The sequence below is a fragment of the Zingiber officinale genome, chromosome 9B (assembly GCF_018446385.1).
Source record: "Zingiber officinale cultivar Zhangliang chromosome 9B, Zo_v1.1, whole genome shotgun sequence".
Lineage (NCBI taxonomy): Eukaryota > Viridiplantae > Streptophyta > Magnoliopsida > Zingiberales > Zingiberaceae > Zingiber > Zingiber officinale.
In genome coordinates, this window is record NC_056003.1 from 98,420,903 (window position 1) to 98,492,991 (window position 72,089).

Here is a 72,089-nt window from a genome sequence, read left to right on the forward strand (position 1 = left end):
ATAAGGAAAGTTTTAAACACAAAATTAAAACTTCCTAATTTATTTTCGAAAATTTTTAAAATAAAAATTTCTCTTTTAAAATTCCCTTCATGGTTGGTTATAAAAGGAAACTTTTATAAATTAAAATCTGTCTTTTAAAACATGTGGATGATTACAAAAAAGGAAAGTTTTCTCCAAAATTAAAATCTTCCTTTTAACTACAAATAAGGAAAGATATCAAATCTTTCTTTTAATCTTTTGTAGAAAGCTATAAAAAGAAAGATTTATAATTTTTAAAACTCTCTTTTAAAACCATGAGGATAGTTACAAAAAAGGAAAGTTTTATCAAAAATTAAAATCTTCCTTTTAACTACAAATAAGGAAATATATCAAACCTTTCTTTTAATCTTTTGTAGAAAGATATAAAAGGAAAGATTTATAATTGTTAAAACTCTCTTTTAAAACCATGAGGATGGTTACAAAAAAAGAAAGTTTTATAAAAAAATTAAAATCTTCCTTTTAACTACAAATAAGGAAAAATATCAAACTTTTCTCTTAATCCTGTGTAGAAAGCTATAAAAGGAAAGATTTATAATTTTTTAAAACTCTTTTTTAAAACCATGGCTTCCATATAAGGAATGATTTTAAAATTAAAATCCCTTTTATTTTTATTATGGCCGGCCACCTAAGCTTGGGTTCCAAGCTAAGGTCGGCCACCACTTGATCCCATCTAATCTTGGTTTGGTCGGCCCTAGCTTGGGCTCCAAGCTAGGCTTGGCCGGCCACCTTAAGGTGGGTAAGAAGTTGGGTTTAGGTGGATATAAGACTTTATTAATAAGAGGCTACAACAGGGACCGAGAGGAGGAATTGGTTTTGGTCTCCTGATGAACTTGAGCTTCCCGTATTCGCCCCGAACACTCAACTCGAGTTCATCAATAATAACTCATACCACTAAAGAGTTATTATTGAACTACCGCACCAATCCCATATTACTATATGAGCTCCTTCTTATCATGAGTGTGTTAATCTCCCTGTGTTTAAGATATTGAATGCCCACTAATTAAATGAGTTACTGACAACTCACTTAATTAATATCTTGCTCCAAGAGTAGTACCACTCAACCTTATTGTCATGTCGGACTAAGTCCACCTGCAGGGTTTACATGACAATCCTTATGAGCTCCTCTTGGGGACATCATCAACCTAGATTACTAGGATATAGTTTCATTCTATAATCAACAACATACCATATAAATAATATCATTTCCCAACTTATCGGGCCTATTGATTTAACGAGCTAAATCACACCCTTTGATAAATTAAAGAAATAAATATTAAATATACGTGCTTGTTATTATATCATGATTAAGAGTACACACTTCCATAATAACAGAGATTTATTCTTTTATATAGTCAGTATAAAAAGAAACTACTTCAAATGGTTTTGCTCAATGCACTCATAGTGTACTAGTGTAATTTTATAGTCTAGATAAACTAATACCAAATTACACTACAACCACTCCAATGGTTTGTCCATTCCATCTTGGTTGTGAGTTACTATTTATAATTTTTAAGGATTTGATAACATGATCTTCTGTGTGTCTCCTCACACCATGTTATCAACAATATAAATTAAATGGACATCTACACTTAGCATAAATGTAGACATTTAACCAATGTGATTCTTATTTCTAAATAAATATTTATACAAAAAGCTAAGCTTTTAGTATACATTCCAACACCTTCGTCCTTCTATGCTGGAGACTTTATGAGCGTCGGAAGCTCGGTATCTAGCCGAGCTATCGTAGTGTCGAGTCGGGTATTCCCCGTGCTGATCTGGCAGATGGATCGCCCGATCGGGCGAACTCCCGGAGTGCTGACCACCTTGAACTTCTACCGGGCGGGCCCCACCTTACCACCGGATCACGTGCCTCCCCCTCAAGTCAAGTCGAAGAAGGTTGCAAGTCCGACTGACTGGACAAGTAGTCTGGTGACCGATTGGCCGATCGGCCAATGGGTTGGTTGCGTCCCGATTGACCCACGTAGGGCTAATCTGCTAGGCCTTTCAGCACCCTGAGGACTTGGGAACTTTCTCCTTCGGCGTCTCTGGATTGTCGTGACCCGCGCGGTCAATGCTGATGTCACATGAATCTCCTCGAAATTCGTGCAAATCACCCCCATTAAGGCCGAGCACGCGCCCACGGCCATTAAGTGTCGCCCTGTGGGAGGGTGCCACGTGTCATCGCCGCAGTCGCCACATGTCTGAGGTGACAGCTGCAGATGTGACGTTTGGCGGTTTGAATTCAACAGCTGGATGTGCACTCCGATTCTCGTGCCCTAGATCGGACGGCTCTGGTCGGCCAAGCCAATCTTTATAAAGCCACAGCACCGCCTATGTCTCTACTCTGCGGCTTCTTCGTGTGCTCTGACGATTCTGTTCGTGTCCAGTGTTCCGACGATCCTCAACTTTCTCCTCCAACAACCTTTCTCTCCGTAAGCCCTTCAACCTTTCACAATCTCCCCGCTTCTTCGTAGCTTTCGTAGTCTTTCCTTTTTCCCGTGTTTTCTTGTTTTTTCTCGATCGTCTTCTCCGTCGAACCACCTGCTCTTACTTTCCGACAATGGCGAGCTCATCGCGGCCGTCTGACCCTGCTCCCGACCTCTGGTACAACACCATGGAGACTCGGTTCGACGTGGGCGACATTGCGAGCCTCGTCCACGCCTTTGACATTCCTCCTGACCACGAGATAGTTTTAGCCTCCCCGTCCGATCGACCCAATGACCTGCCAATCGACACTGTCTATTTTTTTCGCGAACAATTTGTGGCTGGTATGCACTTCCCGATCCACCCATTCATAATCGAAGTCTGCAACTATTTTCATGTCCCGCTCACCCAGCTTGTTCCTAACTCCTTCCGCCTACTATGCGGCATGGTAGTGTTGTTCCGAGTGCACAACATTCCACTGACCCCTCAGGTCTTCCACTTCTTCTATTATCCTAAGCAGTCCGAACTAGGCACCTACCTCTTCCAGTCTTGGATCGGCCTAGTCTTTTTTGACAAAATGCCTTCTTCGAACAAACACTGGAAAGACTATTTTTTCTACCTGCGACTCCCTAAACGGTCGAGCTTCCGGACCAAATGGCAGGTCGGACTTCCACCTCAACCAGATATGAAAAAGTACAAGTCCCGGCTGGAGTACCTCCACGCAGCTAACATGCTGGTCGACCTGAAGTTCAACATCCACACGCTGCTACCGGAAGGTGTTATGTACATGTTTGGGCTGAGTCCAATCCGAACGAAGCTCCTGAGCAGCTTAGGTAAGAGATTTCTCGACCTTTTCCTCTTGAGTCTAAATGATTCTTTCCTTCTTTTGTAGTCGACATCATGATACGCTCCCGAGCAGCTGATATAATGAGGCTCAAGCAGGCTGATATCGAGGCAGCTGCGGTGAAGGAAATGGAGAGCTTGGGTCTGGCGCCGATCGGCTCCCATGAGGGCACACAAGCCAAGAGCGCGGAGGCCCCTTCCGCCGCTCAGATGGCCAGTGTCGAAGAAACTGCCGCGTCGCCTCCCACTCTCGAAGCCCAGCTCTATGTTCAGACAGAGGGTATCGAATCTTCTGATGAGGGACTGCCGCTCCTAAGGCGCTCGGACTGCCGTACGGAGAATACCTCCCGATCTGCAACCTCGGCCGTGGGTGTCGCCGAGGGACTTCTCTCCCGACTGCCCCAATAGTCGAAGCCACTTCGTCCGATCGGACCCCCTCTCCGGCTGATCTGCCAGCAGATCCTATCTCAGCGTAACCGCTCGCCTCCCTGGCCCCTTCCCGAACCCTACGGAGGCCTAAGATGTCCAGTATCGAAGATGCGCCGACTGCTGCTCGTTCCGGTCCGGTGGTCTCCTCCTCGTCAGACCCGAACGGCCGGAGATCGGTGACGGCGATTATTAACCTCCCGACGGAGGACTATCTTGAGCAGTGCGCCCGTCCGACCGTCCCCGAACACAGGATTATCATTCGCGGGTCGCTTGCTGGCGTTTGGGAGGAAGCGCGAGCCCGGGCGACAACGATATCGCCGGGAGAACTTGCGAACAACCATCTTCAGATGGCCACTGGGGTACGTATTTCATCACTTCGTGCTTCTCCTCTGATTGGTCATTGACATACATTTTTTGGTCCTTTGCAGTACTGGGTGGAGAGCGTGACCATGTACCAGTGGCTCACCCTTGTGGAGGAAGAGCTGAAGAAGCTTAAGATTTCCGGAGAAGGCTCCTCTTCCCAGGGGCCACCGATCGCTCAGCTGCAGGCCGACCTTCAAAAGGCTCAACAACTTCTCACGGCGGAGCAACAGAAATTGACCGACCAGGCTAGTAGGTTAGGCCAGATTGAGGCGCAATTGAAGACTTACGATCGGAAACTCTAGCTGGCCTCCACAAGGAAATAGCGGGCCATCGCCGACCTGGAATTGAAGAACCAGGATGCCCGACAGTTGGCCGAGAAGCTCAAATAGGTGGGAGACCTTTTGGCCGCTGAGTGGGAGAGCCACTCGGCTCGGGAGGCTGACCTTCAGGGGCAAGTGAAGGCCCTAGAGGATGCTCTGGAGGCTTCCCGTTCGGCCCTCAAGGTCTAACAGGAGACTAAACCGAGTCACTTCGCAGTTCTGAGGCAGGAATACCTCAGCTCGAACCCCTTCCTAGGAAAGGTGGCTGACTGGATCGTCCAATCGTTTGAGCTGGCCATTGGCACGACATTCAACCAGCTGAAGGATAACGACCACCTCCCCGAAACTCTGACCAACGTCGCCGTTGACCGCGTCCAGCTTCTTAATTCTATACCTGATGAGATTTTTGAGCCCATCGAGTGAGGAGAGATTCTATATTTTGAATGTATTCCTACCGTTCGGCAATGTTTGACTTATTATCAATGAAGTCTATTTGTGGTTTTTCTTCATATGTTTGCTTGTCTTTTTGCTAGTATCTGGCTGTATAGTCCCGAACGGTCACTATGACCGCATCTTTATTATTGATAAATTTGCTAGGGTCATACCTCCTAGGTTTAAGGTCGTCGCTCGACCCTGGGGTTTATAGTCGCCGCTCGACTCTGGGGTTTAACGTCACCGCTCGACGATCTTCTAAGGTAAGGTTTAAGGTGGCCGCTCGACCGTCAGTGGAGACTTGGGTTTAACGTCGCCGCTCGACGGTCTTTTAAGGCAGGGTTTAAGGTCGTCGCTCGACCGTCGGTGGAGACCTGGGTTTAACATCGCCGCTCGACGGTCTTCAAAGGCAGGGTTTAAGGTCGCCGCTCGATCATCGGTGGAGACCTGGGTTTAACATCGCCACTCGACGGTCTTCTAAGGTAGGGTTTAAGGTCGCCGCTCGACTGTCGGTGGAGACCTAGGTTTAACATCGTCGCTCGACGGTCTTCTAAGGCAGGGTTTAAGGTCACCGCTCGACCGTCGGTGGAGACCTGGGTTTAACGTCGCCGCTCGACGGTCTTCTAAGCCAGGGTTTAAGGTCGTCGCTTGACAGTCGGTGGAGACGTGGGTTTAATGTCGCCGCTCGACGATCTTCTAAGGTAGGGTTTAAGGTCGCCGCTCGACCGTCGATGGAGACCTGAGTTTAACGTCACCGCTCGACGATTTTCTAAGGCAGGGTTTAAGGTCGCCGCTCGACCGTCGATGGAGACCTGGGTTTAACGTCACTACTCGACGGTCTTCTAAGGCAGGGTTTAAGGTTGTCGCTCAACTGTCGGTGGAGACCTGGGTTTAACGTCGCCGCTCGACGGGCTTTTAAGGCAGGGTTTAAGGTCACCGCTCGACCATCGGTGGAGACCTGGGCTTAACGTTGCCGCTCGACGGTCTTCTAAGGTAGGGTTTAAGGTCGCCGCTCGGCCATCGGTGGAGACCTGGGTTTAACGTCGTCGCTCGACGGTCTTCTAAGGCAGGGTTTAAGGTCGCCGCTCGACCGTCGATGGAGACCTGGGTTTAATGTCGCCGCTCGATGGGAATTTTGGTAACCTTTCATTTTTGATTTCAATCCTGCACTCAAAGGAAATAGGAAAAATGGAAAATACACCTCAATTATATTGGCGCACCTTTCACCCAGCTCGGTACGACTGGAGATGGTTCACGCTCCAAGGACGTTCTAGTCGCTGTCCGTCTTCATCCTCTAGGTAGTAGGCTCCCGAGCGAAGCTTTTCCACGACCTTGAAGGGTCCGGCCCAAGGAGCCTCCAGCTTGGTGACATCGCCGACCGGCTTTACCTTTTTCCATACGAGATCCCTGACTTGGAACGACCTTGGAATCACCCTTCGATTGTAGTTCTGCCGCATTCTTTGCCTGTAGGCCATCAGCCGAACGACGGCCTTATCACGCGCCTCATCCACTAGGTCCAGCTCTAATAGCCTCCGCTCGACGTTGCCCTCGCTGTAGTTCTGTATTCGGTCGGACTCAACTCCGATCTCGACGGGGATGACCGCTTCGTCTCCATACACCAAGTGGAATGGGGTTACTCCATGCCTTCCTTAGGGGTCGTGCGGATTGTCCATAACACGCCGGGGAACTCATCCATCCAGCTCCCTCCGATGTGGTCGAGCCGCACCCGGAAAATCCGTAAGATCTCTCGATTGGCAACTTCAGCCCGTCCGTTGCTCTGAGGGTATGCTACAGAGGTGAAGGCCTGCAGAATGTCATACCCCTCACACCATTCTTTAAGTTTCTGCCCGGCAAACTGTCTACCATTGTCTGAGATGAGTCGACGCGGAATCCCGAACCGACAGATGATGTGTTGCCATATAAACTTCTGGACCATCTACTCGGTTATTCTCGCCAGTGGCTCAGCTTCGACCCACTTGGAGAAATAATCCACTACGACGAGCAAGAACTTCCGTTGACCTGTCGCCATGGGGAAGGGCCCCACGATGTCCATACCCCATTGGTCGAATGGGCATGATATTGTGGAAGCCTTCATTTCTTCGGTGGGTCGGTGCGAAAGGTTATGGTACCTCTGGCAGGACAGATAAATGGCCACTGTTCGAGCGCCCTTTTCCTGTAAGGTAGGCCAAAAATATCCGGCCAACAGAATCTTCCTCGCTAGCGACTGACCGCCCGGATGTCCTCCACAGGAGCCTTGATGTACCTCTCGCAAAATATAGTTGATGTCCTCCGAGCTGACGCACTTAAGCAGATGCTGGGAGAAAGTCTTCTTGTAGAGCTGATCCCCGATCAAGGTGAAATGACCAGCTCTTCTTCTCAATAAGCGGGCTTCTTCCCGATCGAACGGCGTGGCTCCCGATTGTAAAAACTCTGTTATCGTTGTCCTCCAATCGCTAGGGAAGGTGAGTGCCTCCATCCGATCGATGGGTGCCACCAAAGATACTTGCTCGATCGGATATGCAATGACGGTTGGAGAGAGTGAGCTGGCTAGTTTGGCCAGCTCGTCCACCGCTTGATTCTCCGTTCGGGGGATCTTCTGGATGATTATCTCTTGAAAGCTAGCCTTCAACTTTTTGAAGGCTTCGGCGTATAGCTTAAGCCGAGTGTTGCTGATCCCGAATGCTCCAGACAGCTGCTGAGCAGCTAATTGAGAATTAGAATGGATTATAACCTTGCCGGCGATGACATGCCTAGCGGCTTGTAGGTCGACTATAAGCGCTTCGTACTCAGCTTCGTTATTAGTGGCTCGGTATTCTAGACGAATAGATAACTGCATCTGTTCTTCTTGCGGGGAGATAAGCAATATGCCGATCCCGCTCCCCCGCCGAGTGGACAACCCATCCACATATATCTTCCAAGCAGCCTTAGGTTCAGGATTCTGTACCTTGGTGATGAAATTCGCCAAGGACTGTGCTTTGATGGATGCTCGGGGATGATACTAGATGTCGAACTCACTGAGCTCCCTTGTCCACTTGATCAGCCGTCTGGATGCCTCAGGATTGAGAAGAACCCTCTCTAGAGGACTATTGGTCATGACAACGATTGTATGTGCAAGAAAGTATGGGCGAAGCCTCCGAGCGGCAAGTACTAAAGCAAAAGCAAGCTTCTTGAAACCAATGTAGTGGGATTCAACGTCCTTTAATATGTGACTTAGAAAATGCACTGGTTGTTCTTCCCCGTTTTGCCGAACCAACGCCGAGCCGACAACGTGCTCGGTCGTGGACAGATAGATTCAGAGCAGCTCACCTGCGGTTGGCTTGGCTAGTACAGGTAGCGAGTTCAGATACACCTTGAGTTCCTTGAAGGCCTGATCGCACTCCTCATCCCACTGGAACTTGGTGGCTCGGTGCAATATCTTGAAGAAGGGTAGGCTCTGGTTGGACGACTTGGAGATGAACCGAGATAATGCTGTTATCCGACCAGTGAGGCGCTGAGCTTCCTTCAAGTTTCTCGGTGGTGGCATATTTTGGAGCGCTTTTACCTTGCCGGGATTTACCTCAATGCCCCGCTCAGTGACGATATATCCCAGGAAATGCCCACTTTTCACGCCGAACAGGCACTTCTGATGATTTAACTTGATTCCGTACGCCCGGAGGGTCTGGCAGGTCTCCTAGATATCTGCACAGAGATCAGCCGCTCGGAGAGACTTGATCAGTATGTCGTCAACATATACTTCTATGTTGCGGCCGATCTGCTGCCAGAACACTTTGTTCATTAGCTTCTGGTAGGTAGCTCCTGCGTTCTTCAAGCAGAATGACATTACATTATAACAGTATGTTCCATCGACGGTAATGAAACTAACATTCTCCTGGTCTTCCTTGGCGAGCGGCACTTGATGATATCCCTGATACGCGTCTAGCATGCATATCAGCTCGTACCCAGCCGTGGAGTCTACCATTTGATCAATGCTGGGCAGCGGGTTGAAGTCCTTTGGGTAAGATTTGTTGAGGTCTCAGAAGTCAATGCAGACCCGCCACTTGTTGCCTGGCTTGGAAACCAGTACTACATTCATGAGCTGACTCGGGAATTGAACCTCCCGTATGTGGCCAGCCTCCAAAAGCTTCTCGACTTTCTCCCTGATGATCAAATTCTGTTCGGTGCTGAAATCCCTTTTCCTTTGCTTTACTAGTCTGGCATCTAGTCGGACATGGAGCTCATGCCGCGCGACACTCGGGGAAATGCCGGGCAGCTTATGCGTGGACCATGTAAATACGTCATGGTTCTTCTCTAGGCATTTGATTAGTTCGACCTTCTGCTCGACTTCCAGGTCAGCCGCTATAAAGGTTGTCGCCTCCGCTCAGCCTGGGTGTATCTGCACTTTCTCCTTTTCCTCATAAACTAGACTAGGAGGTTTTTCAGTTATAGTGCTAACCTCTAGTCGGGGCATCTTCCGTGCGAACTTGGCTTCTGATTTGACCATTTCGACGTAGCATCGCCGGGCAGCCAACTGATCGCCCCTGACCTCTCCTACCCGATCCTCCACCGGGAACTTGATCTTCTGGCAGAAGGTTGAGATGACCGCTTGGAATTCATTGACGGATGGTCGGCCCAGAATGACGTTGTAGGCGGAGGCGACGTTTACCACGATGAAGTTTGTGGTTCTCGTCCTTCTGAGGGGTTCCTCCCCAAGTGATATGACCAACTTGATTTGCCTGATGGGCTGGACTTCATTGCCGGTAAACCCGTACAGTGGGGTCGTCATCGGCAACAGCTCACCTCGATCAATTTGGAGTTGGTCAAATGCCCCTTTGAAGATGATGTTGACTGAGATGCTAGTGTCAACGAATACACGGTGAATAGTATAGTTTGCAATTACCGCTCAGATAATGAGGGCATCATCGTGCGGTATTTCGACTCCTTCGAGGTCCTTGGGGCCGAAGCTAATCTCGTGCCCGCTCACCTTCTCCTTGCTGCAGACTATGGCGTGGATCTCTAGCCGTTGGGCGTATGACCTCCGAGCTCGGTTGGAGTCTCCGCTGGTCGATTCGCCGGCGATGATGTTGATTTCGCCCCGCGCAGCGTTGCTTCTATTATCCTCCTCTCGAATGGTCGGTCGGCTCCGCTCATGCGAGGCTCGGATATAGTGTCACTCCTCGGATGTCGATGGTGCTGCCGCTCGGGTGATCGCCTGGTCTCCTCCCGTCGTCCGATGCTCTGATGCCTATGTCGCCAGTCGGGGGGGGGGGGGTGGGTGATAACTTCTAGGGGCCATTTGAGTGACCGAGGGGAATCCGCGACAATCGCGGGTGTTTTGGGTTGCCGACTGATGGAAAGCACAGAACATAGGAGTCCATACCTTTCCCCTTGGCTTTGGCCGCTTGGAGGCCACATGCTGGATGACGTGTGGCCTTGCTTCCAGATGTGGTCGTGCTCCTTCAGCTTGAGGCCCTCTTGGTGGTTGGTGGCTGGTCGACGACCTTGGCTCCGCCGGCGCCGATGGTTCTGATGGTGCTTCCTTCCTTCTGGCTGCCTGGGCTTCCTCCACGTTTATGTACTCGTTGGCCTTCTTAAGCATATGGTCGTAGTTTCAGGGCGGCTTCCTGACGAGCGATCGGAAGAAGTCCCCGTCCACGAGCCCTTGCGTGAACGCGTTCATCATGGTCTCGGACGAGACCGAGGGAATATCCATCGCCACCTGGTTGAAGCATTGGATGTAGGCTCGGAGAGTCTCTCTTGGCCCTTGCTTCATGGAGAACAGACTGACGCTTGTCTTCTGATAGCGCCTGTTGCTCAAGAAGTGGTGGAGGAAAGACACTCGGAAGTCCTTAAAACTCCGGACCGATCCATCCGACAACCTCTAAAACCAGCGTTGTGTCGAGCCGGATAATGTGGTGAGGAAGACCTGGCACTTGACCTCGTTAGTATATTGATGGAGAGTAGCAGCATTATCGAACTTACCGAGATGGTCGTCCGGGTCAGTCGACCTGTTATGCTCTCCGATTGCCAAGGGAGCGTAGTGCCTTGGCAATGGATCTTGCAGAATTACCTCAGAGAATTGTCGGTTGATCCGCTCGGGAGACAGATCAGCATGAGGTGCTTTGCCCTTTCTCGAGTCCCTGACGGGAGCTTCGTCTGAGGAAGAGCCCTTTTCCTGGTTGGCCTGAGCGATCTTTGAGGGCGTCTGAAATAGTGCCCGGTGAAATGGAATGGGCGTGGGTGGAGCTTCTCCATGAGTGTCGGTTGGCGTTTTATTCTGCCCCCAGATGGAAAGCTGCTCCAGTCGGTCTTTGTGAGTCGCTCGTCCTCTCGAGGCCGATGTTGCTTGTTGCGCCAGCCAATCGGATAACTCCTTCTGCTGCTGTTGCTCAACTATTTTTGCCGCTCGTACTTGAATGAGCGTGTCAAGCTCCTCTGGAGTAAGCATTACGGTGTGGAGACGTCCAGCTTCTTCCATCTTCTCGCCTCAAATTTAGGTGTGTTCCCATAGACGACGCCAAATTTGATCATGTCTGAGAGTCGAGTCGATGAACGCTGGGGAGGTGGCGCTCGCGTTGACTGGATGTAGACTAAAGATGACGTGGGCCTCTGACGAGCTAGACCTGCAACCACAAGTCGTTAGTGCTGAGCCAGGGAGGGGTTCCCCGGCGATGGCTCTCCGACGCTCAAGTCAGCCACCGGCGGTAAGAGAATGAAGTAGAAAAGATAAGAGCAATATAACTGTAGCTATAGTAGTTGTGAGCATGCCTCCGTCGAAGTCTGAGGGTCATTATATAGGGCCCTTGAGGGGCGCGTGCATGCTTCCCAAGGCATGTACGCTTCTCAGAGCATACCCAGAAAGGATGTGTTAGAAAAGCATGCCTAATGTCATATCGTAATAGCTCGAGCATATCCCTGACGTGACAGTGGAAGCTTCCATCATACAATTCTCTGTCTGACCCTGCCGCCAACCATGTCGACTGTCTGTGACACTGGTCCCGAGAAAGATATTCTCAACTGCTCCTTTTGCCCGTTATTGGGTTGAGCGAGAGGGCCGCTCGGCCAGTCTGTCGATTGAGTGATACCATGGCCGGGTCGAGCGTCTGCTCGGCCAGTGATCTGCTGCCCGACTCCATCCTGTCGAGCAAGGGAGCCGTGCTTGCTTGGTCGGGGCTGTGTCGACTATTCAACCGAGCGAGGTAGCCGCTCGGCCTTCATCCTTCCATGCTGGAGCCTTTATGAGCATCGGAAGCTCGTTATTTGGCCAAGCTATCGTAGTGTCGAGTTGGGTATTCCCCGTGCCAATCTGGCAGATGGATCGCCCGATCGGACGAACTCCCGGGGTGCTGACCACCTTGACCTTCTGCCGGGCGGGCCCCACCTTACCACCGGATCATATCTTAATCCAATAATGTGAAATACAACACTTCCTAGTGAAGACAATCAATCTCACTCCAAAACTAGCTAATAGTATCCAATCCTACAGAAGTATAAAACATCATTAGAATTATAACTAAGGAATTGAATTTAAACTAAACAAGGTATAATAAAAAAAATGTAACTAGACAATTTTTTTAAAAAAATAACTGAATGCTAGTTTGAATATCTGCTGATGACGATATATAGAATATATCATTATCTTACAATGTTCCTAAAAGATTTATAAAATTAGAGATACATCTAATATCAAATACATAGATTTATTTTGCATGTTTCATGAATGATAAATAAAAAAAAAAAGAAAATTAAAAGGTCAACACACCTTTCAGTCAACTACTGATTAGTATCGTGAGAGTTCTAAGGGTCTTGAGTCTCTTGAGAGGCAAACTCGACCATGCATTGTTTGACTTATTTGAACCATGAATTCTTGCATTTTCCATCCAATTTTCTCATATATCATTGGTGCTTGCCGAGAGTCTTCAAATTATTGCTATAATGTCAAGAGTTGATTCTTTAAATTTTGATTTTCTTCCCTAGGCTTGTACTTGAGTAGATGATTCGCTGGGATGACCCTGTCCCTAGGAGTCATCACACGATCATATACGACTCTTGCCTGGGACCCAAGATCGTTGAGGATGGAGGTGTTTTTCCTTCCACTAACCACATTATAATAAATCTCATTTAACTAGTCGATGGATAGAGTCTGTGGCTCATTTCCCTCTTTAGTATGTTGAGACATCTTTGCAACTCTAGTAGATATACAATTAGAATAGCTAATCATTAATAATAAAAGTATTCTATATTCAAGTTTATATTCTTACGTCAATTGCCTTCGATTGATGATCAACAAATGTGTCATCCTTTGACCTGTATGTCTTGCTAAATACCTCCCAACAAGTAGGAGGTCGTTATAATTCATCTGCCTGAATATTAAATAATGCAATTAAATCAAAATAAATTCATTGATAATTAAAGAACTCTTATATAAATTTATTAATTATAAACTCACCAAGTCTATAGCATGCTCGATGATTGATGAGATCTAGTTGTATGCTTTGTGGATATGATACTAAGGCCAACCAGCTCAGTGTTTTTGTTGGCTTGAGCTATCATTCAATTTACCTTCTATCTCTTTGTAGTCCAAATGGCTCGCCATGCATCTCAAATATCCTTTAGTACATACTGTAGGATCGAAAAGCGCTAGAGGAGGGGGGGGTGAATAGCGATCATAGCTTTCACTTTCGTTTCAAGTAAACTCAAAGTAAATACGCAACAAAAATAAAAGAGAGATAAACAAAATACAAACACCAAGGATTTACTTGGTTCGGAGCCTGTGGCGACTCTTATTCCAAGACGTGCACGTAAGAGTGCTTTCGATGGGCAATTACTATATGTTCAAAATATTACTAAAAAATACAATAATTAAAGCACTACCAAATATTATACCGACAATAAAGAAATCTGAATTTGAAAGCTTCTGGTCATTGGAGTAGAGTTAGGACTTTGCCGGATCGATTTGTTAACAACACACGGAAGAAGGATTACAAGTCTTTTATTGTTGTTAGCTACTGCTCGCACCGGCCTTATGTAGGCTGTTGAGGGCGCCTCCAATAGCCATAGGAGGCGCCTCTAGCTCGCCGAATCCGCAGCGTCGATTAGCTCCTGTGTTTTCGCTACTTATCCACCCGAATGAGCCTCCAAGCTCCATGGAGGGCGCCCTCCATCAGCGTTCAAGGCGCCTTCCATCTCCTTGGAAGGCGCTTTCACACCTTACTGCGGGCGGTTTCGACTAATGCACCTGAGGTGCCTCCAAACTCTATGGTGGGTGCCTCAGGTACTGTTCATCCGAGGCTTCTCTTGTGCAACTCCCTTCCTACAAGGCATATTAGTCCACAAATAAAGTATACCCTACAAAACAAAGTTAACAGAATTAAATAAGATAAATACAGGTATTTGACAGTCATCGGACTGTCCGTTTCTTACTTCAGATTTTTTCCGAAAATCCTAGGTCGAACCGACGCCTACTGTTCCCTCGTCGAGGAACACATCCTCACCTACTCATATCAGGAGAGTTTACCTATTGCCAGATCGGTTTTCCAGACCAACTGGACTTTCTGCCTAGGGTTACCACCCCCTAAAGTTTTCCACTTGCCTAACAGTAGCTAGGACTTTCCACCACCTAGGGTTACCGCCCCCTAGGACATAGTATTGCCACCCCCTAGGGGTTTCCGCCTGTCTAGAATCCACTAGGACATTTGCCTAAGAACACTTAGGATTTTTCCTGCAAGCTTATTTAAACTTGTTAGATCACAAATAACCTTAACTTTGAACCTTTTGCTATTATCAAAACTCAGGTTCGATCGTCTGATGCTTCCCTCACCAACAATGTCTCCCTTTTTTATTATGACAATAAAATTCAAAGTTAAGTAAAACATAACTTGAAAAAAGAAAAGACAATTTGTAGAACATAAGTAGTGCAAAAAAAAATTGAACATAAATAGTGCAAAAAAGATGCAATATTTTCTCCCCCTTAATCACTTAGCACTTAGCTTTCACTAATCACTTAGCACTTAGCTTTCACTTAACTTTCACTCTTCTCTCCCCTTTGTCATATATCAAAAAATAGTTGAAATAATTTAAGCCAGATTGAGTTTTTTTTTTAAAAAAATGTTTAGTTAAAAATTTATGAAAAACTCATAGTTGAAAATTTTAATTCCTGATAAAAGTTTTAAATGTAGCTTAAGTACTTACCTTAAAAAGGATTGTGATAAAAGGCTAGTCTTTAAGAAAATTTAGATTTAGTACTTAGCTTTTTCACCAAACAATTTAGCTAAACTTAGTTTTGAAAAACCACTTAGCTAAATTAGAAATGCTCTTGAAAATACTTAGCTTTTTGAAAACAACGTTGTCAAGTGCTTAGATTTTTGAAAAACTTTTGATAAACACAAATTTCTTGTAAAACTTTTGAAGAACTTTTGATAATTGTTTTGATAAAACTTGGCTTTAAAAAGAGTTTGATATAATATTTAATTTTAAAATGAATTTCTTGTAAAAAAAATTCTGATAAAAGCTTAGTTTAAAAAAAATTTGATCAAAACTTAGTTAAGTACTTAGCTTAAAAATAATTTTGTTTAAATAGTAAAAAAATTAAAATTGTTTTTTTTTAAATACTTTTAATTTGAAAGTTTGAAAAAGAATATTTTAACTTTCAAAGATATTTAACTTCACTCCCCCTTGATTAATGTCAAAAACCTCTTTAAGTTTTCAAGTCCTAAAGTCCAAGCATGAGTAACAATATATTTTTAAGCATAAACATCTACTTTTAAACAAATGTCTAACCGTTAGCTACTAGCTATTTACCATGAGGTAGTAGCTTTCACTTGGTTAGTTAAGTTAAGTAAGTGTTCCAGTTAGTTTGACTAAGCATGGATAACTTAATTTGATTAATTTGAATTTGGTATTTATTACCCAGACTTATGTTGATGCACAGACATAAGCATTCTGAAGTCCAGGCAGTACCTTATGCATCTGACACCATTCTAAGTATTTTTCATACACAAGCAAGGTAATCCTAGTGTGCTTGTGAGATGTTTTGGCTGAGACCTAGTAGAACATGCTGTCTAGGGGGTAAATACCTAGGCTAAGTCCAAATTTTGAAAAACTAATAAAATTAGAATTTTGAAAATATTTTTCCTAGAGTTTTAAAACAAGTTGTTAAAAAAATTATAATAAAGAGGAATATTTTCAAAAATAAGATTTATTCTACTAAACACATTCCTATTTATCTTCTAAGTGCACTAAACTCAAGTTCAGGTAAGGGTTTTGTGAAAATGTCAGCCAGATTTGAGTTGGACTTAACATAGTTAAGTACAATGTCACCCTTAGCTACATGATCCCTTATAAAGTGATGTTTCACTTCTAAGTGTTTAGTCCTTGAGTGTTGGATTGGATTTTTGGTTAAGTTAATTGAACTTATATTATCTATTGAAATTTTTATATTTTTATATTCTAATTGATAGTCATTTAAGGTATACATCATCCATAATAGTTGAGATATACATTCCCCCATGGCTATGTACTCTGCTTCAGTAGTGGATAAAGCAACACACTGTTGCTTTCTGTTTGACCAACTTACTAGGGACTGACCTAGAAATTGACAGCTTCTACTTGTGCTTTTTCTATCTAGTTTGTACTCGGCATAGTCTGAGTTAGAATAACCAATTAGTTCAAAGGTGCTAGTCCTAGGATACCAGAGTCCTACATTTAAGGTTCCCTTAATGTATTTAAGTATTCTTTTAACATTTGTTAGGTGTGATTCTTTTGCACAAGATTGGTACCTAGCATACATACCTATTACAAACAGAATATTAGGTCAACTTGCAGTTAGGTATAGTAGATTTCCTATAGTACTTCAGTAATATTTTAAATCTACTAGTTTTCCTTTTAAGTCAGAGTCAATTTTAACATTAGTTGCCATTGGGCTATTTATTTTTTTAGAATTTTCCATGCCAAATTTTCTAATTAGTTCCTTAGCATATTTTATTTGAAAAATATATATTCCTTCTTTGGTTTGCTTAATTTGTAAGCCTAAGAAAAAGTTAAGTTCCCCAACTAAGCTCATTTCAAATTCACTTTCTATTAATTTGGTAAATTCTTTTAGAAATTTAGTGTTGGTTGAGCAAAAAATTATATCATCTATGTAAATTTGGGTTATAAAGATATCTTTTTCGAAGATTTTTACAAATAAAGTTTGATCTATGTGACTTTGTTTAAACCCTTTAGATATTAGATAAGTTGATGGACATTCATACCAAGCCCTAGGTGTTTGTTTTAGTCCATCTAGGGCTTTCTTTAACCTAAATACATGGTTTGGGTGGTCCAAATCCTAAAATCCTGGGGGTTGACTTACATACACCTCTTCCTTGATGAACGTATTTAAGAATATAGATTTTACATCCATTTGGTATAACTTGAATCCTTTATATGCTGCATAGGCTAGCAGCATCCTTATGGATTCAAGTCTGGCTACGGGCGCATAGGTTTCATCATAGTCTAACCCTTCTATTTGGCTGAACCATTTTGCTACTAATCTAGCTTTATTTCTTACTATTTCACCCTTATCTAAATTATCAATCAGGAAACCTTATAGGTTTTTGTGAGATGGTTAATTTTATCTTTGATTTAGATTATTATCTAAGGATTGATTTACATTTGAATTAGACTCAGGTTTTACAATCAGTCAATTAAATATTTATTTCAAAGATTGGCTTCCAGACTATGGCGAGGAACTAGGCCTTCTTGGGTATAGGATCATCCACCACTTCTAGATAAATCCTTTCAAAGGAATTGGATATTTAATTCCCTTTTTGAAACTCCTAGGTCTAACTAGTCAAGTGTAAATCACGCCTAGGTTCTTATCTATCCTAGTGTAAGCATGCATAATGAAATCAGTAACTCAAGCACCAAACAAATTTATTTATTGATAAAAATGGTTTTTCTATTGGCTCCCCCTGGATCATAGTCTCAATAAGGTCTATCAAGGTAATGGATTTGATCCTTGGGGATCCAATATTGACCAAATCTAACTTGATTAATCAAGTTTAACTGAATCACCTTCTTGATGTCCTTCTTGGTGAATCCTTTATTCTTCTTGTAGAGATTTCGTACAAGGTTGACGAGTTTGGCTACTATCTCGTCGTCGTCATCTTCTGAGTCTAGTTCTTCTTCGGACTTGGGTTCAGTTCTGCGCTTTACTTTTGCTTCCCGCGTTCTACTCGTACTTGCAATCAAAGCGATACCTTTCTCGGCCGGAGTAGTATTAGTCTGCTCATGTAACTCAAATTCATAAAATAATTTATCTAATTTAATTAATGAAAAATCCTTAGACACTTTGTAAGCATCTACTATGGATGCCCACAAGGTGTTCCTCAGAAATGCATTTAATGCATACCTGATGATGTCGCGATTTTCCACCTTTTGTCCGATCGCGTGGAGTCCGTTCAGTAGATCTTGTATGCGAGCATGAAGCTGGCTCGCTGACTCACTTTCCTGCATTTTTATATTATATAATTTATTCAAAATTAAGTCACGTTTACTTACTTTCGTATCGGAAGTTTCCTCATACAGCTCGATCAGCTTCTCCCATAGTTCATTCGTGCTTGAGAATGGGTCGACTCGATTTAGCTCTTCTTTGGTTAAGCCACATTGAAGGGTGCAGGTTACTTTGGCGTCGACCTCAATTTTCTTCATCAAGTTGGTGTCCTAGTTCATGCATGATATTGGCTTTCCAGTACCGTTGAGTGGAAGTTTGAGACCCGTTTGGATGATTATCCACATCTCGACTTGCGTCTTGAGATGGTACTCCATTCGGCTCTTCCAGTAGCCAAAATTCTCACCAGAGAAGAGGGGAGGGCATGCAGTGCTATACCCTTCTTGACGGGCCATTTAAAAATCTAGCACGACAGAAAAACAAGAAAACTTGTTCCAAAACTTGGTCTTGGATTAGTAGTGCGGGATAATGAATTTAAATAGGCGAGCTCGAGTGGTGTTGCACCAACTTCGAGAAACGAAAGAACTTGATAAAAAAAATAGATTTGAAGGAGGCAATTTTACCGATTCCGATTGACTCCAAAAAATTTAAAAAATTACCATAAAAAATTACTTGAATGGTGGTTTCATCGATTCAAAGCGACCCCACTCTGATACCAATTGTAGGATCGAAAAGCACTAGAAGGGGAGGGGGTGAATAGCGCTCATGTCTTTCACTTTTGTTTCGAGTAAACTCAAAGTAAATATGCAGGGAAAATAAAAGAGAGATTAATAAAACACAAACACCAAGGATTTACTTGGTTCGGAGCCTGTGGCGACTCCTACTCCAAGGCTCGCACGTAAGAGTGCTTTCAATGGACAATCACTGTAGGTTTGGAAATATTACAAAAGAATACAACAATTAAAGCACTACAAAATGTTATACCGACAACAAGGAAATGTGAATTTGAAAGCTTATGGTCGTCGGAGTAGAGTTAGGACTTTGCTGGATCGATTTGTTAGCAGCACACGGAAGAAGGATTGCAAGTCTTTTATCGTTGTTAGCTGCTGCTTGAACTGGCCTTAAGTAGGCTGTTGAGGGCGCCTTCAGTAGCCCTAGGAGGCGCATCCAGCTCGTCGAATCCGTAGCATCGATAAGCTCCTGCATCTTCACTGCTTATCCACCCGAAGGCGCCTCCAAGCTCAATGGAGGGCGCCCTCCATCAGCGTTCAAAGCGCCTTCCATCTCTTTGGAAGGCGCCTTAAAGCATTGCTGCGTGTGGCTTCGACTAATGCACCCGAGGTGTTAGTTAGAACCCTAGAGCCAATCATTTGATGGTTGTATGGACTCATGTATATCATATTCTTGTATATATATTAAGGCATTTGGTTTTTGGTTATTATGCTTATTTGTATTAGTGCCAGATAAAATAAGTATAGTAACGTCCTTGAGTAGAAGGTTCTTACCTATATCAATCGATTGGTTGAATCGATAGTGAGATGATATAGGGAACACTACTCTAAATCATTCCTAGTCGAGTATTAACATTCAGGGACAATGTTAATACAATAAGACTAGCATGTAGGTCAGCTCGATGACTTGATCTCACAAGTCATGGATATAGAGATATCAAGCTGACACATGGGTATGCATTAGAGAATGTATCTTTGATGCGCCATGAGAAAGTATCATGGATCGTTATATGAGTGTCATATACTTTCTCATGGCTATTAGTATGACTATTAGTCCTTTGACCCGAAGTCACCATGGATCCCTACATAAGGAGTTATGTACTTTGGTTTCATCAAACGTCACCCGTAATTGGGTATAGCGATTACTGGGTATGTAACAAATTATGCAGAGGGATGTGAGTGATGTAGATGGGATCTATCCCTCCCATATGACGGGAGCGACATCAATATTCTTGATAGAGTTAGACCACGAAGTGCATAGCCATGCCCAAGTGAGTCAACATGAGATGTTGAGCTCATTTGATTGAGTGAGTCTACTTGGAGTTCAAGATTTAGATTGATTAGAGGATGACACGGTCTATGCCTCACATTGATCAATCTAGATGTCTAGGATAGAAGGACAATGTCACATATTGTGAGGAGTCACAATTAGTAGTCACAAGGTGATGTTGGATCTCAACATTCTTGTAACTTGGGTAGTAATGATGTGTTGCTAGATACCGCTCATTACTTATGCTTCTAAATGAGTTTAGGGGCATTGCCAACGTTACAAGAACCTATAGGGTCACACACTAAGGACAATTAGATGGAGATCTGGTTCATACGATGAACCAAGAGGATTAGATTCATTTGATGAATCAAATTGGATTAAGAGTAATCCAAATTGGGCTAATTGAGTTAGACTCAAGTTGATTCATGTATTTAATGAGTCTAATTTAGATTATGACTCATTAGATCAATTTAATTTAATGAATTAGTTTCATTATATTAAGTTGGCTTGAATCAAATGGTTAGATTATATAAACCATGAGAGAGATTGAGTCAAGTTTGACTTGACTAGAGAGGAAGAGGAAGAGTCAAGTTTGACTTGACTCTTTACCACATCATGAGTGAGGTGGCAAGATGTGGACCAATAGTGTTGTTCCACATCATCTTGCTTTGCCACCTCATGGAGGTTACAAGCCTCCATTGCATTAATGTGGGTTGGCCACATTAAATGAGTGGAGGTTACTCATTTGTCACATCATTGTGAGGTGGCAAGATGTGGACCAATGGTAATGGTCCACATCTTCATGATGTGCCACATCATAGGAGTTACACAACACCTCTTAATGGCTTCACATTAATTGTGATTAATGTGGAATGGGAGTTACACTCCATGGAGTGGCCGACCACACAAAAGTGGTGAATGAAATTTGATTTTCATTCAAGGCATTACTTCTTCTTCTTCTTCCTCGAGAGGGCTCTCTCCCTCTCCTCCTCTTGCCGTGACCACACAAGGTGCTAGCACATTTTTTGTGTGTTTTCTCCATCTACGTGTTCGTGTGGATACTTCTAGAGGAGTATCTATTTTGATACTCTAGAGATCCGACAATTCCTTGGACGAGCGGGAACGCGAAAGGGCACGCTTCGAAGGTATAACTCTCATCTAGTGTAGATCTAGAGTCTTTGAAACTCGTACTCGTATTTTCGTTCGATTTTTTCTTTGCACGGATCTACGGCTTTGGGTGATTCGGGGTTTCCGCGACGCAAAAAGCGATTTTCGCCACCCGAAAAACCCAACACGAGGCGCCTCCAAGTTCCATGTAGGGCGCCTCAGGTACTATTCATCTAAGGCTTCTCTTGTACAACTCCCTTTCTGCAAGGCATATTAGTCCACAAATAAAGTATGCCATGCAAAACAAAGTTAGCACAATAAAATAAGATAATATAGGTATTTGACAGTCATCAGACTGTCCGGTTCTGACTTCGGATTTTCTCCGGAAATCTTAGGTTGAACCGACGCCTACTGTTCCCTCGCCGAGGAATGTGTCCCCACCTACTCCTCTCAAGAGAGTTTACCTGTTGCCAGATCAGTCCTCCAGACCGACTGGACTTTATGCCTAGGGTTACCATCTCCTAGGACCTAGGGTTACCACCCCTAGGGTTTTCCACCTGCCTAACCGTAGCTAGGACTTTCCACCACTTAGGGTTATCGACCCCTAGGACCTAAGGTTACCACCTCCTAGGGTTTTCCACCTGCCTAAAATCTACTAGGACTTTTACCTAAGAGCACTTAGGACTTTTCCTGCAAGCTTATTCAAACTTGTTAGATTAAAAATAACCTTAACTTTGAACTCTTTGCCATTATTCAAACCTAGTTTTGATCGTCTGATGCTTCCCGCACCAACACATACGATGATCTTATTTCATTTTTCTTGCTTTGTATAGCATATCTTTGTAGAGTGTGACATAAGCCGTGTTACAGGTTGCTTAAAATGTCATCTCGTGCCTTGGCTCCGAGGTATATCTTTTCTACAACAATAAGTTTACAAATTAGTATACAAAATAATAAAAATCTTGATAATAACAATTACTTACCAAAAATTATTCATAATAAAAATCTTCCATCTCTTAGTCTATATGCCTCAATGTAGTACCAAATATGCATGCTGGTTCTTTAAATGTTGACTTTTTGTACGCCGCTACTTGATGACAATCTGGCTTAAAACTATATATATAAAAACTAAAAATATTATAAATATGTTACAAATAAAAAATATAGATTTAATGGAAATTACTAATACACCAATACTTGCTAACCCTTAACAATCCACAACACAGTTTGGCCATCTGGTACAACTACCAGATTTGACATGTCTATATCTGCACAATTATATTATAACACATAAACATTCATAATAATAATCAAAATAGAACAATAATAACTTATATGTTAGAATTAGTAAGCACTACAACAAAAATGTTAAAAGACAACACCCATACGACAACGATTTTAAGAGAAACCGTTGCGTATTTGCTCAAAGATAACGATTTTTGCCAAAACCATTGTCTTTGAACTCCCATTAAATATAAAAGACAACAGTTTTGGGAAAACTGTTGTCATTGAGCGATTTCTTTTTGAATCAACAACACTTTTTACAATGGTTTTCTAAATCCGTTGTCTTTAAGCACTTTTTTAGCAGTTACGACAATAGTTTTGAAAAAATCGTTGTAATCGACTTTGGTCATTTTCCCCCTCGTTGTTTTGCTTTCCCTCGCTATTTTCTTTTCGACGCCATGTTTTCCCCTTCGCGTTCCCGAACTTAAGCCATTTTTCTTTCCCTCTCCTCATACAATCTCTTCACGCCTCCGCAGGATCTTCCTCCACGACGGTGTGCTCCTCTCGTTTCCTGGTGAGCGGGTTTATGAGTTTGACGAGCCCCTTTGACCTTCCACTGCTGATTCTTTCGCTCGTGGAACCTTTTGATCGGACGAGGTGTATTTCTTCGCCAAAGGTGGCACTCCTACTCCGTCGATTAATAACCTAGATCTTGTCTTTTTTGAATTTGTGCTAGAGCCATAGTCAAGGTAGATTCATAACCTAGGTCTTGTCTTCGTTCATAAATTTTATCTTAAAAAATGAAACCTACTTTTGATTCCACTATGCTTGTATTTGCAAGCGCAACATTCTCTTTTCTTCTTCTTTTTAGATTTTGATTTGTTTCATCATTCCCTTTGCCTGCTCATATGTCAAAGTTTGTGGTGTTTGATCTTTGAATGTGTCAGTTTTAAGCATTGATTTCTGTTTCTTATTCACTTTTATTGGTCGAAATAGTGTGTTCGGATAGGTTTTCTAGGTCTTGCATGGCTCGCCACTTGATGGACAGAGATGGAATTTGGGGAAACAGAAAATTGGTAGAAGGGAAATGAAGAAAGTGTTGTTTCAAAGAGAGCACTAACAGTAGTAAATTGCACAAAAAATAGTAAGCATGCAGTAAACAGGTAAATAAAAGAGAGGTCGAGAAAATGTATTTCCGATTGAAGCGTCGGCGTGCCGACTGTGTTTAGAGAATTTATTACCTCCCACGGTGCAGAGGCTCTCCGATAAAATTCTCCAAAGATCCGACAACCGCTCATCCTCAGATTGCTAAAAACCAAGCCTCGGATAAGGAAAAATCGGAAAAGAAGAAGGAAGAGAGAGAGGGAAGCAGAGAGAGAATTCTTGAGTGTGTTTTGAACCAGGAACAGAGGCAGTGTATTTATACACTCTGAAGCAGTGCACAAAGCAAAGCGTGCGTCGCTTCCGCTTCCTGACGTGCGGGTGTGTTGCTTTCTCTCGCGCGGGATAGAACCAAACCGTGTGTCTCTTCCTCACGCGCGGGATAGAACCAAGCCTTGCTAGTGAACCAAAACTAGCAAAAACAAACCAGGCCGCCTGTAAGCGTGAGGCCCACGAGTGGGGGATTTGCACCCCCCTGCGCGCGATGATCGCGTGCGTCGTGCCCGGTTTATGGATTTCCGGCTCGAACCCCCCGAAACCACCTGATTTGGGCTCGGCCCGCGCATGCGTGTAGGTTCCCTCAACTTTGCTAAGCAAGGATGGAAGAGCTCCATATATAAGGCCTTCAAACCTTTCTTTGCTTAGCAATGTGGGACTAAATGCATACATCTATGCATTACAATAAGCAAAGAAATAGTTTGAATTAAACTCAAAACTCAACAATCCCCCACTAATTCAAATTATTTTGGTCGAAAAATAAAGACTTGTCCTGAGGCTTGGTTGCAATGAGCTTTTAGTGAAAATACCTTCCGGTTTGAATTTTCACCTAAGTATACCAATCTTATTCACATAGGTTTGAAGTGAACTCAGTCTTGAACTTAAACCTTTTATATGTGAAAATCAATTGGTAACAACTCATCATGGGCGACGGTTGAATCCTTCTGGGTTGGTGCATTACGGCCATGCCACCGAATCTTGTTTCATAAGTGCTAAGGAGAGTTGCCTAGACCCCCCACAGTTACACTTACATAGGTGAGTTCTCCAAGGATGTACTGCGAGCATCCTGTCATTAAGACCTTGAACTCATTAAGAGCTCCTAAGCTCATCCTTACTAGCAATCAAGCATCTATCTAGGGAAGAGACTATGAGATTACATCTCAATCAATTTGATGCTTACGGTTCACCCTTATAACTTATTTATACCACATTGAACCTACTTCTTGGGATCTCCAATCAGATATGTTGGGCTGCCGTTATAGATGAAACCAGGATAGGCCTCAGTCCCATTCCCTTACTGGATCTCTTGATTTTCTCAGAATCAAGTCCTTTAGTGAGTGAATCAGCAATATTATCTTTTGAACTTACAAAGTCCAATGACACCACTCCAAGAGACACTATGTAACGACCCAAAATTCCTCATTACAAGTCCTAATAGTACGTAAAAATATTTAGAAATACTTTAGAAATATTCTAGAGATTTTTAGAAATTTTCAGAGTTTTTTTATGTAATTTTTGGAGGCCGTTTGATATTTTTACTAAACGAAAGAAGTTTTGACAAAAATAATGTCCAAGCCAAGATTCGAACCCGTGACCTCTGGCCAAGCCAACTCTTAAGTGAATCCGGCTGACCAAGTGCCCAAGCAGGCGTTGCTGATTAAAGAAGGAGAAAAATTTATTTAAGCGGTAGTTAATAAATAGGAAATAAATAGGAGTAAAAGGGTTCAACTAAGGAATCGAACCCGCAACCTGGTCAAAGACTTAGCAAAGCACAGCTGACCAAGAATCCAAACGGGTGGATCTGTTTAAAAAAAGATAATAAATTTATTTAAGATAGTTAATAGAATATTAGAATTATAATAAGGGAACTTAGGGCTCGATAATTTCGGTGGCCGAAACCCTTTCTCTCCTCACCCCTCTCGTGGGACGGTGGCAGCTCGGGGGAAAACCAAAACCGCTCCTCTCCTGTTCTCTCTCGCTCGCGACGGCGGAGCTCGGGCGGAACCGAAGGCAGCTAGGGTTTCTCCTCTCCGGGGCCGACCAAAGATCAATCTGAGGTTCCTTTGCAGTCTCAAGAACCTCTCGTCGAGGAGAGCTCGTGGGCACGAGGAAGAGCTGAGATCTCGAGCTCGTCGAAGCCCTAGAAGTTGTTTCCGGTTGTGAGTCAAAGAACAAGGGTAAGTGCTTTCCTCACCTGCAGAAGAGTAGCTACGAACTCCGATTCAGTGTTTTCTTTGAGTTTTCGGAATGAGTTGAACGGAATTCATGATTTGTTAGGGATTTGGTTTTGTTTTGGCTTTCGGATTAGGTTGTAGGGAATTGTGAAATGCAAAGGATTCGGTCTGCTATTGGATGTTTGAATAGGTTGTACAGAACCTGTTTGTTAGAGAGTTAAAGATAGATTCAAGTTTCCTTTTCCTTCTTCCTTGCATATATGCTGTAACATGCTTAAAGATTTTGATTTACTGCCATGAATCTTGGTTTTTGACTTGTTCATGTTCTTCCTTGCTGCAATGAAGAGAGCTGCCCTTAAAGTTAGCATATCAAGCTTAGACTTCCTTGTTACATTAATTAGCATCTCATATTTTAACTGTTCTTTGTTATATTATTGGATATGACCGACTCACAATTAGCCTTGCGGTTTATCTTGAAGCTTGTTGCCATGAAATCAAATTTAGTCTATTTAGATTTGGAAGTGGGTAAATGGTTTAGTTTAGAATGGCTATGAGTGGTAATGCAGCCCCTTTTTCTCCCTTGCCGTGGCATTAAATTTCAGGTTTGGTGTAGTGCATTAAGATTCAGATTTGGGTTTTCCTCCTGCAGGTTTAGATTTCGGTTTGAACAACCCTCATGTTTTCCTTATTACCCTACTACTTGTTCAGATTTAGATTTAGGTTTTCATTATGTAGATTTAGTTTTCGGTTTGAGCTTATGGTTTAGTAAACCAGTTAGATCATGTTGTAACATGTTTAAAGATCTCTATTGCTCTATAAAAGTATAAGCTTTATATAGGTATCAAGCTTTAACAGATTCTTAGGGTGAATAGCTATGTTGTAGCATTTTGTTTCTTTGGTTGCTGGGGACCTTAAAAGGATTTAGTTTTGTGTTGAATAACTAAGCATGAACAATCCCTTTAGAGCTACAAGTGTAGATTTTTAATTAACATTCCAATGCAGATTTTATAAAGTTTACAAGTGCAGACCTTATTAAGCTTACAAGTGCAGATTTTATTAAGTTTATAGTGTAGGATTTTATTAAGCTTACAAGTGCAGAATTTTAGTATGCAGTATTTCAATTAGTTAGCATTTCATTCTACAATTCTTATAAATGACATGCTTAGTATTGCTTCAGTTTATGTGGGACTGCGATCCAATGGGTGGGCTCCCATAGTCGCCCCTAGGTTCAGATAACCTAGCTCTAAGTTCAGATAACCTAGTAAGAGCAAGATAAGATAAATCAGCTTATAAATCAGTATTTTACTTTTATCAGTGACACTGTGCTGGACTCTCAGTTGTCCTTGGGTTGGGCTCCCATAGTCGTCCCTAGGTTTAGATAACCTAGTATGCTGGACTCTCATAGTCGTCCCTAGGTTTAGATAACCTAGTAAACCCTACTAGATTCGGGACTAGCTACCTCGGGTCTAGTTAGGGATGCGTGCATAGCAAGTACAATTGCCGGGCCCATCAGCAGCTTGATTATTATTTTTATCTATTATGAAAATAGTTTTCAAAACTTCACAAATCAGTTACATGAATACAGTTCAGTTAAACTTATTATTCTGAAGAATTAAAGTATAAGTTTTTAAATCAAAAAAATAAGCTTCACATAAGTTTAAAGTCCAGCAAGTTCAGTTTTCATTTATGCTAGCGTGTTTGTTTAGATTTGCTTTACATGTTTAGCATTCCAGTATGCTTTGTTTCTTTTGCTATTAGATGAGCATAAGTAGTATTTCTTTCTGAGCATTCAGTTTTAGATTTCTTCCAGTTACATGCATATTCGAGTTTTGTGAGTTAGATAGCGCTTACTAAGTAATTTTGCTTATAGTTGCATTTCCTCTTACTGCAAATAAAGGAAAGGAAAAGTTATAGCAAATGAAGGCGACAAGGAGGTGCGGATGGATGTGTGATGCCAGGACTATAGAAGCTTTGGGATTTAGCATAAGAATTTATTAAGATTGTCATTTATTAAGAATGTATTAGATGAGTCATTTAGTCTTCCCCTGCTAGTTAATTGTATGTTTTGAGTTTAGAGTTTTAGGTATTCATTACTTGCATGATGATTTAAGTAGAAGTCATAAAGTCCAATGACGCCACTCCAAGAGACACTAACTCACGAATAGACTTTAATCTTATTCGTACATGTCTCTTCTGTTTCTGGTTATACTTGGAGCTTCTAATCTGAGCTATTGTTGTTTGATTATCACAATGTACTGAAATAGAAGGTATTGACTTTATCATCAGAATTTTGAAAGAAGACCCTTAAGCCAATCGTCTTGATTATTGTGGTATCCAAAGCACACAATTCCGCCTCATATGTAGAGCGGGTTATAATCGTTACCTTGCAATCAGCCTCCAAGTGTAAAGACATAACGAACGTATTTACACTCGATGTTATCGACTAGCGTCACTATATCCCTCCAGGAATCTCCCATACCAAGGATATAGTGCCTTTTAGGTATTGAGTACTGCGATGCGCTCGTCGGACGGTGGTAAACTCGATTTCGTTATAGCGAAAAAAATATCAGTTCTGAATAATTTGCTAAATCATTAGACTACTATGATTCATGAGTATCTTAATTGAGACACTGCCACACCACTCTTATTCTTGTGGAGAGTTTTGAAGGATCATAAGATTTAACTTGGCTATAGTCATATTTCTCTAATACTCTCTCAACATAGAGTGACTGAGAAATTACTATTCCATCAGTTGAACGAGTCAACTACAACCCTAAAATCATATCAGCACAACCCATATCCTTCATATCAAACTTACCACATAAGAGGGCCTTAGTCTCATTAATAATAGAAAGGTTAGAACAAAAAATTAGAATATCATCTACATATAAACATAAGATAATACAATTATCACCTTTCATTTTAGCATACACATATTTATCAGAGTCATTCATTTCAAAGCCAAACGATAGCATAGTTCTATCAAATTTTTCGTGCCACTACTTTGGGGCTTGCTTCAAACCATAAAGAGATTTGACTAACCTACAGACTTTATTCTCATCTCCAGAGACTACATGTCCCTCGGGATCGATATATATCTTCTTGAGATCTCCGTTTAGGAACGCCGTTTGACATCCATGGACCTCAAGATGATATATGGATGCCAATGCTATTAACACTCGGATTGTAGTAATTAGTAGCAGGAGAATAAGTGTCAAAATAGTCGATCCCTTCTTTGTTTGAATCCCTTAGCAATTAGGCGGGCTTTGAATTTATCTATTGACCCATCGTGTTTTAGTTTTCTCTTAAACACCCATTTACATCCTATAGTACACTGGGAGTAAATCTACCAACTCAGTGGCATTAGAGATAATAGAGTCCATTTCACTTTTAATGGCCTCTTTCCAGTGTTTAGCTTCAGGAGTATGTCACAGGGTCACCTTCTATATTATAGGTGATAAAGTCCTGGCCTAAATCCGTAGACACACATTGTCTCTTGCTCCTTCTCAGTTCTGTATGCTCACTAGATTAATCTAGTCTAGAGTGACTTGAGGAAGGTGTACCTTCTACGAATAATGGGGCCTCTACGGAAGCAGACATATCTCTAGTAGGAATATCAGATATAGACTGAGGTGTTTTTGTCTTCATAGGAAATATATCCTCAAAAAATGTAGCTGTTAGAGTGTATACTAAAAGCCTATCTTTTGGTATAAATATTTATCTAGAAATAAGAATCACATTGGTCAAATGTTTACATTTATGATAAATGTAGTTGCTCAATTAATTTATATTGTAGATAACATGGTGTGTGGTGTCACACACAGAAGATCATGTTATTGGTTCCTTATAAATTATAAACAGTAGCTCACGACCAAGATGGAAAGGAACAAACTATTGGAAGGTCGTAGTGTAATTAGGTATTAGTTTATCTTAACTATATAATTACACTAGTACACTTAGAGTGTATTGAGTAGGACCATTTGAGGTCGTTCCTTTTATACTGACTTTATGAAGGAACAAAGACCTCAGTTATTATGGAGTGTGTGCTCTTAATCATATTATAAGCACGTATATTTGATATTTATTTCTTTAATTTATCGATGGGTGAGATTTAGTTCGATGAATCGATAAGCGATAAGTTGGGAAATGATATCACTTATAGTGTGTGTTGTTGATTATAGAAGAAGCTGTCCTAGTAATCTGGGTTGAGAATGTCCCAAGAGAAGCTCATAAGGTGTCATGTTAAACCCTGCGGTGGACTTAGTCCGACATAATGATGAAGTTGAGTGGTATTACTCTTGGAGCTAGATATTAATTAAGTGAGTTGTCGGTAACTTAATTGGTGGACATTGTTATCTTAAACACGGGGAGACTAATAATAAGGAGCCCAATGTAATTTGGGATTGGTGCGAGATGATAATAGTTCTTTAGTGGAATGAATTATTATTGATGAAATTAAGTTGTGTGTTCGAAGCGAACATAATTTCATCGGGAGACAAAACCAATTCCTCCTCTCTCCCTATCGTAGCCTCTAGTATATGAGATTTATACCCACCGCATACCCACCTTCTTACCCATGGGTAGCTAGCTTGGAACCCAAGCAAGGCAAGATCAGTGGATGAGTCGTGTGTGGTGGCCAACTTGGGTCCCAAGCTTGGGTGGTCGACACTAGAATATTAAAGGATTTTTATTAAAATTATTTCTTATGTGGATATCGTGATTTTAAAGAGAGTTTAAAAATAAAAATTTCCTTTTATAGCTTTCACAAAGATTAAGAGAAGAGATTAATCTCTTTCCTTATTTGTAGTTTAAAAGGATGATTTTAATTTTGGTAAAACTTTCCTTATAAATCATCTACATGTTTAAAAGAGAGTTTAAAATTTGAAATCTTTTCTTATTTGTTGATTAAAGGAGGATTTTAAATTTTAAGAAACTTTCCTTTTTAATTATGATTTAAAAGAAAGTTTAAAATTAATAATTCTCTTTTATTAGTTTACAAAAGATTAAGAAAAGACTTGATATTTTCCTTATTTGTAGATTAAAGAGATTTTAATTTTTAGAGATAACTTTCTTTTTATCCAGTGTTTAAAAGAAATATTTTAATTTATTAAATTTCCTTTTATAAACCAATCGTGAAGGGATTAAATTATTGGAGAAATTTTATAAATTTCGGAAATAAATTAGGAAGTTTTAATTCTTGTTTTAATTAAAACTTTCCTTGATTTGAGGCAATTTTGTATTTGAAAAGAAAATTATTTTAATTAAATAATTTTTCTTTTCAATGGAAAAAGAATTAAGGAAATTTTATTAAATTTTCCTTATTCACCAAAGGATTATAAAAGAGGGGTAGAGGAGGTTTCAAGGCCACTATTCTATTTTTCTTCCTCTTTTCCTTGGTGGTGTGGTCTTCCTTCTTCTCTTCTTCTTCTCTTTGTGGCCGAACCTCTTCATGCTTATGGAGTTTTAATTGGTGGCGGATCTAGCTTGAGGAAGAAGGAGAGAAAGCCTACATCCTTGGTTGGTGGAAAAGATCTTCATCTTTTGGAAGCTTTGTGTGGCCGAAATTTGAAGAAAGGAGAAGGTGCTTTGGTGGTTTCTCGTCTCGGAAGATCGTTGCCACACAACGTCCAAGGTAAGAAGATCTAGAAGATCAAGAGGTTTTTCTAAAGGTATAACTAGTATTTTTCTTTCCGTATCATACTAGTTATTTTAAGTAATACTAAATACAAGAGGCATATGATTCTAGAGTTTGAATTTGTTTTCGATATAATGTTCTTTTGTTTTTTTTCCTTGTGATTTGATTGTTCTTTGTTTAACCTAAAGTTATTTTAGGAAATTAAATATTAGCTTTCCATAAAAGGTTTTGTCTAGTCGGTAGTGGTTGCTCCCATATCGAAGGTCGTGTGCCTCTGGCCGTCGATCGGGAACCAATGGAAATTAATATTTAATGAAATTAATAACTTAAGGTGACTTGGGTCGAACGTGTTAAGTTCCGCAGGAGATCCAAGTCAAAACCTAAAAGAACAAATAGATTAAGTTTTGGATCAAACGTGTTAAGTTCCGCAGGCGATCCAAAATTTAATTTAAAAGAACACATGGTAGCTAGGAAAAGGTTCAGACCTTTGTACAAAATTTTTGTACAGTGGAACCTCTAGGTTTTCCGAGTAGCAACCAACAGTAGCATCACGAAGTTCTACAATAGTATTTGCATCTATTCCAGAAATTTCAGATTTAATAATCAGAAACCTATATGCAATACTATTTTGAGCATAACCCAAGAAGATACCATCTACGGTCTTTGGACCAAGTTTTTTTCCTTCTGTGTTCAGGTACTAGTTGTTGGGACCGAATATGTAGTTAGAGGGGGGGGGGGGGGTGAATAGCTCGTCGCGTGCTCGTCGTTGGCGTTGCTTGTTTCTTCAGAGATGTGCAACGGAAATACAAAGAAACAAATGCATACAACGCTAACAAATGGATTTTACTTAGTATCCACCTCACAAGAGGTGACTAGTCCAAGGATCCACACACGCACACACCCTCCACTATGAATAACACTCCTTTATGGTAACTACCAAAGGTGGAGAAGCCCTACAATCTCTCTATACAAGAAGAAAGCAAAGGGAAAATAGATACAAGAAATATCTTACAAGATAATCAATGAAAACCCTAACCCTAACTTTTCTTCTTGTTGTGTTCTCGCCTCTTGACTTGGATGTCTCATCAAGATCCTTCAAGAACTGGCGATCTGAACCTCAAAGAGTTGCTGTGGAGATGCTGGTGAAGATCGGAGATGAATCAATGAAGTTCTGCCGAAGAAGACGCATACCAACGGCCTTTATTTGCGCCAACGGTAAGATCCCGATCGATTGGATTGCTCCCAATCGATCGGGGAGGCTTTGGATCGATCAATGGATCGATCCAGAGCGCCTTTGTGCTCTTTGGAATAGCCTGGATCTATCGGTGGATCGATCTAGAGCTTATCGCGACAAATCGCGCCACCCCAATCGATCCACTGATCGATTGGGGTCTCTGGATCGATCCACTGATCGATTCAGAGGCGTTCTGTGCGCTCTGTGACTTGCCCACTCGAGGCTTGTCGCAGGGACCTTCCCAATCGATCGGCTGATCGATCCAGACTTGATTTTTGCCCAAAACCAAGTCCCAAGCCCCCAAACCAACATCCGGTCAATCCATGACCTGTTGGTTCATCATGCCTAACATCCGGTCACCCTTGACCTATTATGACTCCCTCACCAAGTGTCCGGTCAATCCCTTTGACCCACTTGAACTTTTCCTCATCGTGCCAAGTATCCGATCACTCCCTTGACCTACTTGGACTTTTCCCTTCTTGCCAAGTATCCGGTCAATCCCTTTGACCTACTTGGACTTTTCTTTCTCGTGCCAAGTATCCGGTCAATCCCTTTGACCTACTTGGACTTTCACCAAATGTCTGGTCAACCTTGACCCATCTGGATTTCCCCGTGCCTGGCTTCACTCACCACTTCCCTTTTGCCTAGCTTCACTGGGACTTCTCTTCTGCCTGACTTCACTCACCAGGACTTTCCTTTTGCCTAGCTTCACTCACTAGGACTTCTCTTCTGCCTGACTTCACTCACCAGGACTTTCACCTAGCTTCACTCATTAGGATTTTCTTCTGCTCGACTTCACTCACCAGGACTTCTCTTCTGCCTGGCTTCACTCACCAGGACTTTCACCTAGCTTCACTCACTAGGATTTTCTTCTGCCTGACTTCACTCACCAGGACTTTCACCTAGCTTCACTCACTAGGATTTTCCTTCTGCCTAGCTTCACTCACTAGGTCTTTCACCTGACTTCACTCACTAGGATTTTCCTTCTACCTAGCTTCACTCACTAGGATTTTCACTTGGCTTCACTCACCAGGATTTTCACCTTCTGCCTAACATCCCAGTTAGGACTTCCCAGTCAAGTATCTGGTTAACCTTGACCTACTTGACTCTTCTTCAATCAACCTGATCAGACCCTGATCAGAGGGGAATTGTACCAAACAATCTCCCCAAATGAACAACTGCACCTGCACTTGTCCATATTATCGAAGTCTTGTATTGTCAAACATTGAAACCCAAACCAAGACTCAAGCTTGGTCAACCAGGTCAACCTTGACCTGAGGGATATTGCACCAACAATCTCTCCCTTTTTGATGTTTGACAATACCTCATTTAAGTTAGGATAATTCCATAGCCTCAACTTTCTTCATGCCACTAGGTAATGAAGGCGTAAGTTAAACCCTATATTTTCCTACTAAGAAGGCAAACTCCCTCTTAGATAATGTAGGCCTAACTTAAACCCTACATTTTCTCCCCCTATTGACACACATCAACAAATTCACTTGTTGAAAATTTTCCCCTTTGAGACTCTCCCCCTGAAGAGTTGCTCATCATTGTTCACAACTTCACTCGTTGTGATCAACACGATAATGAAGGTCCCATACCCTTCATTATCGACACATTCTCCTCTTGAGCATATACCACTTGGCATGTTACACCTTAAAATGAAGATGTCCACTCTCCATTTTAATCCAATGCTCACCTCGAGCATTTTACTAAAGAAGGTTAACCACCTTCCAAGGTAGTCAAATAGTTACTGTCTTTAAGTACCTCTCCCTAAAGACATGGTCGTACCTTTTGTCATGCACCAACAATGACTTGGAATTCCTAAACCTTTAGGAAACCCAAATTTAGAAGTTTTGAGGTCAAAAGTTCAAAATTTGAATCAAACCTCAACCTAAACTTCAATTTAGTCTTCGACCAATCAATCCTTGTTTCGAGAAAACACCGCTTTTATGTATACAAATGTATTTTGAGGGTTAGGAATGGTTACCTAGACTAAAATAGGTTCAAATGCTGAAAATAAGCTTTCCCAATTAAAATCGATTCGAGTTGGGTTCCAATCGATTGAACCAACAATCGATCCATCGATCGATTCAGTCTTGATCGATCGGTGGATCGATCCGGATCTTCTGGATCGACTCTCCTCAATCGATCGCCTGATCGATTGAGACCCTTCAATCAATCGGGTGATCGATTGAATGACTGATAGTTCTGAAATTCACTTGCTGTGAATTTCAGAAACCCCTAGAAAAATCTACAAAATTCCAAAAATCGTGAAAATTTGTGTAGACATTATTTAGAGTATACTTTATCATGGAAAAATAGTTTTCTATGAAAATACATCATATTTTCAAAGATTGACACAAACTTGAGAACTTGCAAAAACTTTAGTGTTTTCTTCAAGTTTGTGTCTAACTATTCAATGGTGATTACTATCAAAAGATAACCTTCACCAAGGTTTTCCAAAATCATTTTAAAAACATTTTCAAAACAAATATCCCACCAGGTTCCTTGGGCTTAATGCACATGACTTGTACATTAGCTTTCCCAATGATGGGAAAACACATAACTATGTGTTTTGATGAACTTAAAACTCAAAGAAATGCACTAAATCAGCATGTTGAGTTTTGTTCATCATCCTAACATCTCACTTGTATCTAATGTGTACTAAAACACATACAAGTCACCTTATAGGTCTTTATGAGATGTAAAATTTGGTTTTGCCCTAATCTAGGGATCATGCATATCTATCTAGGCATTTTATGGATATTGGACATCTACCTAGGATGTCACTTGTTGAAACCACTTGTTGATAAATGTCATTTGTTCTTAATTTTAAGGAAATAAACATAATGCATGATAATGTTATGACATACATCAAAAAGAAATAATTTTCAGAAGAAAATTTCCTATAACTACATGATGTATGTATGTCATGACATGATATTTTTGTATTTTCATAATAAAACATGAGTGCAAAAATAAAACATGATGTCATGGCATATAATGGGCAAACAATCATTGCAATATTTAGTATAAATAAAATATACCTAGATTATCTATCTAAGTATCCTTAATCTTAGCTAATCCTAAAACTTAAACCCTAGATTGCCCAAAGTGCTTCAAGAAAGTGCCAAAACCTAAATTGGCATTTCTAATTCTCTTTATTAATTTATGCCAATTGAAATTAAGCATATTTCTCAAGTGTTGGCATATTTCATTTTTCTACAAGAGTAGCACTTTAAATTAAGGCTTAGATTTACCTTAAATTACTAAGAAAATATCAAAGTCTCAACTTGGTATTTCTTATGTTTTCCCAAATTATGCCAATTAAGATTAAAATCAATATCTTCAATTTTAGCACATTTTACTCTTCCAAAGAGTAAATGATAAATCTATTTCATTTTCAAAGGTTAATGATAACCTTGAAAATGCTCCTTGAGTGTCAATTTCTTCAAAGTTGGGTTAACTACCCTTCTTCTTAGAGTTGACACTCTCTAACCCATCTATGGGGTAGAGAAAATGCTCTTAGGAACCCAACACCTATTGGTGCTCCTTGGATGCTCTAGGTATTCACTAGGAATAACTTCCCTAGATACTTTTCTAGTGACCTTGTTTGACTTCTTAGAAGCCTTGGTCACTTTTTCTAGGTCAACCCTAGGGATTGCTTCCCTTGTGGCCTTGTTTGTGACTTTCTTAGACTTCTTAGAAGTCTTAGTCACATTTGTTGTTGCAAAGATACTTCTAGGGATAACTTCCCTTGTATCCTTGACTTGACCTCTAGACCTAGGGTTGGTTCCATAGCTATATGGAACCCTATGGTAAGAAATTACATCCTTCTTGGTTTTAGGTTTGTATCCCAAACCCTTATGACCATTGGATGACCTTTGTAGTACTCCTAGACCTAGGTTTTGCTCATTTTGCCCTTTTAGGATATTTTCCATCATTTTTAGGGTCTTTTCCATTTTATCAAGCCTTGACCTCAATACTTGATTTTCTTTCCATAAGTCCTTAGTTTTTGATTTTTCATTAAGTCCATGAGCATTTCTATTTCTAGGCTTATAACTAAAATCCTTAGAGTTATTGCCTAAATTCTTATCTACCTTTCTAACCCTAGGTGTGGTAGTTTTAGCATGAAAAGCTACATGATCTTCCTTAACTTTATCATGCCTCATATTTTCATGGTAAATAGCATTGAAATGATAAAGACTTGACTTGACATGCTTTTTACCATTGTTCAAGGGAATAGGCTCAATAAAAGTTACCTTTCTTTTTACCTTGGAGGCTCCCCCTTGAATTGAGCTTTCTCCTTGAGCCTTGACCACCTTCTTCCCCTTAGGGCATTGACTTCGGTAATGCCCTTTTTGTTGGCACAAGAAGCACACAATGTGCTCCTTGCTCTTCTTTGTTCGGGGGTGGTCTCCACTTGGTAATTCTTCTTGGCCAATTTGGGGCACTTGCTCTTGTAGTGCCCATGTTCCCTACACTCAAAACATATAATATGATTTTTATTATTAATTGAAACATTATACCTTCATGTGTAGGGAGGGCATCTTCTCCTTTTGTTCCGGAGGTAGAAGCTTGCTCTTGATCCGATAGTGATACTCCTCCAATAGATTTGACTTGACTTGTGGAGGTGGAAGCTTCTTCATCCTCTTCTTCTCTTGACCCGGATGTGGAGGCTTCTTCTTGCTCCGGGGTCAATGATATACACTCCCCCTCAATCCTAGAGGTGGAGGCTTGATCTTCTTCTTCATCCTCTTGTACATGAAACAAGGAATATGCTCCTTCCTTGCTCTTTTGGTTGCATTCCTTTGAGGATGAAGCTTCTTCTTGGACTTCTTCTTCGGAAGTTGAGCATCTCTCAACTTCGGAGTCCTCCTCTTGATCTTGCTACAATGAGTCGCCCTCTTTGGATTCCTCTTGATTAGGTATAGTGGAGGGGATCTCATGAACTTTAGCCAACTTGCTCCAAAGCTCTTTGGCATCTTCATATTTTCCAATTTTGCATAGAATTGTGCTAGGCAATAAATTAACCAATAATTTGGTTACCTTGTCATTTGCTTCGCACCTTTGGACTTGCTCCGGGCTCCATTTGCTCCTCTTGAGAACTTTGCCCTTTGAATTCTTGGGAGTTTCGAAGCCTTCCATTAGAGCAAACAATTGCTCTATCTCCATCATAAAGAAATTTTCGATTCTTGATCTCCAAGAATCGAAGCTTGTCATTGTGAATGGTGGAGGCACCCTTGTGTTAAATCCAAGTCCATCTGAATCAGATCTCAAGTTGAGCTAATTCTTCGACTTTGATAATTCTTGCCCAACTTCTTCACCCTCAGCTCTTCTTGTTATGTTTCTTCCGACGATTCAAGAGTGTCCTCGCCCGATACCACTTTGGGACCGAATATGTAGCTGAGGGGTGAATAGCTCGTCATTCGCTATCAAGGCCATTGTTTCTTGAGTAAATACAAAGAAATAAATGCATACAACGCTAACAGATGGATTTTACTCGGTATCCACCTCACAAGAGGTGACTAGTCCAAGGATCCACACACGCACACACCCTCCACTATGAATAACACTCCTTTATGATAACTACCAAAGGCGGAGAAACCCTACAATCTCTCTATACAAGAAGAAAGCAAAGGGAAAACAGATACAAGAAATATCTTACAAGATAAGTAATGAAAACCCTAACCCTAGCTTTTCTTCTTGTTGTGTTCTCGCCTCTTGACTTGGATGTCTCTCCAAGATCCTTCAAGAACTGACGATTTGAACCTCAAAGAGTTGCTGTGGAGATGCTGGTGAAGATCGGAGATGAATCAATGATGTTCTGCTGAAGAAGACGCACGCCAACGACCTTTATCTGCGCCAACGGTCGGATCCCGATCGATTGGATTGCTCCCAATCGATCGGGGAGGCTTTGGATGATCAATGGATCGATCCAGAGCGCCTCTGTGCTTTCTGGAATAGCCTGGATCGATCGGTGGATCGATCCAGGCTTTTAGCATCCCAATCGATCCAGCGATCGATTGGGTTCTGGATCGATCCACCGATCGATCTAGAGGCGTTCTGTGCGCGCGACTTGCCCACTCGAGGCTTGTCGGGGACCTTCCCGATCGATCGATCGATCGGCACGCCCAATCGATCGGTTGATCGATCCGCCGTTTTGCCCAAAACTAAGTCCAAGCCCCAAACCAACATCCGCCAATCCACGACTGTTGTTCATCACCTAGCATCCAATCATCCTGGACTGCTAGGACTCCTCACCAAGTGTCCGGCCAATCCCTTTGACCCACTTGACTTCCTCATCAAGTGTCCGGTCACCCTCGACCTACTTGGACTTTTCCTTCTCAAGTATCCTACCAATCCTTCGGACTTTTCTTTCTCGTGCGAATATCCGGCCAATCCTTCGACCTACTGGACTTTCACCAAACGTCTCGTCAACCTCGACCCATCCGGATTTCCGTGCTCGCTTCACTCACGGTGACTTCCCTTAGTCTAGCTTCACCACTCAGACTTCTCTTACGACTTCACTCACCGACTTTCACCCAGCTTCACTAGAATTTTCACCGCTTCACTCACTGATTTTCTTACTGCTCGACTCACGGGACTTTCACTTCACTAGGATTTTCCTTCTGCCTAGCTTCACTCACTAGGTCTTTCACCTGACTTCACTCACCAGGATTTTCCTTCTGCCTAGCTTCACTCACTAGGTCTTTCACCTGGCTTCACTCACCAGGATTTTCACCTTCTGCCTAACATCTCAGTTAGGACTTCCCAGTCAAGTATCTGGTCAACCTTGACCTACTTGACTCTTCTTCAATCAACCTGATCAGACCCTGATCAGAGGGGAATTGCACCAAACAATCTCCCCAAATGAACAACTGCACCTGCACTTGTCCATATCATCGAAGTCTTGTATTGTCAAATATTGAAACCCAAACCAAGACTCAAGCTTGGTCAACCAGGTCAACCTTGACCTGAGGGATATTGCACCAACACTAGTACCTTTGCAAGGCACCCCCGCACTTTAAGGTATTTCAAACTTGTCCTCCGGCCTTTCCAAAGCTTATATGGACTTTTATCCTTAGACCTCATGGGGACTCTATTTAACACATGGCATGCAGTGTATAGAGCTTCCCCCCACATGAAGTTGGGTAACCCAGAACTGCCTAACATGGAATTAATCATATCTTCAAGGGTTCGATTTTTTCGTTCTGCTATACTGTTGGATTGAGGACTATATGGAGCAGTTACCTCGTGAATTATACCTGCATCTTGACAAAATTTTTGAAACAGGTTCGAGGTAAACTCTCCACCCCTATCAGACCTTAACCTCTTAACAGTTTTATTTGTTTGATTCTCAACTTCAGATTTAAAAATCATAAATTTATCTAAAGCTTCATCCTTAGTTTTCAGCAAATAAACATAACAATAACGAGAGTGATCATCAATGAAGGTAATGAAATACCGTTTATGGTCTCTCGTTATTACACCGTTAAACTCACAACAGTCAGTATGAATCAATTATAAAATATAGAATTTCTATCAACTGATTTGAAGGGTTTACGGGGTTGTTTATATTGCACACAAACTTCACATTTTTTCTTATCATTTATAGCATGCTTAGGAATCATGTCTAAATTCATCATCCTTTTTACGGTATTAAAATTGATATGTCCTAATCTGTCATGCCATATATCATAAGACTCAATGTTATATGAACAACCAATATCAGTAGATTTATTTAAGGTAGCATTTTCTATATTGAGTTTAAATAAACCTTCATTAAGGTAACCTTTTCCAATAAAGGTTCCTAAATGTAATATTACAACTTTATTACATTTAAAGTTCAACTCATAACCAGCGCGGACTAACTTTGACCCGCTAATCAAATTCCGACGGACCGCTGGAACATGATGTACCTCATGCTGTGACAGGACTTTTCCAGAGGTGAACCTCAGGTCAACTTGCCCTATCCCAAACACCCTGGCTGCCGAATGGTTCCCCATGGTCACGGAAGTGCCTTCAATTACCTGATAAGTAAGGAAGGCAGAGCGATCAGCACAACAGTGCACATTAGCACCTGTATCAACTAACCATTCATTGGGTTGATAGATTAAGTTTAGTTCGGGTTTGAAGGTAACAAACCTATTGCTGGTGCCGTCACTAGCAGCCACAACATTTGCTTGTGCCTTGGTGTTGGACATATTGCTCTGGTTTTTCTTCTTAGGGCAGAATTTGGCATAATGTCCAACTTGTCCACATGCCCAGCACGGCTTGGTTCCATTTTTCTTTTGAATCTTTGGTTTGGGTTTCATCTTGTTCTTCATTTTCTGATTTTTGAATTTTTTCTTGTCAGATGAGACTACTACGTTTGCCTTTGGAATAAAATCTATAGGCATTCTTTTATCATCATCTTTATGTTGCTTCCGATGTTCTTCTTCGATATTTAAGGCAATCATCAAATCTTCTAGAGAGATTTTACCTCTCCTATGTTTAAGAGTCATGTCAAAATCTTCCCAACTCGGAGGCAATTTTTCGATGATAGATAAGACCTGAAATTTTTCAGGTAATGACATATCTCCTTCAGCAAGACCATGAATTTGAACTTGGAATTCATGTGTCTGCTCAACCACAGATTTGCCTTCTACCATTTTGAAGTTTAGGAATTTTGCCACAGTATACTTTTCTAAACCAGAATCTTCGGAGTTGTATTTTTTATCCAAGGATTTCCACAGCTCTTTAGCCGAAGATGTTGAGCAGTATACATCAAATAGTGCGTCTGAGAGGGCAGACATGATCCTCCCATGGCAGAGATAATCCCTTTGCTTAAACCTCTGTAAGGCAGAACTATAGGCAGGTTCCTCTTCATCAGGTAAAGGAGGATCTATTTCTATAACGGAGAATAACCCTAGTGTAGTAAGCCAAAATTCATCCGTTGTTGCCAATGTCTGAAGTTTTGCCCGAAAAATCTTTCGGGTGTGGCACTAGCCTCATCAGACCCCGTTACCCTATCATTTATCATGTCTACTGATGCTTACAATAAATTTTCTAAAATTGTTGTTTTAAAGAGAGCACTAACAGTAGTAAATTGCACTAAAAATAGTAAGCATGCAGTAAACAGGTAAATAAAAGAGAGGTCGAGAAAATGTATCTCCGGTTGAAGCGTCGGCGTGCCGACTGTCTTTAGAGAATTTATTGCCACCCACGGTGCAGAGGCTCTCCGGCAAAATTCTTCCAAGATCTGACAACCGCTCGCGTCGTCCGTAGGTGCACTCCAAGACGAACGTCGCACTCGGACTCAACCTCAGATCGCGGAAAAACCAAGCCTCAGGATAAGGAAACTAGAGCACATAGAGAGGGAAGAGGAGAGAGCAGATTGCTCGAGAGAGAATTCTTGAGTGTGTTTTGAACCAGGAACAGAGGCAGTGTATTTATACACTCTGAAGCAGTGCACGAAGCAAAGCGTGCGTCGCTTCCGCTTCCTGACGCGCGGGTGTGGCAAAAACAAACCAGGTCGCCTGCAAGCGTGAGGCCCACGAGCGGGGGATTTGCGCGATGATCGCGTGCGTCGCTCCCGGTTTATGGATTTCCGGCTCGAACCCCCCGAAACCATCTGATTTGGGCTCGGCCCGCGCATGCATGTAGGTCCCCTCAACTTTGCTAAGCAAGGATGGAAGAGCTCCATATATAAGGCCTTCCAACCTTTCTTTGTTTAGCAATGTGGAACTAAATACATACATCTATGCATTACAATAAGAAAAGAAATAGTTTGAATTAAACTCAAAACTCAACAGAAAGTTCTTCCTTTTTGTTTTGATTACTGATTGAAGTTTATAGTTGTTTTACACATTGCCCGTTTGATTGTTCTTCCCATTTCCATGAGCTTCTTGGCTTTTTGTTCTGTTCCATGTGAATGGAGTAGGTTTCTTGTGGTAATTGCTCAATAAACTTTTAATTTTGTTCCCATTTGTCTAGTATTGTTGGTCATTAGCTGGAGGGATATTAAATTGCCTAAGCCTTTAAAAATGAAATATTCTTTAGTCTTAAATGTCATTTCCAGGAACAGCATCACGCCTTAAGGCTGCTCCTAGTAATGCTGCCTTGTCTTTTTTGATGGGCGATGGTTTTTGCCAGTGTATTTTGATGGTTATGCAATTCAAAAAAATACATCGCTTTATACAGTTTGGTAGTCATTATGATCATGCCATTTCTTTTATTTATTATGTGTTTTTTTCTGTTATACATCTATAAAGCTCCTTCTTGTTGATTTGATGATACTATGATAACACAGCTGTTAGGTAGAACACTAAAGAATAATATTTGTCTGTAAAAAATTTTCATATGATATCAACATTTAGGGCTTGTATTTATTTTGAAATATCTATGAATTGGGGTGGTATATTATTAAAGAAACTTTAAAACCTCTAAATGCATGATTATGTTAACCAATGATGATTGATTAGGAAAAGAACCAAACATTTTTCCATCCAAGTTAGTATTGTTAATATTGATGGAACCTACAGTGTCAAATATGAACACCGTAGGCTTATTTTCTTTTCTTAAAAAGAATTTGAGTATATAATTCAAGTATTCAGTTTATATGGGGAGTACACTGACTCCAATTTGCATAATTTGAGTATATCATTTATCTATCCTAACTTATTACTTTTAAATTCCTAGATACTCAGTAGCTGCTCCTTTTTTGATAGCATTTTCCAAGCCGCATCCGTCAAAAATATTATTCCAGATCCAGATATATCTATCGGCATTGATGCTACTCCATGTGAGTATACAACATATCCCTCCCCTTGATATATATAAGAAGTTTCCTAGGAGCCTTGTGGTAATATTGCTCTATTTCAGGCCAAAGCTTTTCGCTGCAGGAACAAAACCAAGAATTGGTTCTGATGATAGAGGCAATGCTATATTAGGTTTAATGCAAAACTTGTTTGTTGAAGGATTGGGTCCACAATGGATAAGGCTTGCACCACCGATGCTCCCAGTGTTAGATGGAGAAGTAAAAAATTTCACCTGAGACCTTGCGTGTTCAATTATTTTCTCTAGTGTTATTAATCCGCAAATTCTTGTACAGCTTATATGGCTCAATCCTGACAGCAATCACGAGCTTTTGTGGGATTATGGCATGTGTGCTGACACCAGTCGAGGGGCTGCAGTGAGAGATTTGATTGCTAAAGCATTAAAAGGCCCACTTGCACCTGCCCAACAAGAGGTCATGTTCTTTTTCACGCTAACTAGGTAGCATCTGTTGGTCATAGTGGCCAATATTTCAGCTGTGCTCTATGAACATTACTAGTTGTTTTCCCTTCACCTATGCCAACATTTTCTGTATTAATGAAACAATATGGCCTTTCTTTTTGTTTCTTCTTGCAACAATTTGTGTTAGAACTTGCAAAGGATGCGAAACTCGTCTATCATTGTGGACTTACTCCTTCAAAGCTACCGGTTTGTATTATTTTCATTATTATGTGATTTCTCATTTCAAATTTTGTGATGAGATTAAATATGTTTTCTAGGATCTTGTTGAGCACAACCCACTTATAGTTGTTGAAGTTCTTTCAAAGTTGATGAATTCTCCTGAAATTTCAAAGTAATTAAGATCTTTTGATATTTGTGCCAGTGATAAATATGTGGGTGCTATGCCTGTTTTTCTTATCAGAATTTGGTTGACAGGTATTTCACTGTTCTTGTGAATATGGAAATGAGTCTACACTCAATGGAAGTAGTCAACAGACTGACAACTGCAGTTAATCTACCAACTGAGTTTGTACACATGTACATCACTAACTATATAGCATCTTGTGAAAACATAAAAGGTTCTTCTTCTTTCATTCTCAATGTTGTCACTTTTTGAAGGCATTGGTTTTGAATTACTAACTTATTACATCTGAAAAAAAATTTGTTTGTCTCTGAGCTGCATAGTATGATCATTTTCCTATAAAAACATTTTTAATTACAAAATTGTATTTTTCTTAGTAGCTCTAAATGATTTGGCATAGTTGTCTTAGTGATGATAAGCTTGATTGTTAAACAAAAAATTGAGATGAATTTATGGATTAGTCAGTCCAATGTCCTGCACATTCAATTGTGCTAGTGATGATCAATTTTGATGATCGTTAGGGAAGTTCTTGACTTTTGTGCTTACATCCCTTTAGAGGAGAAACCTCGTTTCTTTTTTACCTTTAATTTTTGGTAGTTTGAATTATTTGCCTTTTTTTGACACTGTGATCGTTTATTGTCAATCTCATCTTCTTTAGACTACATCCTTTCATTAAAATATCCATCTAAGAGACAACAACACTTGAAATTTGTTCCATTGTGCAAGTGATGATCAATTTTGATAATTGTTAGGGAAGTTCTTGACTTGTGTGCACCTATCTCCCTTTAGAGGTGAAACTTCGTTTCTTTTTTACCTTTAATTTTTGGCAGTTTGAATTGTTTGCTTTTATTGCCACTATGTTAGTTTATTGTCAATCTCATCTTCTTTAGACTACTCCTTTCATTTAAACATTGTTCCATGTTTCATAGTTGCTTTTGCTTACTATATCTATGTAAATTCCAGTTTTTCTAATCCAAAGCAAAGGTTGTCAGCAGTTATATTAGTTTTAGAATTTCTGAGTTCCCGCAGTTCTATGAATAAAGAAAAAAAAAATCTTTGTTACATTTCACGGTTCTTTCACATTTCACTTGTCCATTGTACTTATTTGTTTCAGCTAAAAATTTCTTAATTTTTAGGTGTATCTCTCATTTAGAATTTAATTTGTTAGGTAGCACCAAAACAACTATTGATACGTGAATCTAAGGGGACGGATACATTAAGCTTAATGCTCAGTTTTGGTTTTTTAGTGAAAGTTCTTATTTATGTTCATCTTATTCAATCATGTTTGTGATGCTGTCTAATATTTGCCACTTTGAACTACTGACATCTTAGCATGTATCCTCACCATCTTCATCAAACATGATGTATTTGTACTAACCATTTGGGTTCAACTACACAGATCCCAATGAGACTAATGGCTAGTTTATTATTTCCATGTTTGCCTTATCCAGTCATCACTGCCATTATCGTCAACATTGTCGTCACTAAGCCAATATTTGTTTAAACTATTTGGAGTTGGGTTGTGTTTCTCTGAATGATACAATCCTTGATTATTAATAATATTAAAATCAATTAAATTATTTTTTATATTAATTTAATGTTTTCTTTGGCCTTGTACTCCGTACACCTACTCTAATTGATAGAACTCTTAATTATAGATTGCTCACTTTTGAACACGCACTTCACTTGCATCTTAATATGCATGTTAGTGGAGCATACAGAATTTTTTACTTCTACACTTTAGCTTGTTTTTCCATTGTATTTTGCTGTTTCAGTGTATGTTTTCATTTTAAGGGGCTATACCTTTTATAATGTTGGCAATTTGGTTCCTGAAGTTGTTGTCTATTTCTAATGGCTGATAAATTCTAGCATTTTATGTTCTTTTCCATGGTCAGGACAAGTGCATGCAAAATAGACTGGTGAGGTTGGGTTGTGTCTTTCTACAAAGTCTTATCGGAAACAAGATAATCAACGGCAAGTTTACTTTTGTTTTTTTTATCATGCTTACATGCATTTCCAACTATTAATTTGTTTGGAGTAATCAAATGTGCTACAAATTTTTTATAATTATATGGAACTCTTTCCTTGAAGGGGGGCTTGGCGCAACATTAAAGTTGTTGCCATGTGATCTAGATGTTCGAGTCGTGAAAATAACCACTTGTAATATAAGATAAGACTGCATACAATAGGCTTAGTGTTCCCTAGCTATAGTTCTTTGTCTGGTGCCACATTGACTTGGCTTGGTGATTCAGGATGGAACTCATGAATCCAGTTGGAAAATAGATATATATCAGCATATTACTTATATTACTCACGTTGTCACAAGTTTATTTCAAGATGAGGCTACCTAATGACTCTGATAACTAAATTCTAATTCTGTGAATTAAGATTCTATTCTATTCTGGGCGGATTATTTATTTTTGTTGACACGTTTGTCTGTTTGTTGTGATATGCAGTTCGTGATCTCTTCATAGAAGTCCAGGCCTTCTGCATTGAGTTCTCGCGCACCAGGGAGGCTGCTGGCCTGTTCAGACTTCTCAAGACTTTAGAGTGATCATACAAATTCAAATGTTGCTTTCTCCCCATTTTGTACATCCTGCCCAACACATTCTTGCCGAGTGTTTTGTGTTTTCTTCTTTCGTTCATGGACTTTTAGGATCATTGTGCGATAGACTTTTGTATCATGCTGTTGGTCCATAAGCTTCTTGAATTTGGAGAGTACAACTTAAGCGATGTCACACACCATGTTGGAAAAAGAAGTCATGTTTCATGCATTCTGTAGATGAAGTGTCTTCTCTCCATTGGTTCTGTGTATGCTTGAGTTCTACTCCCCTCTATTTAATTCATGCTTTAACTCTTAGCGACATGTTAGACTTAGTTTAAGTTAACACTGTACTTAGTGCTCCAACAACTTGCAGTATAAACACTACTACGATGCAAACGGATGGTAGATTTGTATTATAGTAGTAAAGTTTGAATCCTCTAGGATTCATGCACTTAAGGAATAAATTCATAGGAGACCGTTTAGTATTATGATTTATCTCCTTTCCACGGCCGGGGGTGGATAGTGGAGGAGCATCTGATATGAGCATTCTCATGTTTTCTGCATCATTACTATGACCTAAACTTGAAGTGATGATGATTGTTTTCTTATAAAATCATGTTATATATGTACCTATCCAAGTTTCACTGAAAGAACTATGAGAGCCTGGCAATGGTGTAGTGGTAAAGCATCTTTTAAATTTTTTTAGGCATCTAAAGATGAAGATTTAGTTTTAGTTTTGATGAATTAGCAGATGATTTTTTTTAATAAGCAGTTGATCTCTTTGTGAATTGTTAGATGATGACCTTTTGTATCCTATGAGTTGCTCTACAAATTTCTTGTTTGTTCTCTCCTTATGGTTTTCATCTATATGCCATGACTCAATCTTGTTTTCCCTCCTATCTCACAACCTCCATGTATATAAGGTGGTAAGGATGAGTTTACATCTTTAACATTTTACCTAGCATTTTTTACCGTCCAAGGAATATCTGATATCTGTTGGGATGCCCTAAATTCTGTACCTGTGTTTGTTTTATTTGCTAGTTTAATTTCCTTGTCTAATCCTATAATTTATTATTTTTTCTTTTTACAATTACATTTAAATTTTTACTATGTTGAACTACATACTTTGTTGATGACTCCTTGAGCATAATACTACTGAGCCAAAAGTACATTGGAAATTCATTGTTGATGACAAATTTTTATTTCCTACTTCCATCTTGTTGGACCTTGCAAGTATCATCGCGAATGACAATTATGATGCTTCATCAAGCTCAACTATGTTAATCTATATACATGTTAATGATTGCTTGAGAATGAAATGAAGAGCTTATAAAGGCATTTCGTGTATGATCCATAGTATATTGATATACTGCAGTTTGATTTCTTAATAGTTCGCTTTATATACTGTATGTTAGTTTGGTCAAACGAGTGACAAGGAGGTATAATTCTCAAGGAAGAAAAGATCATTCCTTCTTTTGTGTTGAGTATAATGGAATTTTGTCCTACGTGAATGGATGTTGTCGACTGTTTGTTGATACACACTGATTTGTATCGTTTTGTTTGACTTGTGTAGCATGAAACAACACCTAGTATCTGTTCTATCTTGTATTGCTTGTTTTCTAGGAATTCATGTCGTCATGTAAACTATAATCTAGAATTCTGGAATTTGACAAGTTTTGTTAAATTTTTCTCTTGCAGGTCGGGCAATTCGTGAGGCTTGAGTTTTTTTGATGCAAGAAGTGAGCTTTGTTAGGATGTAGCTTGCCTTGCTAATTTGTAAATTAAAAGCCATATGGAGAACAACAAATGGAAAACATGTGATTTAATGTATATGGAGAACAGTAATGGAAAACATGTGTATTTTGATGAGTAACAACTCATTTTGTATATTTTTGTATATGTGTGGCTACAAGATGAATTATATATGGATGTTTATTTTAGATTTAATGTAGTAAATATTTAGTTTTGTATTGATGGTTTACTTATATTAAAATAAGATTGGTTGTTTCGTATTAATGAACATTAAAGACAACAGTTAAAAATGTTGTAAAAACTATGCAAACCACAATGGAATTTTTTTGTAAAAAGTGATAAAAGACAACGGTTTTATCCGTTGTAAAATATATTAAAATTATATACCACAACAGTTTATAACTGTTGTAAAAAAAAAGCAAAGTGAGTAAATATTATCTACCACAATGGTTTATATCTGTTGTTAAAATTATCTACCACAACGGTTTTAAAACGTTGTCGTATCCTTCGTAAACAAATTTTGAGCATATAAACAACAACGGATAAAAATCGTTGTCAAATATCTACAAAGACAACGGATTCAAAACCGTTGTCATAGAGCAATACATTCTACAACGCCCTCAGTTACAACGGTTTTTTGACCCTACGACAATGGATAATATCCGTTGTCGTTTACAGTTTTGTTGTAGTGAAGATTTAGATCCAAACAGAAATTTATCTTAACATTAATTGCTTATAAATTAGAACTAGTGAGATTTAAGAATCTGAATCATTAACATTAACATTTTTTGTAGGTTCTCCTTGTTAAACTCTGTTAGTTCAATAAGCTCCTCACTACTGGACATCTCTGTTGGTGCAGCGAGACCGGCAAGAGAGGAAAGGTGAATTGCCTGCAAAATAAGAACTACCCTCCTCGTACTTTCAGCTCTAAAATAGAAACAATAATAAAATAAAATAAAATAACAAAAAAGAAGAGACAAGAAATTTAACTTGGTTACAACCTAAGTGGTTGTTAATCCAAGATGGTTGAACAGCTCCACTAGAAATGTCTCCTTCACTGTAGGCGGAGAAACCTTTTTACACACTAAGAAAGCTCAAAAGTTGCTAGGAATTGTATATAGAGTTGATTGAATAATTTTCTAGCTCCAGGGGCCTTTATATAACTCCTGAAAATCCTATCTCGAGTCTTGAAGGCACCTCCAGGGGGTTGAGGGCGCCTCCAGCCGAGGCATTGGATAAAACCTTATCCAACTATGAAACAGTCAAGTAGACTGGGTCGAGGGTGCCTTCAATGGCCTTGAGGGTGCCCTGGATAGTGTGGAGGGTGCCCTCAAGGCAATGAGGGTGCCCTCATGCCTGTAGGCAACGGAGACGCCCTCAACACTTTGTTGAGGGTGCCTTTAGCTTGCTTTTCCAGCTCCTTTTGACTCTTTTTCTTCTTCCGAAGCTCCGATTGCTTGGGTGATTGCGGCCAATCGAAATAGGGCTCACCCGAACCCAATTTCTGGCTTTCTCCTCGAGCAGGCTTTCGTCCCGTCTTCTTGTCCCTCGAACGTCGCGCACGTTCTTCTCGTCCACCGAAGTACTCTTCCGCAGCCCTTTCGTCCTTCGGACACACCGAGCCCATCGACTCTCTTCCCGTGCCATCCTTCTCGCTAGCTGCATCTTCCGCTCGACTTCCTGCTCTCTTAAACTCCTGCACACTTAGACACAGGAATCAAAACCAAATAGGATCTAACCTAACTTGGTTAATCACATTAAAACAACCACGGGGCCTGTAACACCCGTAAATTTTCTCTATTCAAAAAGGCAAAAAGAACTAGAAGAAGAGAAAAAGAAATAAAAATAGATTTAAATGGCCTTGGGCAGGATTGAACCCAATACCTCTTATATATGATTGGTTAGAGTTTCTATTAGGGTGGTGGTAAAACATCACACTAGCAATAGGAAACAATTCCTTATAAGCAGTTTTTGGAAGAATAGATGCTTCAACTTCCACTTAGTATAAAAGGTGAGGGATGAGATCAAAACCTAAATCTCTTCATTTTCCCTTCTCCCATACCTAGTCAAAACTCCTTCCCTCTTCTTCTCTTGTAGTTTTGGCCAAGAACTCTAGGGTTCCAAGGTTCTAGGTTCTTCAAGAAGAGGATCTAAAGGGGGTTTTTCATCAGGATTCGTATGTACGAGGTGGGTGGTTTGGAGATCAAGGCATACAAAAGAGAGTGTTGCTTTTCTTACACCCTATAAGAGTAAGATCTAGCGAAAGGATGTAAGTACTCCTCATCTGTAGTATAAGTTGTTTCGATTATGCATGAAGGAACCTATTTGTAGTAGGTTTGTATGGTTGTATGCATGATTAAGAAATTTCATGTTAAAGGGCATGTTAAAGAAGATATAATGCATGATATGTAAAGATGTCCCTCTAAGTTTTAGGATTAAGAGCATGTGAGTACCTTGATTTGCTTCCCATTAAGTTTGTGGAACTAAGAAGCATAATCAAGTGCTCTAAGATGCTTCCCTATATGTGTGGGAGATTACGTGCACATAAGGTGTTTGTCGAAATGACAACAAGTGAAATTATAAGAAAGTACTGAGTAGAAGAAAGTATTTTACTTTAAAATGGCATGTGCTGGACACAAGGTTCATGGGATGGGCTTCTAGATTTCCCCTAGGCATAAGTTCGCCTAGTAGTACCTTAATAGGTTCGGGATTAGCTACTTCGGATTTTATTAAGGATGCGCGCAAGTGGTACATTGCCGGGTCCAAGAAAGTTGATTATTATGTTCACTATTATGTATGATAAAGTTTTCAAAGTTCATTGGTTGTTGAAGTGAAACCATCATTAAGTGGAAAACTTGAGTTATAAAGTGTAGTGTTGATGAACTTTATGATATGCCAGGATTTCTGTTTTCGTTACATTACTAGAATGGTTTAAGTTGATGTTTACCATTTTGAACCTGTTTAAAAAAATACATATCATGTGCATATTTACAAAGCATATGTTTTAGCGTGAACTATACTCAAGAGTATGTTTGTGGTTTTCATCCCAAGCAATTTTAAAATAGCGTGTCCTCTTTAATGCATAGTTTTGTGAGTAGATGGTGCTTACTAAGCCTTTACTTATAGTTGCATTTCCTTATACTGCAGATAAAGGTAAAGGAAAGCTCGAGTAAGAGGGGGCAGTAGGAGCAATGTTTGATGGTATGTGTGACGGAACAGTGGGAAGCGATCCTGGAATTTGCTAGTGGCTGACCATGTTAGATTTTGGTACTGATGGACATATGTACTTATCTCTGCTTAGTATAAAGGTACTATTGAGAATGGTGTGTAATGAATTTGCAGTTTGGTAGTATTTGAAGTGTCATTTGTTCTTCCTAAGGTTGTGGGATAGAATGATAAGTCAAGAAAGAGTGCAAAAGGGGGAGAACCACTCCTTTTGGGGTGCAGGGCGTGACCCTCACATGGCCGTGACATGACCATGTGGAGTCACACGGCCCCAACCCTCTCCCTCTCGGCCAAGGTTGCACAGCCGTGTGTCACACACGACCATGCAAGGTTTAGTCTCTGGAAAAGTTGCACGGCCGTGTGCCACACACGACCATGCAAGGCTTAGCCTCTGGAAAGGTTGCACGGCCATGTGCCACACACGACCATGCAAAGTTTAGTCTCTGAAAAAGTTGCACGGCCGTGTGCCACACACGACCATGCAAGGCTTAGCCTCTGGAAAGGTTGCACGGCCATGTGCCACACATGACCATGCAAGGTTTAGTCTCTGGAAAAGTTGCACGGCCGTGTGCCACACACGACCATGCAAGGCTTAGCCTTTGGAAAGGTTGCACGGTCATGTGCCACACACGACCATGCACTTCTCCTCCTCGGGCAAAATGACACGGCCGTGTGGATTCACACGGTCGTGCATGCCTTTGACTCAGCCGAGGTGACACGGCTGTGTGAGGCACACGACCGTGCCCCTCTCCCTCTCTATCAAGATAACACGGCCGTGTGAGCCACATTGCCATGCCCTACTCTAGAAGGAAGGACCTTACACGGACGTGTGCCATACACGGCCGTGCCTAGTTCGGGTCTAGTAAGCCTACACGGCTGGCCATCACCTCACGGCCCAGACCCTCAAGTAGTTCTAAACTTCATCTCAGCTCTATTTCGCTCCCAGAACACGACTTAATAGTCGAAACAAGTTTAGAGTAGATCTCTGAACCGAACACTGTACATACAATAATGTCCTTAGTAGTATAGTAGGAGTAACGTCCGTGTCTTGAGTCAGAGTAGAAGTGCGGTCGTTACAGTATGGTATCAGAGCCAAGTTCCATCCTTCCGTCACACACACATCAAGTATTGATCCTGCAGCCTCCAAGTAAGAAATTGCAGTTTTCATAACTTTTATGCATCTAGTTCTGTTATGATTAATAAGAATGCTTGCTCAGATTTAGCCTGCTTATACCTGAAAATGCTATCAAGTGCTTATGATAGGAAGTAGTATGCTTATACAGGGAAGTACTAACAATAGTAAATAAGAACGATGATGGGCTGACGAAATATTTCACTGGTTGGTTTATGGTTATTTAGAATGGTTAGAGGATGACCCGCCAGATAGCCGAGAGTTAATGAACCTCAAGCAGGGGAAAATGAGCCTGCACCACAACCCAACCTTTTAGAAGTAGTAGCTCAACTTCAGAGACAAGTGGCTGAGCAGCAGCAAGTTATTGCCGCTGTAACTGCTAACCAGCAAGCTTCCCCTGTAGTCCCACCGGAAGTCAATATGGTAACACCTACTATAGCTGAAGCACCATCAGTTACCCCTGTAGCCCCAGCAAAGGTGGTGAGGCAAGAAGCATACCTTATCCAGTGGCAGAAACTGAAGCTAGAGAGTTTATCTGGTACCAATGAACCATGGGATGCTCAGGCATGGTTCAAAACCTTGGAGAGTATAATGGAGCTACTGGACTAGCCAGAGGTAGAAAAGATTAAGTGTGACTCCTTCTGCCTCACTGGTGATGCAAGAATGTGGTGGGAACGGGTCAAGGCAAAACGAAAAGTAGATCAAATGACCTGGTCTGACTTCGAGACTGAATTCTTCGAAGAATTCTTCCATATGCGAGTCACGAATAAACATTATGACGAGTTCACGGAATTTCGACAAGGAGATTTATCAGTGGATGAATCTGTGAAGAAATTCAATAGGCTGGCTCGCCTATGCCCCGAGTTGGTCAGCACTGAACGAGAAAGAGTGAGGCTAATGCTCAAGATACTGAGGCCAGAGATAACTCTAAATGTAGCTGGCGGAATTAATAGACCGCAGACTGCAGAAGAGCTGATTAGTAGTGCCCTGATCACGGAGCATTATCAGAATAGTATCAAGCAGCAGAAGCCAGTACTAATGGAGAATAAAGGTCAAGGGAGTTCTGGCACTCAGAAATCCCAGAGTCATAGGTCAACATGGAAAGGGAACTCTAAGAGGAAGTAGTGGAGTAATAAGAAGGGAGGATCCGTAAACAAGCAAACTAAGTATGCCACATGTTCCATCTGCGGAAGGATGCACTCTGGAATCTGTCGCAAGGGCACGAGTGGTTGTTATACATGTGGTCAAGAGGGGCATATGGCCAAGAATTGCCTGACCAAGATCAATCTTCCTCCTGCACAACCTGTGCAATATGGAAGCAAGCAGGCATAGCTACACCAGATGCAGGCCGCGTTGGAGGGTCCTCACATTAGTCAAGGTAGACTGGAAGCTCCACCAAGTTCTACAAATGCTCAAGTTTTCTCCCTTACCAGAGAGGAGGTAGCAAACGCTTCCACCATTATCACAGGTCAGATATGCATTTTTAATCAATATGCAACTGTGCTATTTGATACTGGGGCAACCCATTCGTTTGTCTCCATATTATTTGCTGAAAGAATAGGTATACCCCCGAAAGTCCTAAACGGACAATTCTTGACGACACTACCCTCGGGAGAGATAATGACATCTACGCACTGGCTGCGAGCTGTGCCGATCAAAATTTCAGACAGAGAACTGTATAGTAATTTGATCTTGCTAAACATGTCTGATTACGATGTTATTTTTGGGATGGATTTCCTGAGCAAGTATGGTGCTTCCATCGAGTGCCATAAGCGAAGGGTTCTATTCCAACCTGAGGCAGAGTCTAAGTTTGAGTTCATCAGAGATTCGAAGAAGAAAACCCAGAAATTTTTATCGGCCATGAAGGCCCAGAAAATGTTAGCCGATGGATGTACTGGATTCCTAGCTCATGTGGTTAATACCCAGCAAGAAAGAGATCATGAGCTAGAGGAAGTTAGAGTTGTATGTGACTACCCAGAAGTGTTTCTGGATGAATTGCCGGGGTTAGCTCCAGATAGGGAAATTGAATTTGAGATTCAACTCATTCCTGGTACTCATCCAATCTCAAAGGCACCCTATCGAATGGCGCCGGCAGAATTGAAAGAACTTCAGGGACAATTACAGGAGCTACTCGACAAGGGCTTCATTCGCCCTAGTCACTCACCCTAGGGAGCTCCGGTGTTGTTCGTAAAGAAGAAGGACGGGTCCATGCGAATGTGCGTGGACTACCAAGCGCTGAATAAGGTGACAATCAAGAATCGGTATCCCTTGCCAAGAATTGATGACCTATTTGATCAGTTAAGGGGGGCCACAGTCTTTTCCAAGATAGACTTGCGGTCCGGATATCATCAAGTGAAAGTAAAGGCTGATGATGTACCGAAGACAACATTTCGAATGAGGTATGGGCACTATGAGTTTGTAGTTATGCCTTTTGGAGTAACTAACACTCCTGCTACATTTATGGACCTGATGAACAAAGTGTTCAAAGAGTATTTGGATAAGTTTGTGATCATTTTCATAGACGATATTCTTATATACTCCAGAACTCAAGAAGAACATGCTGAACACCTGAAGACAGTATTACAGATTCTCCAACAGAGACAGTTGTACGCAAAGTTCTCTAAGTGCGAGTTCTGGCTTGATCAAGTGTCCTTTCTGGGTCACATTATTTCCAAAGATGGGGTTATGGTAGATCCGACAAAAATAGAAGCTGTGAATAACTGGAATAAACCCAAGAATGTTAGTGAAATCAGAAGTTTCCTTGGGCTAGCAGACTACTATAGGAAATTTGTAGAGAACTTCTCAAGGATCGCCTCTCCACTGACAGTGCTTACCCGAAAGAATAGAAAATTTGAGTGGACAGAGGATTGTGAGAAGAGTTTCCTTGAACTAAAAAGGAGACTGACCAGCGCTCCAATCCTGACTCTTCCAGAAGATGGCGAGAGCTTTGATATATATAATGATGCTTCTAAATTGGGACTCGGAGCTGTACTAATGCAGAATGACAAAGTTATTGCCTATGTCTCGAGACAACTCAAAGATTATAAGAGGAACTATCCCACTCATGACCTCGAGTTAGCCGCAGTAGTCTTCGCTCTTAAGGTCTGGACGCATTACTTATACGGAGCTCAGTGCAAGATTACACAGATCACCAGAGTCTGAAGTATTTCTTCACTCAGAAGGATCTGAACATGAGACAGCGGAGATGACTTGAGCTAGTCAAAGACTACGACTGTGAAATCCTCTACCATCCAGGGAAGGCGAACAAGGTGGTAGATGCACTAAGTAGAAAGTCGCGTGCAACTATATTATCCTTAGCTGTGATGTCCCAATCCCTACAGAAGGAAGTAGTAAACTTTGGGCTCGAAATTGTTACCGGGCAGCTTTCCATCTTGACATTAGTGTCAACACTGATTGAAGATATACACAAAGGGCAGGAGGAAGATCCCAACATTCAAAAGATCAAGTAGGGAATATAGGGAGGAGAAAATGGAGAGTTTCGAGTATCAGATAGTGGAATACTATATTATGGTAATCGTCTCTGTGTCCCTAATCAAGAAGAACTGCGGAGGAAAATTCTTGATGAAGCCCATGTAACACCCTATGCCATACACCCTGGTTCCACCAAGATGTACAAGGATATAAAGGAATGCTTTTGGTGGTCTGGGATGAAAAGAGATGTTGCTAGATACATCAGTACCTGTCTGACGTGTCAATGGGTTAAAGCAGAACATCAGAGACCAGGCGGAGTTCTGTAGCCTATCCAGATCCCAGAGTGGAAGTGGGAGGATATATATATGGATTTTATAGTAGGATTACCCAGAACTACGAACGGTTATGATGCTATCTGGGTAACAGTAGACAGATTGACCAAGTCTGCTCATTTCCTAGCAATTAGAACATCGTATTCTATTGAGCAGTTAGCACAATTGTATGTGAAAGAGGTCATCAGATTACATGGAGTTCCCAAAACCATAATTTTTGATAGATATGGTCGTTTTACTTCACACTTCTGGGAGTGTGTTCAGAGAGCTCTTGGCACTAAGCTACGGTTTAACACTGCATTTCATCCTCAAACTGATGGACAAACAGAATGAGTGAACCAAGTTGTGGAGGATATGTCACGGGCTTGTGCCTTAGATTTCAAAGGGAGATGGTGTCGATACCTATGCTTAGCAGAGTTTGCATACAATAATAGCTATCAAGCTACTATCGGAATGGCGCCCTATGAGGCTCTGTACGGGAGGAGATGTAGATCTCCCATTTGTTGGTATGAAGGTGGTGAAAGGAAAGAAATGAGACTCCAAACAGACCTCATCGAGGACACCACCAAAGCTATTCAAAACATTCGCCAAAGAATTGAAACTGCTCAAAGCCGGCAAAAGAGCTATGCGAATGTGCATCGTAGACCACTAGAATTTGAGGTTGGGGATTCAGTATTCCTCAAAGTAGCTCCTATGAAAGGAGTGATGCGGTTTGGGAAGAAAGGAAAATTGAATCCACGATATGTGGGGCCATATTTGATCACCAAAAGAGTTGACAAGGTAGCTTATGAGCTGGAACTACCTTAGGAAATGTCAGCTACTCATAATGTATTTCATGTCTCAATGCTGAAAAAGCATGTTTCCGATGCAAAGCAAGTGATTGAACCACAGTCGGTACAAGTTCAAGTGGATCTCAGCTATGAAAGTCGACCTATTCAGATAATAGATCGAGAAGTTAAGAAGCTGAGGAACAAAGAGATACCGCTAGTAAAGGTACTGTGGCAAAGTCAACAGTATGAAGAGGCAACCTGGGAGCGTGAGGACGAGATGAGACAAAAGTATCCACAATTGTTTTAGTTCGAGGACGAACTTTTTATAAGGTATGGGGAATTGTAACACCCGTAAATTTTCTCTATTCAAAAAGGCAAAAAGAACTAGAAGAAGAGAAAAAGAAATAAAAATAGATTTAAATGACCTTGGGCAGGATTGAACCTAAGACCTCTTATATATGATTGGTTAGAGTTTCCATTAGGGTGGTGGTAAAGCATCACACAGGCAATAGGAAACAATTCCTTATAAGCAGTTTTTGGAAGAATATATGCTTCAACTTCCACTTAATATAAAAGGTGAGGGATGAGATCAAAACCTAAATCTCTTCATTTTCCCTTCTCCCATACCTAGCCGAAACTCCTTCCCTATTCTTCTCTTGTAGTTTTAGCCAAGAACTCTAGGGTTCCAAGGTTCTAGGTTCTTCAAGAAGATGATCTAAAGGGGGGTTTTCATCAGGATTCGTACGTACGAGGTGGGTGGTTTGGAGATCAAGGCATACAAAAGAGAGTGTTTCTTTTCTTACACCCTATAAGAGTAAGATCTAGCGAAAGGATGTAAGTACTCCTCACCTGCAGTATAAGTTGTTTCGATTATGCATGAAGGAACCTATTTGTAGTAGGTTTGTATGGTTGTATGCATGATTAAGAAATTTCATGTTAAAGGGCATGTTAAAGAAGATATAATGCATGATATGTAAAGATGTCCCTCTAAGTTTTGGGATTAAGAGCATGTGAGTACCTTGATTTGTTTCCCATTAAGTTTGTGGGACTAAGAAGCATAATCAAGTGCCCTAAAATGCTTCCCTATATGTGTGGGGGATTACATGCACATAAGGTGTTTGTCGAAATGACAACAAGTGCAATTATAAGAAAGTACTGAGTAGAAGAAAGTATTTTACTTTAAAATGGCATGTGCTGGACACAAGGTCTATGGGATGGGCTCCTAGATTACCCCTAGGCATAAGTTCACCTAGTAGTACCTTAATAAGTTCGAGATTAGCTACCTCGGATTTTATTAAGGATGCGCCAAGTGGTACATTGCCAGGCCCAAGAAAGTTGATTATTATGTTCACTATTATGTATGATAAAGTTTTCAAAGTTCATTGGTTGTTGAAGTGAAACCATCATTAAGTGGAAAACTTGAGTTATAAAGTGTAGTGTTGATGAACTCTATGATATGCCAGGATTTCTGTTTTCGTTACATTACTAGAATGGTTTAAGTTGATGTTTACCATTTTGAACCTATTTAAAAAAATACATATCATGTGCATATTTACAAAGCATATGTTTTAGTGTGAACTATACTCAAGAGCATGTTTGTGGTTTTCTTCCCAAGCAGTTTTAAAATAGCATGTCCTCTTTAATGCATAGTTTTGTGAGTAGATGGTACTTACTAAGCCTTTGCTTATAGTTGCATTTCCTTATACTGCAGATAAAGGTAAAGGAAAGCTCGAGTAGGAGGGGGCAGTAGGAGTAATGTTTGATGGTATGTGTGACGGAACAGTGGGAAGCGATAATGGAATTTGCTAGTGGCTGACCATGTTAGATTTTGGTACTGATGGACATATGTACTTATCTCTGCTTAGTATAAAGGTACTATTGAGAATGGTGTGTAATGAATTTGCAGTTTGGTAGTAGTTGAAGTGTCAAATGTTCTTCCTAATATTGTGGGATAGAATGATAAGTCAAGAAGGAGTGCAAAAGGGGGAGAACCACTCCTTTTGGGGTGCAGGGCGTGACCCTCACACAGCCGTGACACGACCCTGTGTAGTCACACAACCCCAACCCTCTCCCTCTCGGCCAAGGTTGCACGGCCGTGTGTCACACACGGCCATGCAAGGTTTAGTCTTTGAAAAAGTTGCAAGGCCGTGTGCCACACACGACCATGCAAGGCTTAGCCTCTGGAAAGGTTGCACGGCCATGTGCCACACACGACCATGCACTTCTCCTCCTCAGGCAAAATGACACGGTCGTATGGATTCACAAAGTCGTGCACCCCTTTGACTCAATCGAGGTGACACGGCCGTGTGAGGCACACGGCCATGCCCCTCTCCCTCTCTGTCAAGATAACACGGCCGTGTGAGCCACACGCCGTGCGGTTGGGTTTTTCGGGCCGCGAAAATCACTTTTTCGCGTCGTGGAAACCCCAAAACTCCGCCACCGGATCCGTACGAAGAATAAAAATTTGAAAAACTATGAGTACGAGTTTACCAACCTATAGATCTACACTAGAACTATATGTTAAAGAGTTTTACCCTCATAGCGTGCCTTTCGCGAGTCCCGCTTGTCCAAGGAGATGCCGGATCTCAAGTTGTCAAAGTAGACAACTCTCTATGCGTATCCACACGAACTAATTAGGTGGAGAAGACCAAACAATAGGTGTGCTAGCACCTAGGTGGTTCGGCCAAGGAGAAGAGGGAGAGGAGAAGTAGAGCTTGAGGAAGAAGATGGAATGAATGAGAATTACTCACAAAATGAAAACCCCTCACTTAGCATTAGTGTGGCTGGCCACAATTGTAACTCATTCTCATTTAATGTGGCCGACCACATTAAATGGAAGGAGACTTGTAACCTCCATGAGATGACACACACATGTGCTAAACATGATGATGTGACACATCATCATTGGCCACTTAATGCCAACTCACAAGTGAGGTGGCAAATAGTCAAGTCAAACTTGACTCTTCCTCTTCCTCTCAAGTCAAGTCAAACTTGACTTAATCTGTCTCATGGTTGATCTAATCCAATCATTTAATTCAAGCCAATTTAATATAATGAATCTAATTCATTTAATTAAATTGATTCAATGAGTCATAATCTAAATTAGACTCATTGAACACATGAATCAATTTGAGTCCAACTCAATTAGCCCAATTAGGATTACTCTTAATCCAATTTGATTCATCACATGAATCTAATCCTCTTGGTTCATTATATGAACCTAATCTCCATCTAATTGTCCTTAGTGTGTGACCCTATAGGTTCTTGTAACGTTGGCAATGCCCCTAAACCCATATAGAAGTATAAGTAATGAGCGGTATCTAGCAACACATCATTACTACCCAAGTTACAAGAATGTTGAGATCCAACATCACCTTGTGACTACTAATTGTGACTCCTCACAATATATGACAAGTGCCCTTCTATCCTAGACATCTAGATTGATCAATGTGAGGCATAGACCGTGTCATCCTCTGACCAATCTAAATCTTGATCTCCAAGTAGACTCACTAAATCAAATGAGCTCAATATCTCATATTGACTCATTTGGGCATGGCCATGCACTTCGTGGTCTCACTCTATCAAGAATATCGATGTCTCTCCCGTCATATGGGAGGGATAGATCCCATCTACATCACTCACATCCCTCCGCATAATTTGTTACATACCCAGTAATCGCCTTTATAATCCACCTAGTTACGGGTGACGTTTGACGAAACCAAAGTACATAACTCCTTATGTAGGGAACCATGGTGACTTCAGGTCTAAGGACTAGTAGTCATACTAATAGTCACATAAGAAAGTATATGACACTCATATAACGATCTATGATACTTTCTCATGGTGGGTCATTCACTATACATTCTCTAATGCATACCCATGTGTCAACTTGATATCTCCATATCCATGACTTGTGAGATCAACTCATCGAGTTGACCTACATGCTAATCTCGTCGCATTAACATTGTCCCCGAATGTTAATACTCGACTAGGAATGATTAAGAGTAGTGTTCCCTATATCATCTCACTATCGGTTCAACTAACCGATTGATATAGGTAAGAACCCTCTACTCAAGGACGCTATTATACTTAGTTTATTTGGCACCAATACAAGTAAGTATAATAATCAAAATAAATGTCTTTATTTATATAAGAATATGATACAACAAGTCCATAATACAATCATCAAATGATTGGCTCTAGGGCTCTAACTAACAATCTCCCACTAGCACTAGTGCCAATCAGTGTATGCTCTAAGCCCCAATGACCTAGTGTGACCATCATGCTTTCTCTGTGCCAAAGCCTTGGTCAAGGGATCTGCGATGTTAGCCTCTGTGGGTACTCTGCAAATCTTCACATCTCCTCTCTCGATAATCTCTCGAATGAGATGGAAGCGCCGTAGTATGTGTTTGGTCCGCTGGTGTGAGCGAGGTTCCTTAGCCTGTGCTATAACTCCATTGTTGTCACAATAGAGCTCAATAGGGTCAGCGATACTAGGAACCACCCCAAGTTCAGTGATGAACTTGCGGATCCAAACTGCCTCCTTTGCTGCCTCTGATGCAGCAATGTACTCGGCCTCTGTTGTAGAATCAGCGATTGTGTCCTGCTTCGAACTCTTCCAGCTCACAGCACCACCATTAATGCAAAACATGAACCCTGACTGTGATCGAAAATCATCCTGGTCGGTCTGGAAGCTGGCATCACTGTAACCCTTTACAACTAGCTCATCATTGCCTCCATATATCAAGAAATATTCTTTAGTTCTTCTTAAGTACTTAGGAATATTCTTAACCACTATCTAGTGACTTTCACCTGGATCTGACTGGTATTTGCTCGTCATGCTCAAAGCATACGAGACATCAGGTCGAGTACATAGCATGGTGTACATGATAGATCCTATGGCTGAGGCATAAGGGATCTGATCCATGCGGTCTCTCTCCTCTCTAGAAGAGGGACCTTGAGTCTTCGAAAGACTCACACCATGTAACATCGGCAGAAATCCCTTCTTGGAGTTCTGCAGGGCAAATCGAAGGAGTACCTTGTCAATATATGTACTCTGACTTAGGCCAAGCAATCTCTTAGATCTATCTCTATAGATCTGTACCCCTAGAATGCAGGATGCTTCACCTAAGTTCTTCATTGAGAAACAACTCCCTAGCCAGGTCTTGACAGACTGAAGGAAAGGGATGTCTTTCCCAATGAGTAGTATGTCATCCACATACAATATGAGGAAGACAACTATGTCTCCTACAACCTTCTTGTAGACTCAAGGTTCATCTTCATTCTTGATGAAACCAAACTGTTTGATTGCATCATCAAATCGAAGATTCCAGCTCCGAGAAGCTTGCTTTAATCCATAAATGGACCTATGCAGCTTGCATACTCTGCTAGTATGCTGTGGATCTACAAAACCCTTAGGTTGTATCATGTACACATCCTCAAGCAGGTTTCCATTCAGAAACACGGTTTTGACATCTATCTGCCATATCTCATAGTCATGGTATGCTGCAATAGCAAGCATGATCCGAATGGACTTAAACATCGCTACTGGAGAAAAGGTCTCATCATAGTCAATACCATGAATCTGCTTGAAACCTTTAGCTACCAAGCAACCCTTATAGATAAGTCCATCCATGTCAGTCTTTCTCTTAAAGACCCACTTACACCCAATGAGTTTTACCCCTTCAAGTGGATCAACCAAAGTCCATACTTGGTTGGTGTACATGGATTCCATTTCGGATCTCATGGCCTCTAGCCATTTCTCGGAATCTGGTCTCATCACAGCTTCCTGATAGGTGGTAGGCTCATCCTCTATGAGCACAACGTCATCATGGTCAGACAAGAGAAATAAGTATCTCTCAGGCTGACGACATACCCTATCAGACCTGCGAAGAGGTATGTCTACTTGAACTGGTTATTGTTCCTCAACTCCTTGTGGAACAACATCATCCACAATACTTTGTGGTTCTAGTTCAACTTCCATCGAGGCTTCAGTGCTATGGTACGCATCTTGAACTTCTTCAAGATCGAACGTACTCCCACTAGTCTTTCTAGAAATAAAATCCCTTTCTAGAAAGACCCCAGTCTTTGCCACAACTACCTTGTGCTGACTGGGAATGTAGAAGTAATATCCCTTAGTTTCCTTGGGATATCCAATAAAGTAGCACTTGTCGGATTTGAGTCCTAATTTGTCTGAGACTTGATGTCTAACGTAAGCCTCACAACCCCAAATCCTCATGAAAGACACCTGAGCATCTCTCCCAGTCCATATCCTATATGGTGTCTTTATCACGGCCTTGGATGGAACTCAGTTGAGTATAAAAGCTACCATATCTAGAGCATAGCCCCAAAGGAATGTCGGAAGATCTGTGTGACTCATCATAGATCGTACCATATCTAATAGGGTACGATTCCTCCTTTCGGATACACCATTCCACTGTGGTGTTCCAGGAGGTGTGAGTTGGGATAGAATCCCACACTTAGCTAGATAGTCACGAAACTCATGGCTAAGGTATTCTCCACCTCGATCTGATCGAAGTATCTTAATACACTTGCCAAGCTGGTTCTATACTTCATTATTGAACTTTTCAAAGGATTCAGACTTATGTGTCATCAAGTAAACATAACCATATCTACTGAAGTCATCAGTAAATGTAATGAAGTACCTATAACCGCCTCTAGCAGCGACATTGAAAGGGCCACATACATCACTATGTATAAGACCTAACAAATCAATCGCTCTTTCGCTGTGTCCACTAAAGGGAGTCTTGGTCATCTTGCCTAGTAGGCATGACTCGCACGTCTCATAAGATTCAAAATCAAATGAGTCCAGCAAACCATCCTTATGAAGCTGGGATAAGCACTTGTCATTTATATGACCTAAGCGACAGTGCCAGAGATAGGTTTGGTTCATGTCATTTGACTTGAACCTCTTGGTATTTATGTTATAGATAGGGCTTTCAAGGTCTAGAATGTAGAGTCTATTCATCAGAGGTGCACTATAATAGAACATATCTTTTAAATAAACAGAACAACATTTGTCCTTAATTATAAAAGAGAAACCTTTCTTGTCCAAACAAGAAACTGAAATTATGTTCTTAGTTAAAGCAGACACATAACAATATTCATCTAATTCTAATACAAGCCCAGAGGGCAGAGATAGATGATAAGTTCCTACAGCAACAGCAGCAACCCGTGCTCCATTGCCTACTCGTAGGTCCACCTTGCCCTTCACCAATGCCCTGCTATTTCTCAGCGCCTGCACATTAGTACAAATGTGAGAAGCACATCCGGTATCTAATACCCATGATGAAGAAATAGATAGATTGACTTCTATAACCTATATACTTGAAGTGGAAGTCTCACTTCGCTTCTTCTTAAGATCTTCCAGGTACACCTTGCAGTTGGAAGCAGGTAGCATCCTGGCGACCCCTCCTTTAGGCTTCATTGCCTTACCTTTGCCCTTGGCTTGGGACTTTCCTTTGCCTTTGGGCTTGCCCTTGCCCTTGTGTTTCGAACCATCGAACAGTGTAGGGCTTTGCCTTCTTAAGCAGCTCGGGCAGTGACTTGTCAATTTCGTTCATATTGTAGTTTAGAACGAATTGACTATAGCTATCTGGCAAGGATTGCAAGATCAGGTCAGTGGCCAGCTCTTGACCAAGCGGGAATCCCAACTTTTGTAGGTTTTCTATGTACCCAATCATTTTGAGTACATATGGGCCTACGGGAGCCCCATCTGACATCTTGCACTGAAATAGTGCCCTTGAGATCTTAAATCTCTCGTGCCTCGCTTGTTCTTGATATAGTTGACGAAGATGTTCAACCATATCGTAAGCGCCCATCAACTCGTGTTGCTTCTGAAGCTCAGAGTTCATGGTCACGAGCATTAGACAGGACACATCTAATGCGTCATCTTGATGCTTCTTGTAAGCATCTTTGTCTGCTCGCGTGGCATTGGCAGGAGGAGCCTCCGGAATGGGCTGCTCTAGAACGTACAGTTTACGTTCCTGGGTGAGAACTATTCTCAAGTTCCTGTACCAGTCCAAGAAATTTGCTTCGTTGAGCTTGTCCTTCTCAAGGACAAAACGCAGGGAGAAAGAGTTCGTATTCGACGTCATGGTTATCTACAACAGAAAAATGCAGAAAATAAATATCATATTCTTTTAAATCATTTAATTAGGCCTTTAACTAAATGATGCTCCCATTGAATTCTATAATTCATGTGGGACAAGATCCACATCATACTAACCCTTGAGTTAGCTTTGGCTAATACTCCCAAGATTTAGTATGATCGGTAGGTAACGATTTACCAATTACATCTCTATGCAACTCTTGTTTATAGGACAAGATCCGCATGTATATTAAGACTTGAGTTAGCTTTGGCTAATACGCCCAAGAATTAATATATATGTGATTTTTGACCTATCTACCAACCATTGAAAAATGCCTATATTTAAACTTGATCCAATTGAGTTAACTAGTTACTCAATCTAATTGAGTTGTACTCACCCATGCGTTGATAGGCGGGACCAAGATTGTCCCTCCGTACCCTACCAAGATAATATGTGTTGCTCTGCTTTGGCAGATTCAACAACGCATGTGATCGAGGTAGTGATAGGTATCACGGCACGGTAGACATTTGAGTTGACGCAATTGAGATCTAATCTAATCGAGAGGGTGCATCTTGTACACGAGTTAGATCTAATCTAATCATTAGGCACTAATTAATTACTATTTTACTAGCATGCATCACATACATACAAAAGCAATTAATTAAATTATTTATGATGAGTCATGGCCCTACTACGATCTTCTCAAGCCAATGAGAAGATCGGATGGTCAACCTAGGGTCAACAGCTTCTCAAGCTCCTCCCTTTGACCACCTTGTGTTGCTCGAGTCCTCCTCATAACTCCGTCTCGAGTGGACCTTCCACCGCTCCAATTTTATACATTACAATTTTGAAACTCGAGTTGCATTCGAGTCTAAACTAATTTACAACAAGAATAAATGGAGAAAGGCACGACGCGCAGGTCGCGAATCAAATATACAACAAGCACATCACAAATGACGGCGCGTAGGCCGTAATATGAATTACAACATATTTCCAATAAAATTGGGTATTTTTGGGCCATGACCATCACAAAATAATATATAATTCTAAATTATATATTTCTATAATTTTCTGTAATTTTTCCTAAAATTTTTACAATTTTTACGAGTAAAAATTCCCGGCGGTTCCGTTTAGCGATTTTCGGGCGCAATCGCGGAACGAATCCCCTTGCGGGGCCAGGGGCAGTACCCCTACCCACGATCTAACCATCACGAGTGTCCCTAAGCGATCCTACAGCGCCTTAGTCCGCTGTCCCAAAAAAATTTGGGGCAAAACCTTGCCGTTTTGGAAAAATCTGCTCGGTAGTCGAAGCCTACAAGTGTCGAAACACTTGTGCTTCGCTTCTAAGAGAAAAATACCCATAAAAACTATAAAAAAAACCAAAATTTACAGAAAGTTACAAAACCTATATTTTTCATAAAAATCAAATTAAACTCGTACACGACTTCGCACGTGGCTCTGATACCACTGTTGGGTTTTTCGGGTCGCGAAAACTGCTTTTTCGCGTCGCGGAAATCCCGAAATCCCGCCACCGGATCCGTGTGAAGAATAAAAATTCGAAAAACTATGAGTACAAGTTTACCAACCTATAGATCTACACTAGAACTATATGTTAAAGAGTTTTACCCTCGTAGCGTGCCTTTCGCGAGTCCCGCTTGTCCAAGGAGATGCCGGATCTCAAGTTGTCAAAGTAGACAACTCTCTATGCGTATCCACACGAACTAATTAGGTGGAGAAGATCAAACAATAGGTGTTCTAGCACCTAGGTGGTTCAGCCAAGGAGAAGAGGGAGAGGAGAAGGAGAGCTTGAGGAAGAAGATGGAATGAATGAGAATTACTCACAAAATGGAAACCCCTCACTTAGCATTAGTGTGGCCGACCACAATTGTAACTCATTCTCATTTAATGTGGTCAGCCACATTAAATGGAAGGAGACTTGTAACCTCCATGAGATGACACATACATGTGCTAAACATGATGATGTGACACATCATCATTGGCCACTTAATGTCAACTCACAAGTGAGGTGGCAAATAGTCAAGTCAAACTTGACTCTTCCTCTTCCTCTCAAGTCAAGTCAAACTTGACTTAATCTGTCTCATGGTTGATCTAATCCAACCATTTAATTCAAGCCAATTTAATATAATGAATCTAATTCATTTAATTAAATTGATTCAATGAGTCATAATCTAAATTAGACTCATTGAACACATGAATCAATTTGAGTCCAACTCAATTAGCCCAATTAGGATTACTCTTAATCCAATTTGATTCATCACATGAATCTAATCCTCTTGGTTCATCATATGAACCTAATCTCCATCTAATTGTCCTTAGTGTGTGACCCTATAGGTTCTTGTAACATTGGCAATGCCCCTAAACCCATTTAGAAGCATAAGTAATGAGCGGTATCTAGCAACACATCATTACTACCCAAGTTACAAGAATGTTGAGATCCAACATCACCTTGTGACTACTAATTGTGACTCCTCACAATATATGACAAGTGCCCTTCTATCCTAGACATCTAGATTGATCAATGTGAGGCATAGACCGTGTCATCCTCTGACCAATCTAAATCTTGATCTCCAAGTAGACTCACTAAATCAAATGAGCTCAATATCTCATATTGACTCATTTGGGTATGGCCATGCACTTTGTGGTCTCACTCTATCAAGAATATCGATGTCTCTCCCGTCATATGGGAGGGATAGATCCCATCTACATCACTCACATCCCTCCGCATAATTTGTTACATACCCAGTAATCGCCTTTATAATCCACCTAGTTACGGGTGACGTTTGACGAAACCAAAGTACATAACTCCTTATGTAGGGAACCATGGTGACTTCAGGTCTAAGGACTAGTAGTCATACTAATAGTCACATAAGAAAGTATATGACACTCATATAACGATCCATGATACTTTCTCATGGCGGGTCATTCAATATACATTCTCTAATGCATACCCATGTGGGAACTTGATATCTCTATATCCATGACTTGTGAGATCAACTCATCGAGTTGACCTACATGCTAGTCTCATCGCATTAACATTGTCCCTGAATGTTAATACTCGACTAGGAATGATTAAGAGTAGTGTTCCCTATATCATCTCACTATCGGTTCAACTAACCGATTGATATAGGTAAGAACCCTCTACTCAAGGACGCTATTATACTTAGTTTATTTGGCACCAATACAAGTAAGTATAATAACCAAAATAAATGCCTTTATTTATATAAGAATATGATACAACAAGTCCATAATACAATTATCAAATGATTGGCTCTAGGGCTCTAACTAACACGTACCCTACTCCAGAAGGAAGGACCTTACACGGCCGTGTGCCATACCCGGCCGTGCCCAGTTCGGGTCTAGTAAGCCTACACGGCTGGCCATCACCTCACGGCCCAGACCCTCAAGCAATTTTAAACTTCATCTCAGCTCTATTTCGCTCCCAGAACATGACTTAACAGTCGAAACAAGTTCAGAGTAGATCTCTTAACCGAACACTATACATATAATAATTTCCTTAGTAGTATAGTAGGAGTAACGTCTGTGGCTTGAGTCAGAGTAGAAGTGCGATCATTACAGGGCCCAACAATCTCCCCCTTTTTGATGTGCATCAACCCAAGTTCAAGTTAGGAAAAAAATAGACAAGTAGTAATTTAAGTTAAATAAATTACTAAACTAACATTTTAAGCATAAAGATTGCAATAATATAATTTGCAATACTAAGTAAAATTTTTTTAAAAAAAATATTAACTCACCCTTAACTTTACCTATCTCTCCCCCTTTAATCACAGCAAAAAAATGGGGTAGGAATTTTTCAAAATAAATTATAATTAACAGAGAATTCTAACTTTTAGGCAACAAAATGTTTTTGAGCAATTTCCAAAATATGTTTTAGAAAAACTTGTTAAAACATTATCTAATTTCTATTTTTATGCTTTATTAGTAAGTTAATTAAACATTTTGTTTCAATATTTTGGCTTTCAGGCAATGGCGAGGTACTAGGCCTTCTTGGTTATTGGAGCAACAACCACTTTCTTAGACAAAGCCCCATAAAGAAATTAACTGTTTAATTTTTCTTGCTGAAAGCGCTAACTTACAAAAATTTAATCTAGAAAAGATTTTGGAACCCAATAGAGGTTCCTTCCTACTGGGTTAGTTAAAAACTTAGGAGGTACATAATTTTTTGGTATCCTTCTTAGTTGTCCTTAATATTGTTTAATATACCAATTTAATTTATCATAAAATCTAAGTTTTGATTTTTGAAATTTATTTAAGCATGCATGATCAATTTTTAATTTTTAATTTTTCAATTTACAATTTTAACTTTTCATTTTCTGAGTTCAAATTATCTAATAGTATTTTTAAATCAGTAATTCCTTTTTTTGATTTAACTAAGTCTTTAGTAAGCACTTTGATGAAGCAAAAAGACTGTTTAGGGGTTAGCGCACGTACCTGACTTACCTTTATTTTTGATGCTCCCCTTCATCGTAGCTTTCTTCTTCTGATTCTCCCCCTTCATCTATGCTCATCTCTGAGCTGGTTTCTTCTTCAATTTGATGGTTGGACATCAGTGCTAATCCCGAGAAGACTTTGACTTCAGATTTAGAGGATGATGATTCATCCCATGTAGCCTTCAGACTCTTGAGTTTAGAGGACGTCAGTCTTTGGGACTTCTCCTTCTCCTGTTTCTTTAATTTTGGACAGTCATCCTTGATGTGCCCTTCCTCATTGCAGTTGTAGTATCGGACCGTCCTTCTGTTGCGTTGATGCTTTCTCGACTGCGACCTAAATTTATTAGTCTTAATAAACTTATTTAACTTCCTTGCCAATAGCGCTGCTTCAGTTTCATCGATCGATGCTTCAGAGTCGGGATCATCCATCTCGGCTTGTAGGGCAACATTGTGATTTGACTTTTCTATTTGTTTAGATTTTACAATTTGAGACTCGTGAAGTTCAAATGTAGAAAATAAATTTTCTAGCGTACTTACCTCAAAGTCCTTAGAGATGTAGTATGCATCTACTAAGGATGCCCATTCTGGAGTTCTTGTGAAGGCGTTGAGCGCATACCGAATCGAGTCTCGGTTTGTTACCGATTCTCCGAGGTTGTTCAGTTGAGTTATTAGCTCCTTGATTCTTTCTTGGAGTTGTGCTACCTTTTCACCGTTGTTCATCTGAAGATTTGTCAGCTGAGTTCTGAGGTGCCTTCGTGGAGCTCCAGGAATTTTTCCTAGCGGTCTTTGGCAGATTCGTAGCTTCCGATCCGACTTACCTCCTGGGGCGGCAGGACGCTGAGCAGATGGAATTCTGCTTTTCCGTCGGCCACGAAATCAGCTTGCTCTTTTTTCGTCCAGTTGTATTCTTATTTGTCTTTAGGGGCTGAAAAATCATATTTCATAATTAAAAGAATATCAAATTCTGTTTTGAAGAATACCTCCATTCGGCGAGTTGTCTCTGTCGAATTTCGGGGGATGAATACTTGCACCAGCCATCTTCTTGATCTTTGTTGCTTCAGTCTGTGGTCAGTCCTTCTGAGGTGGTCTGGCTCTGATACCACTTGTTGGTGCAACGGGGCCGGCAAGAGGGGAGGGGTGAATTGATTGCAAAATAAGAACTACCCTCCTCGTACTTTCAACTCTAAAATAGCAACAATAATAAAATAAAATAATAGAAAAGAAGAGATAAGAAATTTAACTTGGTTACAACCTAGATTGTTGTTAATCCAAGGTGGTTGAATAACTCCACTAGAAAAGTCTCCTTCGCTGTAGGCAGAGAAACCTTTTTACACACTAAGAAAACTCAAGAGTTACTAGGAATTGTATATAGAGTTGATTGAATAATTTCCTAGCTCTAGGGGCCTTTATATAGCTCCTGGAAATCCTATCTCGAGTCTTGAGGGCGCCTCCAAGGGGGTTGATGGCGCCTCCAGCCGAGGCATTGGATAAAACCTTATCCAACTATGAAATAGTCATGTAGACTGGGTTGAGAGCACCTTCAATGGCCTTGAGGGTGCCCTTGACAGTGTAGAGGGCGCCCTCAAGGCAATGAGGGTGCCCTCATGCCTGTAGGCAGTGGAGGCGCCCTCAACACTTCGTTGAGGGTGCTTTCATCTTGCTTTTCTAGCTCCTTTTGACTTCTTTTCTTCTTCTAAAGCTCCGATTACTTGGGTGATTGCGGCCAAACGAAATCTTCTCGTCCACCGGAGTACTCTTCCGCAACTCTTTCATCCTTCGGACGCACCGAGCCCGTCGGCTCCCTTCCCGTGCCGTCCTTCTCGCTAGCTGCGTCTTCCGCTCGATTTCCTGCGCTCCTAAGCTCCTGCACACTTAGACACAGAGATCAAAACCAAATAAGACCTAACCTA

General features: G+C 40.9%; 1 protein-coding gene across 7 annotated transcripts; it reads left to right on the forward strand.

The window, feature by feature from the left end:
• The first annotated feature begins 25,607 nt into the window (after window positions 1-25,607).
• LOC122023620 (CCR4-NOT transcription complex subunit 11-like) lies at window positions 25,608-48,716 on the forward strand. 7 transcript variants are annotated; one of them, XM_042581835.1, is made up of 10 exons: window positions 25,608-25,922; window positions 43,475-43,577; window positions 43,658-43,811; window positions 43,887-44,024; window positions 44,186-44,257; window positions 44,329-44,402; window positions 44,486-44,628; window positions 46,307-46,385; window positions 46,868-46,981; window positions 48,655-48,716. In XM_042581835.1, coding segments are annotated over exons 2-8 (603 nt in total). In that variant the 5' UTR covers window positions 25,608-25,922; window positions 43,475-43,575; the 3' UTR covers window positions 46,327-46,385; window positions 46,868-46,981; window positions 48,655-48,716. The 7 variants fall into 7 exon arrangements, with proteins under 7 accessions (XP_042437769.1, XP_042437767.1, XP_042437770.1 ...); XM_042581833.1 differs by lacking the exon at window positions 48,655-48,716 and having other exon boundaries at window positions 46,868-47,192; XM_042581836.1 differs by lacking the exon at window positions 48,655-48,716 and having other exon boundaries at window positions 44,486-44,587; window positions 46,868-47,192.
• The last annotated feature ends 23,373 nt before the right edge of the window (window positions 48,717-72,089 follow it).

What these genes read in the sequence shown, in the direction of transcription:
- LOC122023620 (XM_042581835.1), top strand. An exon ending in TCCCAGTGTTAGATGGAGAA is followed by an intron (nt 43,812 to 43,886) that starts GTAAAAAATTTC and finishes ATTCTTGTACAG; the next exon opens with CTTATATGGCTCAATCCTGA. An exon ending in TTGCACCTGCCCAACAAGAG is followed by an intron (nt 44,025 to 44,185) that starts GTCATGTTCTTT and finishes TTCTTCTTGCAA; the next exon opens with CAATTTGTGTTAGAACTTGC.